At 37.8% G+C, this 72,089-nt stretch overlaps 2 protein-coding genes, 1 non-coding gene and 1 pseudogene across 4 annotated transcripts; 1 reads left to right on the forward strand and 3 right to left on the reverse strand.

Annotated features, from left to right (window-relative positions):
• Positions 1-3,167: 3,167 nt before the first annotated feature.
• Positions 3,168-3,274, forward strand: LOC141603771 (small nucleolar RNA R71). The gene has a single exon (XR_012525624.1). It is a non-coding gene; the product is annotated as a small nucleolar RNA R71 (small nucleolar RNA).
• An 11,095-nt stretch (positions 3,275-14,369) lies between these two features.
• On the reverse strand, positions 14,370-16,277 carry LOC141599901 (putative pectinesterase/pectinesterase inhibitor 22). Its single transcript, XM_074420028.1, has 2 exons — positions 15,206-16,277; positions 14,370-15,120 (listed from the first exon to the last, which is right to left on the reverse strand). Exons 1-2 carry the CDS (start codon positions 16,242-16,244, stop codon positions 14,450-14,452), a joined length of 1,710 nt encoding a protein of 569 aa, XP_074276129.1. The 5' UTR covers positions 16,245-16,277; the 3' UTR covers positions 14,370-14,449.
• A 252-nt stretch (positions 16,278-16,529) lies between these two features.
• Positions 16,530-21,177, reverse strand: LOC141599902 (F-box/LRR-repeat protein 3). 2 transcript variants are annotated; one of them, XM_074420029.1, is made up of 8 exons: positions 20,939-21,177; positions 19,926-20,613; positions 19,648-19,773; positions 18,346-18,450; positions 17,836-18,238; positions 17,618-17,747; positions 17,238-17,532; positions 16,530-17,121 (listed from the first exon to the last, which is right to left on the reverse strand). In XM_074420029.1, exons 1-8 carry the CDS (start codon positions 20,968-20,970, stop codon positions 16,876-16,878), a joined length of 2,025 nt encoding a protein of 674 aa, XP_074276130.1. In that variant the 5' UTR covers positions 20,971-21,177; the 3' UTR covers positions 16,530-16,875. The 2 variants fall into 2 exon arrangements, with proteins under 2 accessions (XP_074276130.1, XP_074276131.1); XM_074420030.1 differs by lacking the exon at positions 18,346-18,450 and having other exon boundaries at positions 20,939-21,105.
• Positions 21,178-29,018: 7,841 nt separating this feature from the next.
• Positions 29,019-30,280, reverse strand: LOC141601177 (uncharacterized; annotated as a pseudogene).
• Positions 30,281-72,089: the final 41,809 nt, after the last annotated feature.

Here is a 72,089-nt window from a genome sequence, read left to right on the forward strand (position 1 = left end):
AAGCAAAATGTAAACGTGAATGCAAGCAAATAATATGCGACGCAAAACCCTTCCCCAAACCAAATCGCACAATGTCCCCATTGTGCAAAATCATGTAATAAAGAAAAGGAAAACGGGAATTTGAGAGAAAATTAAGTAAAGAACATGAAGTAAGGCTTAGAAACTCACAAGACTTTTAGCGCAGCAAAGGAAACCTCCCCAAACCAGCGTGAGCTAGGAGGTTTCAGTAGCCAGCAGTGCTACTAATAAGTACCTGAAAGACAAACAAATACCACGCATAAAACCGAGAAAGCAATAAAGAAGCGATATTTTGTGCATAATTGAGAAAAATAGAAGAAATAAATAATATGACGGAAGATAAAGGTGGAGTAGAAAACTCCCTCAATTCCGCAAATCGACCAAACACAGTAGGGGAGAGGTCGTGAACAAGTACAGCAGTGCAGGGCGGTCGATCGACCATATCACTCAGTCGATCGACTAAGGCGAAAGGAACAGTAGCTCCTGGGAACTGCAGCCCAGTCGATCGACCACACAGACCAGTCGATCGACTGGAAATACTGCTGTAACTTCATATTTCTTCGTATTTGCTCAATAACTTGAGCTAATGAGGTCTAAAAACCTGCAAGTGCACAATAATACGCGCCCAAAATTGCGCAAAACCCAAAGTGAAGTCTAAAGTACTTAAAAATCCTAATAAACGAAAATAAATGCGAAGTCTCGCGCACACAAAAGCAATAAAAAGAGAGTCTAAAAGCAATAAAATGTTTGTAAAGCAGGTGATCAACTAAGAGTTGATCAAGAATGGTCACGGTATGGCCCACTTGGTCGGCTTCTGGCTACAAGAGGTAGCCTCAACGGTGCTTATCTTCTCAGCTGCACCCTTCTTAGCTTCAACATCCGCCGAACTCAACGGGTCAACAGCTTCTATATCTCCCCAGTCAATGATCTCTTCGGACTCGTCAGAATCCAAATCGGACTCTCTCACTTTGCCCGGCTCGTCATCAACTTCCTCATCAGTGCCATAGCTAAGGCAACCAAGACCGCCTCGTGAAATGATGGGCTCCTTCACAGCTGGAGCGACTTGCGGCTCTTCCTTCCCCAAACCAGCTCCTGCAATATCAGAAATAGACAAATCTTCCTCCAACTTGCTCCCAATCTGGGGCGGAGGTGTCACAACAGGAATAGGAGTAGAGATAGGCATGTCAGAAAGCACAAAGTAGGATTTCTTTTCAGAAACCGTATTACAAGTCACAGCCCACATGGGGTCTTTCTTCTTAGCAGGTTGGGCAAAAACAATGGAATGCTTCCCTACTTTAAAGGTCAAGGTTCCCGAACCTACATCTATGATCGCACAAAGCGGTGTGCGAGAAATGGTCTACCCAATATGATAGGAATATGGGCATCCTCAGGCATATCAAGTACAACGAAGTCTACAGGGAAAAAGAACTTTCTTATTTGCACGGGAATGTCTTCTAAGACTCCTATAGGCTGGACCGCAGATCGGTCAGCCATCTGTACTGTCATGTCGGTCACTGCGAACCTAGTTAATTTAAGCTTTCTAGCAAGACTCAAGGGCATTACACTTATACTGGCTCCTAAGTCACATAATGCCTTCTCAAGAGAAAAGGTACCAATGCTACAGGGAACGGAAAAGCTACCTGGGTCTTCTAGTTTGTGAGGTGCAGTGTGGGTCAGATATGAACATGACTCTTTAGTAAGTGCGACAGTATGCACAGTTTCAAGTGACCGCTTTTTAGATAAAAGTTGTTTCATGAATTTAGTATAAGCGGGTACTTGGTTTACCAACTCGAGAAAAGGAACTTGTACATTCAAGCTACGAATAACTTTTTTCAAATTTATTAAAAGATACCTGTTCCTTCGTCGGCACTAATCTCTCTGGATATGGGGCTGTAATAAGTAGCTTAGCCCTATCCTCTAAATCTCGCATGCCGGCATCCGTGGACTTAGGCTGGAAGTCCACTACCTTCTCCTTATTAAAGCTTGACCCTTCTTCAGACCGTCTCAAATATGAACCATTGATCGACATTGGGTCGAACTTCGGAACCGGGACTGACCCTTCAGCACTTGGGTCGTGCCCTAATATTTTCGGGACTGTCGTGCCCCGAAATAAGTGATCCCTCAAGTTATCGGGCATCGGAGGACGAAAAGGCACACTATCAGCAGCGATCTCAGTCGATCGACCAGTGAGGTCAGTCGATCGACTGACTTGGACAGGACCAGAAGCTTCTGTTTGTCGCACTTCAGTCGATCGACCGGGTATGTCAATCGATCGACTGATATACCTGGTAGACGCCTTTTTCTTTCCTTTGTTCGTTCCAGCTTTGTTTTGACTCGGCTTCGCCCCATCTTTTTCAGCATTGTCCTCGACCATAGCAGGCCCCTCCAGGGTGGACCCGCTCCTCAAAGTGATGGCATTAAGGGTCTCCTTTTGGTCCGTCTGAGTCGGTAAGTGTCCCGGAGCTCGAGTTGTATTCTTGCTAGCCAATTGAGCAATTTGGCTCTCTAGTAGTTTCATCCCGGCCTCTCTAGCTTGGGACTCCTTTTGCAACATATTCTTCAATTTAGCAAACTCAGAATTTTGGGATTATTGCTGCTGCGGCACATAGGGAGGTTTTTGATATTGTTGTTGCTTATGAGGAGGCACATAAGTCTGCTGTTGCTGCTACTGTGGAGGTTAAGTCGGATTCAGGACATTCTGGCTACTCCACCTTAAGTTGGGATGGACATTCGGCTCATGGTACATGTTTGTCTGCCTGTAATGTTGAAAAGCAGCACAAGACTCGAAGGGACTAGGACAATTTTCTGCAACATGTCCCTCAACTCCACATCTTCTACAGACGAAAGGACCGTCTGAAATAGCATTCACATGATACATCCCTCCTTTAGAAGCTCCTCCCAACTCGTACTTGTCAAACCTCGCCGTGAGAGCCTCTAATGCAGCTACAGAAGGGGATTCAGCACTCCTCCTCTGATTGCCTCTCGAATTCTCATATTCAGCTTTATGGGTGGCTAAATCATCAATGATCTTCCACCCCTTAGTCTCTTCCATATTCTCAGCAAATCGGCCATTGGCTGCAGCATCCAAGATAGCCCTCTGATCGTCATATAGCCCGTTATAGAACTGATTGCAAAGACTCCATTTTTCGAACCCATGGTGCGATATGGTTCGCACCAGCTTCTTGAAACGGACCCATGCTTCATGGAAGTTCTCATCAGGTCCCTGTTTAAAGCTCGTGATCTGAGCTCTAATGGCATTCGTCTTCGAGGCAGAGAAGTATTTCTTGTAGAATGCCAAGGCCAAAGAATTCCAATCGGTGATCCCATGAGCAGCTCGATCCAGATCTCTATACCACTCCCTTGCAGCATCACGGAGTGAGAATATAAACATAGTCTCCTTTATCTGGTCCTGGGTCACACCGGTCGGCGGAGGTATAGAGCAGCAATAATCGATAAATATCTCCATATGCTTGGCTGCATCTTCATTTGCAGCACCCCCGAACTGGTTTCTCTCAACCAAGTTGATATAGGAAGGCTTCGGTTCGAATTTCCTATCAGCTCCAGGTAATTCGAACCCCTTGTATAGATTTGCGGCTGTCGGCTCAGAATGACTTGCTATAGTTGCTTCTTCAGCCATGACTGGAATTTCTTGGAGAAGTGACTGTCTCAGCTGAAGAAGTAGAAGCAGGAGATGTAGGTGGATCTTCTTCGAACAGTTTGTTCTCGTAGTAACTGGACAGAGTACTCAGCTCTTCCTCTGTCGGCAATACCCTTGATGATCGTCTCAACTCACGCAAGGATTTCTCAATCTCAGGATTGAACGGTACTAGTTCACCACCCTGTGACCTGCGCATAAGAAGAAACTACAAAAAGAATATAAGAAAAGTTTAAGGAACGAACGTCCCTTAAACTAAGAAAGACTAAATAAAAACAACTAAAAATTAGAACAATTGCCTCCCCGGCAACGGCGCCAAAATTTGATACCCGTCGTTGTGAGTACCAAAAATAAATTTATAATTCCTATTAAAACTAACCTAGGATAGTGGTAACAGGGTCGAACCACAAGGAGGCGAATGTAATTAAAAGTTGTCTAAATTTAGTCTAAGGTAACAAGTGTGGGGGTTGATTTGATTTGGTCTATAGCTGATAACAATAAAAGACAATAAACTAAAGAAATATATTCAATCAAATATAAAGAAGGGTACTAGGATGGTCGGTTCACTATAGTTTCGGCGGCAGCAAACTAAGTCGGTCTAAATCAAACACATGAGGCGGGAAACAAGAGGTCCTCTCGGTCCACTCTTAACAGATAGCATCTTTCGATCTCGCTATAAGTCCCTAATATCACTAATACTGACTCTCGTCCTGAAAAGTGACTAATAATCTAAACTTTACCTATCTTTCGATCTCAGCATAGTTTAGTCATTTTAATTGGTGGTCAATCAACTGTCCCTATCTCTCGATCTAATGGGGCAGTCATATCCTAAACATTCAACTAGTCGTGTGCACTCGATTCGTCGAATAAAGAATTAAAACAATTAAAACGAAGGTAAAACCTCACGTGGTCAGTCGATCGACCAGGTATGGCGGTCGATCGACCAACACGCGAATCAAGGCGTGTTTATTCTATGCCGCCTAATCTATAGTTCCCCTACATTCTAGCACGATTAAATTAGCTACTCATACTAGGGATGATAACAACAATGAAATTAACTAAATAAACAGAAGAATTCATGCTTGAAATAAAAGAGCAAACGATTAACATAAAACGAGGATTACGGTTTCGGGAAACTAACTAGCAATTTCTATACTATCAACGCTATAAAGATGAACTGAAATAAGAGTAAGGGAATACCGAAATTGCAGAAGGATTGTAACGGAATGATTGAAAGCACAACGAAAATCCAATGCGAAATAATATCCCGAACCCTAATTATTTGATAAACTAAAACTGAATGTAAAACGAGGTAAAAACTAGGTCATTGTATCTGTATGTTCTAGGTTACGTTATATAAGAAAAGTACGCAGCTATTATTCCTAAACCTAATAACTCATGGGCTTGATAAATCTCGATCTTTTAATTCTCGTCTGAAGTAGCGTCTTGGTCGATCGACTGAGGTAACCGGTCGATCGACTGCTCTGAGCTGAACAGTAGCTTCTAGATCCCGTGGGTTGGTCGATCGACTAAGGGGGCCAGTCGATCGACTGCTTTAGCTGGTAATCCGCTTTTAACTTCTCGTGGATTTGTCTTTTGGGCCTTGGAATGCGCACGAAGCTCGCTCCTTAAGTGAATTCTTCACGTCAAATGCAATGCAAGGTACTCGGGGACGGATTTAGCTCGATTTCCGCTGAATTCTTCACATTTCTGCAATAATGTACAAAAACACGAAAGTAGACGGAAATAGGGGAAATGGTAGCTTAAACTACACAAATGAGCTCTGAAATGCGTGTAAAACAGGATGTAAAACATCATATAAAAGACACGCATCACCTAGCAACGTCACACTTCCACTGCCTTAAGACACTCCCTGCCTTCTGTATTAAATACTTATCATAGCATTCGGCAATATCAAAGGCTTCCTTTATACGATCCAAGTATAACTGCGCCAATTTTGGATTCAAATTCCTAATTTCATCTAAATGGATAGGCACAAACTGTCTTGTGCAACATTCAATCCAAATGGATAAATGCCCCGCATTTGGACCAGTAGGGAAACCCTTCGCGTTCCATTTTATTTTAAGCGGCTTTTTAGCCGCTATAGCTGCAAGGGCTGCAGGGCACTTCGTAGCACCCCTCTCACCAAGCTTATTATCCCCAGGCTTATTATTGTTTTAATTTCTTTTCCGTTTTTCACCCATGATAACCCTAAAACCCAAATATGAATGAAATATGAAATGAACAACTTAACAACGTCATGCAGAGTATTATCTAAAACCCTAAAGAGGAATGAAAATTTAAAACAACAGTTTGAGCTTCTAAAATCCTAAAACCCTAATAAGAGGAATGAAGTAGATGATACGGGATGATAAAGATAACAAATAAGACGAAAAACAAACAGATGAAAAACAAAAAAAGATGATCTTAAAACCCTAATGACGAAACACAAAAGTGAACATACCTGATGATGATGATGATGATGATGATGATGATGATGATAAAGAGAACGAGCATGATGATAAGGGAAGACAACGGAATCTGGGCGTCGGAAACTGGGCGACGGCCGGCAACGAGAATGTAGAAAGCGGGGGAGAGAGAATAAACTCAGGATACCAACGGTTGAACTGATTTTGTGTGTGTTTGTGTGGTATGCTGCATGTGTTTGTAAATTAGTTTTTTATTATGACAAACTATTGACAACGGGTCCTTAAAACAAAACCATTGTGATATGTTAATAACAACGGGTCAATAAAAGTCAACCGTTGTCATAACTTTATTACTACAGTTAAAATATACCCGTTGTAATATATTTTCACCCAATTTGCGCCAAAATGAAATATGTCTAAAAAAGCAATGACAACGGGTAGAAGTACTACACCCGTTATTGAAAATAATAACAACGGGTAGTGTCACTATAGCCGTTGTTGATAGTAATAACAACAGGTAATGTCAATGTAACCGTTGTTGAAAGTATTAACAACGGGTAATGTCAATATAACCGTTGTTATTGTTTAACACTTTTTTGTTTTAAATTATTGTAATTTCATTACAGTCCAAACCTGTAACAATACATACTATAACAGTAGAAGCACTATATACTGCAACATTAATCAGCAATTTCAACAACAGCATCCACATCTAATAATAAGATCAAGAAAATAAGACAACACCAGCATGCATGCATACTGCATATCTACAGGATTTACCATGCCTTGCAAATTTAGGAATCTTTAACAATGACCATTGCTTCTATTGGCTTTTTAAAGCTACCAAAAGCTAAAGACAACATACATACACTCCACCAACACATCTCAAACTTGCTATAAATTCATAAAAGAGGCATCCCATTAGCTCCCCACAACTAACAAATAAACCATCAAATTAATGGTCTGAAAATGACTCAAAATTTTGGTCGTCCATATCACTGTGTCCTGATGAATGCCCCAGGCCACATAGATATCGACAATGGAAAATTTGCTGCCAAAAGCTTTAATCCTTTGAGGAATAAGCTTATTGAGCTGGGATACTCGGTCAGCAAAGTTAAGCCACAATGGGGGCCATGGGGATTCAAAGGGAGTCTACTCATTCGGTTTGGAACATCACCGCACATGCGAGAATCAGCATTTAAGCTTGACATGATGTTTTAACTCAGAGGTCATGGCAGGAACGACTGGAATGCTCCGAATAGATCAACACTCGAACCATACCTCTGGGTAGCCACAGACGAGGATGTCGAGCTTCTGAATAATACCGTGGACTATGTCCAAGTGCCGTATGCGACCATCTTTGATGGGTAGCAATCGGCCAGGTCAGAAAGCGTCGATGCCTACAACCATGTTGTGGCTGTTTTCCAAGCAATGTACCCCTAAAACCCCTACAAAATGTGTCCTTGTCTGTGGCTGAAACTTCCAAGCAACGTCGTGTATTATTTGTTGAGTGTCAAATTGTGTGTGTCTGTATCCGCCTATCATAAGCAGTGTCGCGGGCCTGTATGAAAAGGCAACTTAAATAAAGGTAGTGTAACCCTGTGGTCTTGTAAGATTTCCAGTACTGTTGTATAAGTAGCGTCGAGAGTATCAGTGCTTTACGTTTGTATTAAGTATGCAGTTCCTTCTACTAATCTGTTCAGTAGAGATAGTTATTTAAAAAAAAACTAAAAGGAAGATATATATATTTAAAAAATAAAAATAAAAATAAAAGCTAATAACTTACATTATAGACCATCTCAGGATCGGGGACGTTTCTTGGATGTCATAGTTTCTTCGTTAACCCAAATACCTTCACCATGGTCATCACGCATATAGATGCTTTCAGTGTCTTCATGATCAGTGTCAACATCGTCGAAATAAGAAACAGTGGTAGAGTGATCCATTCCCTCAAAAACGACATCCTGATCATCATCACCATTATCGGATGGACTACTCCTTCTACTCCTTATAGACAGTACAACAGACCACTTCTTATCCATAGGATCGGTGACATAGAACACTTGTTTAGCTTGGGATGCCATTATGAAAGGATCATCCTTATTATTGCCAACCTTACCCAGATTGACCAACGTAAATCCCATCTTATCCTTTCGGACACAATGGATGTTGTTATCAACCCACTTACATCGAAACAAAGGCATTGTGAAATCAATGTAATCTAGTACCAATATTTCTTGAATAAAACCATAATAAAGGCATTTTCCCCAAATAGGCTTTTTATCTTTTGAAGTATCAAAGTGCATTGCCTCAAATTCAGAACTCACACCACTATTTTGCATTGTGCTCAACTCATCTTGCTCGCGGGTGTAAAAAGTATATCCATTAATGGCAAAACTACTGTAAAAGGTGACCCTGGCATTTGGACCTAAACCAAGACGTAGTAACCTAGGAGAGATGTCATCACCAGTTTGATTCGTACACTCTAAGATAATATTCCTAAACCACTCTGCAAACGTCTTTGTATGCTCATTTGCAATCCACTTCTCGGTCTTGTTTGGGTGATCGTATTTGAGCTCATCTTTGTGTTGTTGAATATAAGGTTACACCTCATCTTCATTGTTTAGCACATACGTATGTGTTAAATACAACATTTCACGTGTCACAATTTTCTTAACCCGGCCCCTAATGCCTTTTTCCGGTCATCCAGTCACTATGACGATTCTTAGGAACGCCAATCAACTCCTCAGGGGAGAGATGAGCATAACAATATGAAAGAGCTTCGTCTAAAATAGCGCGTTCAGCAATACAACCTTCCGGACGATACCGATTAGATGTATAGTCCTTGTAGACTTTCATCAATCTTTCGAAAGGATACTGGTATCTCAAGTACACGGACCCAAGGTACAAAATCTCCCTAAGCAAGTGAATGCTCAGATGAATCATGATAGTGAAGAAAGAGGGTGGAAAATACATTTCCAACTGACAAAGAGAGGTCACAACGAGGTCCTGCAATGAATCCGCGTCATCGGGATCGATGACATTCTCGCATATGGACTGGAAGAAGTGACAGAATCTAGTTATAGCATATCTTACCTTTTCAGGCAAAATGGAACGAATAGCCACAGGTAGTATTTGTTGCATCAAAGTGTGACAATCATGTGACTTTAACCCGGTGAGTTTTAGGTCTTGCATCGACACTAGCCTTTTGATGTTCGACGAATAACCATGTGGCACTTTAATTACATTCAAGCATGCACATAACTCTTTTTTCTCATTCCGTGAATGGGTATAAGCTGCTGGCGGTAAAAATGTACGATTACCTCTCTTCTGTGGTGCCAACTCTAGCCTAATACCCATCATTTTCATATCTTCCCTAGCTGCGACGTTATCCTTTGTTTTACCGGGAACATTCAGAAGGGTATTGATAATATTATCACAGACATTTTTCTCAATGTGCATGAAATCGAGGCAATGCCTGACCTCCAGGTCAAGCCAATATGGAAGTTTATCAAAAAATATGGATCTTTTCTTATACCCATGAGCAGACAATTTAGAGTCGCTCTTCTTCCCATAATCTATCTCAATATGCTTTACTTTCTGATAAACTTTATGGCCACTCAAAATTCAAGGAGGTTGACGAAGTTCTTGTCTTCCATTGAATGCTTTCTGCATCTTGCGATAACAATGGTCATGATACAAGAACATCCTATTTCCCATATACACATACTTACGAGAAGACTTCAAGTATTCAAACTCGATATCCTCCCCACGCAATGGACAAGCCTCTTTCCCATGAACTGTGTGCCCAAAAAGGTCGCCATAAGCCGGATAGTCAGATATTGTACACAATAACATCGCTCACAAATTGAAAGTTTCGTTCTTATATGCATCAAATACTTCTATCCCACTATCCCACAACATTCACAAATCATCTAGAAGAGGTTCCAAATAGACATCTATATCATTTCCAGGTTGTTTAGGGCCGGAAATTAACAACGACAACATCAAATACTTTCTTTTCATGCACACATATGGAGGTAAGTTATAAATAACCAACACTACTAGCCAAGTACTATGTTGGCTACTCATGTTTCCGTGTGGGTTCATTCCATCAGTGGACAGCGCTAGACGTAAGTTTCTAGGTTCATTGCCGAACTCGGGATACTTAGCGTCGAACGATTTCCATTGCATACCATCTGCCGGGTGTGTTAGCTTTCATCATTTATTCTTCCTGTTTCATGCCAAGTTAACATTTTTGAATCATCGGGATTCGCATAAGTCCTTATGAATCTTGGTATCACTGGAAAATACCACAACACCTTAGCCGGGATCCCTTCCTTATCCTTATAATGCCACTCCAAACATTTAGGGCAATTGGTTAGGTTTTGATATAATTTCTTATACAATATGCAATCATTTGGACATGCATGTATTTTCTCATATTTCATACCCACTCCTCTTATTAGTTTTTTCGCCTCATATGTCTTAACAGGTAGAACATTACCATCTGGAAGCAACTTCTTTATCAAGGCTAAAAAACTAGTAAAACACGTGTCACTCACCCCATTTGCCCCCTTGATATTATACAACTTCACCACAGCCGACATTTTTGTGAACTTACAACCAGATACAGAGGTGCTTCAGACTCACACAACTTCTCATACATGTTGTTAAGGTCATCCCAATTAATAGTGTCATCACCTACATCTTCAAAAGCATTCGACTCATCATCATTCTCTTCATTATCTATAGACCCAGCATTCAACTTCTCTGCTTCCAACTCTTCCAACTCAAAAAACTCGGCAAACTCAGGATCATCAGTTAGCCTTTCGTATACCTCAACATCATTTTCTTCAAAGCTATTCTCGTCCTCTAATGGTTCCCCATGAAAAATCCAACGTGTATAGGATCGACTAAATCTACACTTTTCTAGGTGTATTTTAACGTCCGGAAAAGCCATATACCTAATATTACCACATCTTTCACAAGGACATGGAATACTAGAAGAACCTTTGAAATTGTTCGAAACGACTTCATAAAATTCAGCTAAACCATCCTTATAGTTGGGGTCACTCATATTTGCATCAATCATCCAAGTTCGAGTCATTTTTCTACATTCGTAATATATAGGCAACTAATTTAGAAAATCCAATAATAGGCAAACAAATAAACGAAATTCAGGAAATCAATTAAGCTAAATTATCACCAAATTAGATAATAATCCAAAAAATCACAAATTCAAGAATAATCGACATTCATAGGCCAGGAAATTGAACATACAATCTTATATCTATATATAGCTTGAAAATCTTAATAAGAAATAGTTAATAAGCTAAGAAACATATATACCTGATTGATAAACACGATGAGGGAAAGAAGATGGTGACAACAGTGACGGAGATGAAGACAGAGAGAGACGATCAGGGAGGAATGGAGGATGATATTTGTGTATAGTAGCAGTATTAGCTTGTGTTTGTGTTTTGTAGCGTATAGCAGAATAAAGCAATCTGTTGTTCTTTAGATTTTCATAACTTTAATAACAACGGTTATTGAGTCTACAACCGTTGTTACAACCTAATAACAACGGTTTCTAACATAACCGTTGTAATTACTTTTCACTAATTTTGCGCCAAATTATTAACAACGGTTAAAATGTATTACAGAGTAAACTGTTGTTATTAGTTTTTATATTAACAACGGTTGTGAAAGTTTAACCCGTTGTTAAAACCAATAACAACGGTTAACAACACATAACCGTTGTAATTAAGTTTAGTAAAATTTCGCAAAAAGATAATTATCCATTCTACAACGTCTTTTGGTGATTTTCGTGAATAAGCGTTGTTAAAGGGCCGTTGTAGTTGCCTGGATTTGTAGTAGTGATAGTCCTTCTTTATGGCTTAGTAAATTGGGATTTCTTGGAAGCAAACTTGCAAAGATTTAATCTTTGGTTAAATATCAAGTCTTTATAAGTAGGAATTCACTTATATGTTTTTGAATAATTGACTTAGATTATTTGAGACATATCTTAGCACAACTTGTTTGGAATTGTTCTATTGCTCACAATTTAGTTTGTCTTGTGGCTTGGCAAATTAGACTCTTTTGTTAAGGATTTACAAATTGGCGTGGACTAGTATTGGTGTCCGGCTACGCCCGGGCTACCTCTATTTACCATTAAAATTTATTTTCAATTAAATAAAATTACTTTAAAGTTGTATAACTTATGAATCTAACTTTAATATATTTTTCTATGTCATATCTTAAAATTGCGATGAAATAAATTATGAGACAAATTCACTAATCACGCTATTAATATTTTACTTAAATCGATTAGTTAGCTAATTGTTCATATATGCTTTCTTTTGTTGTTAGTATTGTTACTTTTATTACATTTATTATTACTACGGTTACTTTCACTACTCCTGCCGTAATTATTATTACTTTCACTACTGTCACATGAATTTTCACTACTGTCATATGAATATTGATAATTTCATTACTCACGTTGTTGCTTCTATTACTTTCATTACTCCCCTTTCTAATATAGTTACTTTGACTATTCAAATGGGTGATTACTAACATATTATTATATCCAACGTTAGTACAATTATTTTCATTACTAACATAATTACTTTTACTATTTAGCTATACAATTGTAAGAGGTTATATATTTATATAAATATATTACATATATGCATTAAATCAAATCGAAATAATTATAGAATATTATATTTTTTGGAAATCTAGCTTGATTTATTTACCTTTTAATAGTTTCTAAAATATAACCTACTTATATTATATTTGTATGTTAAATAATTGTATAATTATATGATGATACTAATTAATAACAAAAGTGGAACATGTTTATTTTAAGGAAAATCACCATATTTTGATATTCTCTAAATTTATACTTCAACCAAAACTATATAATATTTACATTGGAGTCTCTTGACCGGGTCCATCACACAGTGCTATTGATTAAAAATTATATAGTATAATTAATTTGTATAGATTTATTTAATTACATTGAAGTCCCTTGGTTTATGGAATATATAGAGTATTGATTAGTAGATTATTATCTCTCATGCTGTGTAATAAGTAAAGGAAGGAAAGAAACAAAGGATTCATACTTGCTTATTGAGTTTGTCATTAGGGAGGATTACACCAAGTTCTTTCTCATTATTGATTGTTGACTATTACGTATTTGTTATATTGCCACAATAGCAAAATCTTCATTTTTACTCTTTTTCATGTTGTTTCCAACCAAAAATTTCTCCTTTTATGTTTTCTACATGTTACCCATTGTGAATACTCATTTTTTGTGATTAGTCTTAATTGTTGAGTCTTAATTGTCATTGGTACTTTAATTAATTGTTAGTCAATAGTTTACAATTCAAGTTTTTAGCTTAAGGTCCTTCTCTTGGGGTTCGACCCTAACTTGCCATTTTACTACCTTGTTGTTAGAAGGTAGTAGAGTCTAGTTAGGTCTATAAATTTTTTGTTTGATAGGCTAATTAGTGGATTTACGACACTGTTGGATTTATGTCCGGAATCCAATTAAGGTAACCCGGTTTATATTCTAGTTAACCGTAACGTTTTGCTAGAAGCCGCTTATGGACCGAGTCTTAAATGAGTTTAAGGACTCGTGTAAAATTAAACGGGCCCATTGGGTCACACACAAGATGAATACGGTGTTTCCTTTTTCTGTCGGACTGAAATATGAAAATAGGGCTCCAGTTAGATTAGGCCCGACTGCGATTAAAGTTAGGGTTTGATTAGGAAACTGAGTAATTACTCCCTTATATATAGAGATATATGAGAGTCAGTTTGATCTATTATATTCCTCTGTGATAAATAACAAACCCTACCTTGTGTACTAGCATACAAATCGCATCTCCTATTCATACGTGTGGATACTAGTGGAGGCACTACAATTGGGGTGCTCGTGATTATTTGTAGCGGTTGGGTTATTCTGATCCGGTTCTTATTTTTCTTATTTGCTGGATATTATTTGCTCACGGATTAATTCCGCTGCAAGGTAATTCGATTACCCTCTTTATTTAGTTTAATTCTGATTTCTAACATGCATATGGTCCTGGAGATTTGTCTATTAAAATCGTTTTAAGGACCGACAAATCCCTTCAGACACCCTAGTCTTTCTCTATCTATAAGTAAGTCAATTCGAGTCAAACTATTTTAATTGGTATATTTGGAGGAGTTTTATCATACTCCGTATATACCTTATTAACAACCAATTCTCATAATAGTATAAAAATACCCGAAATTAGTATTAGAAGAATAATCACAACTAATTATGATGCCTAATCTACTATTAAAAAATAATAATCTAATTAGTTAATCCAGCTGAAAACTTGACACCTGTCGCCGGCAACCACGACATACCGTTAATGAACTGCTGGACGGTAAAGAACATAGCCTCTGATGCATCTCGAATGATGTGAAACCCGACCCATTTAACTCGTGCAGATAACAATGCCCCAGGCCCATAATTCCTGTACTCCCCAAAATACAAGGTATTCAGGGCAAATGTCCCATACCACTCTAACCAACCCCTAGGTTGGACCATTGAATTCATGTAGGTGTCCATATATACAACTCTTGAGAAGGCTTTCCAAGGCCGGCCTAAATACGTGGGCTTGGTCGCATAAATATAGCAATCTTGGATTGAAAAGCCGGTATTTTGATTTGGGCTTTTACGACCTTGGGCAGTGATAGTGACCTTTTGAAATGGGAGTGGTGTACGGGTGTAGATGTTGGAACTTTGTATGACGGCTGCACCATTACCAAATATGAAATCAATTGTACCATAAATGTTACACTCCCTATAGAATTGGCGTAGGGAATGAGCGTATAGTGTGTCTTGGTATCCTTCCATGCTACATCGGTAAAATGCTGACTGATCGGAATCAACTCGAAGAGCAACTGCTTGGTGTGCTTTAGGCCCGGCGGTGTTCCTAAACGTCATGTCCCTTGCTATGAATCCTTTGCCGGACACAGCTGCACGAAAAATCAATATGTTATATCATACAACCATTTTATACAAGACTTTTGGCAGAGGCGACTTTTTGAGATAATAAATTACCGAACGTAGCACTTCTGAAAGTAGTCCAGCCTTGCATAAAGTTCCTATTGCTTGAAACAACAGTGGCTCCAATCCCATCTCCAATCAACATAATATTGGTCTTCTTTTTCTTAATATCAACATTTTCATTATAAACACCCTTCTTAACATAAATAACATACCTCCTATTACTGTGATTTGGAGCTGCATCAATCGCTTGCCCTATCGATTGATAATGGCCACTTCCATCCAAGGCAACAACGGCATCTACATGCATCCCTTTTGTAGGAGTAGAGTCACCATGAAGTTCCATATCCCCCTCGGTCATCCAAGCCGGGAAATCTTGTGTATCGAATTTCTTAGTACTATTATCGTCGTTATGGTTATGGTTGTGATGATGGATCTCGTGCCTAGGTGGTGTAAAGGGAAAGGTATGAAATCGTGTGTACAGAGTTAAGACATTTGTTATAAGTTGTGTGACTTGTGTTAGGCCGCCCTTAATGTAGTTATGAACATGTTGGTTAGTGCCTTGGAAACCTTCTAGGCAAGTATCTTGGTTGCTCACCGCGGCACTTAACCATGCCTGAAGGTTTCCTTCAGGGTCATGGACTAAATGGTTATACAAGTTTGAATGTGAGTTCGAGCGTGACTCGTGATTACTACCTCGAATCCTTCTCATCTCGGCTAAAGACCAAGCAAGCTCAGTCACTGAGTAGTCGAGGAGCTCCTTGCAATCTTCAATTGCTATTTGTTCTCGACCAGTTGATGTCGAGAATGAATTAAAAGTCGAAACCTTACGAATAACATGTTGAAGTTCATTAAGAGAGGTTTCTAGAGCGGCTTTGAGGATTGATGTCGCGTTTCTAGGGCCATTTGGTAGCCTAGATTCTAAGTTAGAAAGGCAAGTGATTTGGTCTTCTATGTTAGCGCACGCTTGTGTGATCATGTTCTGCATGATTTGATCCGGGATTTGGTTAGTTTCGTTATTGAATTCCGCATTACAGACCAAAGGTAAAAGAATTAAGAGTAAAAGTGGTAACAATGTGAATATGTTGGCCATTTTTTTGTATGTGGAATCAGGGATTGAAATGAAATAACTTATTGCATGGTTGTATTGTTATATATATATATATATATATATATATATATATATATATATATATAGCATGGAATTTTTACTGTTGCTTGCCAAGGTGAATTTACTGCTTAGAATGTTTGCCAAGTAAGGAAAGTGTTGTTTTGAGAGATGTCATGACATTTGTAAAAAGTTATGCTTTTACCCTTCTCAAAGTTTAGTTTATTCTTAGTTTTGTGCTTTGCTTGCTAACCATATCTTTCTGCATGCTTCAGTAACTTCTGGGATTCCATAATAACATAGCTAAGATTTCTAACATGTCACATTTACTGCTCAATATTTGTGGCAATAAATGTCAGGATCATGCCTTATACAAGTTTGATACAAGTCCAACTGTAAATGTACGTCCTGTGATTGGGCTGAGCTCGATATGCGTACAGTTAAACATGTTCTGGCCCATTCTTCAGTTCGGGCTACGCTTGCCGATGTACTATAAATAATTCACCTATTTACCCACTAACTCGCAAAAAACAGAAATAAAGTAGGTACTCCCTTTTATATGATGGTTCTCGTAATAATCGTGTCATAAGACTATCTCATATGAGTATTTGCGATTCTAATCCCATCTAATTTTGCATCCTCTTGACCAAATAAATTGGAGTATGTCATGGGAGAGGGTAGATTTAAGGAAAGCGTTCAATTTGACCTTCTTGAGTCGGATGCCACTCGCCCTGAGTCCGAGTTCAAATCCTCCAGGGGACACATTACTCAGGTGAACAAGCTTCGCATCTTGGAGGCATATCAACTTACTCATCACCATACAAAATGCTGCGTCTGAAATGGAACATTGGCACAGGTTTATCTGCCAATATTAATTCAATTACTACTTGTTAGTCAGGCTATTTCTCGATATTTCATAATGATAACCCATTATAATATTTGAGGTGACGATTGTAACACCGGATTCTAATTTCATACCTGACATATGTTATTGGAGTAGTTGGCAAGAGCCCAGAATCCTGAATCCTGAATATTTGAGCATTGCTTAAGATCTAATTGTTCCAATCTCTTGCATCCAGAAGCAACAGCTTGCAAGCCGGTGCCGGTGATATTAATAAGTCCGCGCATTTCCAGGTCATACAGTTGTTCTAATTTACCAATGTACTCCATTCCCTTGTCAGTCAAACTACTACAATATGAGACATTAAGCTTCTTTAGCTTCTTGCATCCCATAGATAAACCCACCATACCTTGGTCACCAACTTCAGGACATCTATGACAGTTGCAGGATGTAAACAAGGTTTAGAACATGTCTTGAGAAAAATCAGGCCACAAAGCAACATATGGTGAATGTTTACCGATATAAATCGAGCTCAAGAATCTCGCTGCATCTGGAAGCCATATAGGACAACCCCTTGTCTGTAATGTTGTTGCATAGGCCTAATTTCAAGAATTTCAGCTTTGAACACCCAGAAAGAAACATAAGACCTGTGGAACGAGATAAAAGAAAAAAGGACTATCATTATTTTTAACTATTAAATCCGATGGGTTTAGAAGAGCAGGTATACATACTTACCAGTATCATTAATGCCGTAGCAATCTGTGAGGTCTAGCTCCTCAAGTAGAACACAGCTAGAGCCAAGGAGTTTAAGACTCGTCTCAGTCATGGAAGAACATGACTCCAACTTCAAGCAGTGAAGTATTGGGCAAGATCCAGCAATGGCCGCAATTGTCGAATCATTAACAACATCACAACATGAAAGATTGAGGAGTTGCAAGTTGGTACATCTACTAACAAGGCGAACAAGGTCAACATCTTGAAGTCCGGTGCATTTACTTAGCCCAATTTCAACAAGAGATGACCTGCACGTGGCGCTAAGTATTTGGAATGTAGAATGAGAAACCCGAGCCCCATCAGCTCTGAACACATTCAAATGCTTCAGTCCTTTCAATGGGTGAAGAAAATCAGAAGTGAGATCCTGCAAGGATGGAGCATGAGATTGATTTTAAGGTAAGAAAGTGCTGCCAGATATTCACAAAGTGAATACAGAAGAGACGGGATTCCCACAGTTTAAACGGTACTCACGACCATACAATGACTTGCATTTAGCTGAAGCAAGTCAGGGTGTCCTCTGGCAACTGAACATAAACCAGCTGAAGTAATGTTGTCACACCTTGACATGTCTACTGCCTACATCACAATCGACACTCAATCAACACGGAAAAAACAAACACTTAATCAATAACACTACTCAGGTTCGGGGTTCCTCAACAGGGAGTTTACCGTCTATAAGCGACATGGAGAGAGTTTCGAGATAACCCTTAATAGAAATTGCTTGTAGAGTTGTATCGAATGACCGATGTTTCTCAATAAAAAGAAATGCAAAGATTAGTCACAATTTGCTTCATTTCAATATCATTCAGAACCGAAAGAATAGACTGGTCTTTACCTCCAGTGTAAATGAAAACGTCAATAATTTATATTTAAATGAAAACAAACAATTTTCTTAGACGTTACAGAAAATCAAATTCCCTCCTTGGCTCTTCACACTATGGTAGTATGTTACAGAAATCAATTTTTATTCTGTGTGAGGAGGTAGTTTGAGCAATGCTAAACAAATAATTTCGACGGAGGGAGTATATGTGAATCGTTGAAAACATAGATCCTAAAAGGATGTTAGTATTGTTAGACCTCTTATTAGTGTGAATTATATGTTAGAGTATAAAACCAATCTTGGGATTCTAACCATTAGCTTAAGCTTTTGGTTGAGATGGTTTCTTGACATGGTATTCGTCAGTGTGACCGGCCAAAGGTCACGGCTTCGAATCTAACCCTCGTCAAATATGACTTCAAGACCAAAGGACATTCGTGTGAGGTGGCGTGTTAGAGTATAAAACCGATTTTGGGATTCCAACCATCAGCTTAATCTTTTGGTTGAGATTGTTTCTTGGCATTATGTGATGATCTTGTTAGAGTATAAAACCGATCTATTAAAGCTAGTGAGTGTTCAAATCTCACAACTCAATTCCGAAATGGAATATTAGTGTTATTATATTGACTTTGGTGATTTTGGATTCAATTGTTTAATTTTGTTCATAGTCATAGATGTTACCTTTACATCCACGATAAAATGTTTAATGACATAGTGTTTCCTTTTACTGCAAATTCCAATTATTCTAGTTCATACTTTCCAGCTCATAAACATTGAATCCTACATATATTAGGTATTTGTGATCAAGCACTTTAATCTTGCATTGTCCTACTTTAAGTAATGTTGGATTTAACAAAAGTGATGAAATAACATCTTAACACTTTGATTCTGAGTAAACGAGAAAATGGAAGGATAAAATTAAAATGTAACCATGATAAAATAAATAAAGGAGTAACCTTGAGTGAAGGACATCCATTAGCAAGCAAATGCAAACCAAAATCATCTACTGAAGTGCACCCAACCATTACCAAACTCTCCAACATTTGCAATGAAGCGATCGACCCCAAGGATACACTCGTTATCTGCGCCCCATAAATCAAACCAATGTGTAATTTAATTATTAAGGATATTTAATCGAAGGTAAATAAACTATCCAAAACAATGTTATCATGCAGAAAAATCCAAGGGGGGATAAACAATATACTCCGTATAAGATAAGATATATTGCACCAACCTTAAGGGAAGAGATATCAAGAAACTTCAAACCCAAACACTTGTTACTCAAAAGCTCAATACCAATATCAGTAATATCCATACACCACTTCAAACTCAACGTCTCCAACCCAACACACCCGATCGCAATCTGCGCTAACCCCACATCCGTAACACTCAAACACTTATCCATCTTCAGATCACGTATCCCTACTGCACCCGATATCGCTACCGCCTCTCGGTCCGTAAACCGGCGGCACCAATACGACACGTCCACATTCTCCAGCTGAGCACCGCAAGCGCGCACGAGCGTCTCCAGCCCGACGCGCGTGAGCGCGGTGCACCGGCTGAGGGAGAGGGACCGCACGCGCTGCTGAGCAAGGGCGGAGGCAAGGGTGAAGGCGAAGGTATCGTCGACGCGAGGGCAGTTAGAGAGGTCCAGGGAGGTAAGGGAGGGAAGTTGGGGAAGGAGGGTGAGGAGGATTTGATGGTGGAGAGGGCGGAGGTGGGTGTGACATTGGAAGTCGACTTGGCGGAATGTGCGGCAGACTTGGCGGAACGCCGTTTTTTGGGTGGGGTCGCCCTCGAGGTAGCTGTGGATTCGACAGAGTAAGTCTCCTGGGAGACGGTGTAGGATCAGACTTGGGGAATTGTGGTTTTGTGAGTATTCCTCATTGTAATTGTTGCTCATGCTCTTGATTTGACGATATCTGAAATTTTGGTGGAAAATTAATTATTTGTCTGATTCGATAGTATAAAATTTAGTGAACAAAATAATAAAACAATCAAATACTCCTATGAAATTGTTGGCCCTAACTAGAAACTAATCCGTAAACCCAATAATTAACTAATTAAGGTATAGTGTTATTTAATTTTGGCAAACCCGGTAAACTTCAAATGAATTGTTTTTTTTTTTTTTTTTTTTTCAAATCAAATCTGACGAAATTTAAAATTTCCTATCAGCCTATGTATGACGGGATTGGTAGAGTTGTAAGCGATAATAATTGACTTTGATTCCATACCACATCGACGTACCTGAATATATATTGACGACAACCCGTATACATGAACTATAATACAAAGGCAAGAGCGACAAGGCGGGGACGAAGAGGAAGATGAGGTAGAGCTGGAGGTGAGGATAAAATGATAAGGAAGCTGGAAGGGAAGGGAAGGGAAGGGAAGTGATTTTATGGTTGCTTGATGAAGAAATGAAGGCGACTCTCAGGTTTCCAAAGGTGAATGGTAGCATGTGATTGTAACGTGATTATTGCGGTATGATACCGTACGGACATGTAGTGTGTGTTTTATGTCAACAGGTACAAGCCTCCTTTTGATGTTATATTTAGTACTTCAACTTGTTTGGATGCCCGTGCATTGTAACGGGGTAATTAACTTATTAATAAAAAAATGGTTATAAAGTCTTAATGTTTACATCTTATGTTTAATAATTTATTTACTTGTGATTAAAATATAAGTATCTTTCAAAGAAAAAAAAAAATAAACATATAGAATGAATGTGGTAGAAAACACTTTATTGATACTGAACATTGAATTAGTTTAGTAATAATTTGAAATCATGTCATCATATAAATTACATATGTAGATTGCATAGTAATGTTTATTGGTACGGATATTTCTCTCTTTTTAAATCGAAAACTTACCTAACTATATCATTATAATAAGTAAGAAATTTCATTAATATTGACCATTTGATCACTCTTTTTCCCACCTAAAAAAAATGTTAAAACTTGAAAAATTAACATGAAGAATTCGCATTAAGTAACGTTACATTTATACGTAGTACCAGCTTATGTCAATCTTCTAATGTGGAACAATTCAACTATTTATATGTAATATATTCACCACACCTACATTATTTTTCAATGTGGGACAAATAACATACTTAGGAATACAACATATTTTTCGCACCTAATTCGACTTCCAACCCGATTTAATAATGAGCAAATACTATAATATCTATTCATATTCTTACGTTATTTTTCCTATTTTTTATCACAATTAAAACATGTACAAATAATATGAAACATATACTCTAATGATAACATTTTTTTTTATCACGAATCTAATTATATAATTTTCATAATTTTTGTACTATATTTTTTTGTCAAATGAAATGTATAAATCTTTACATAAAAACTATATAGATCACTTAAATTTAGTACAGAAAATATATATCAGGTTGTGGAGATAATAATACATAAAAGCTCTGTAGGACGATATTTAAGAGACTCAAATGATGTTGGGTTCATAACTAAGTTCTAAGAATGCTTCCTATTTATAATCATAGGATCACCACATCTTATGTTAATCTTTCTTTGTGTGACAATTCTATTATTTTTATGTAGTATATTCACCACTTCTACATGCATTATTTTTCAATGTGTGACATATAACATACTAAGGAGTACACAATCTTGTATATGTACAAATTTATAAAATCTATACTCTAATGATAGCATTTTTTTTACCACCAATCAAATTATATTATTTTCATAATTTTATTAATGATTCTTTTTTTAACAATAAAAGGTAAAAATATTTATATAAAAATTAGAAACATCACTTGAATATAATATAGAAAATATATAATATAATAATTTAAATATTCTCCACCTTACTTTTTACATCAAAAAAAATATTATTTTATGATACTTTCCTAAATTAATTTTTAGAATCACTCCACCTTATGATAATCTTCTGATGTGGGACAATTCATCTATTTATATGTAGTATATTCACCACACCTATATTATTTTTCAATGTGAGACAAATAACATACTTATAAATACATCATATTTTTCGCACCTAATTCGACATCCAACTCGATTTAATAATGAGCAAATAATATACTATCTATTAATATTTTTACGTTTTTTTTTTCAATTCTTTATCATAATTAAAATATGTACAAATGATATGAAACGTATACTTTAATGATAACATTTTTTTTTACCACAAATCTAATTATCATTTTATCGCTCCTCCTGGCCCACTTAAAAAAATGATAAAACTTGTAAACATAACATTTAACACAACGTCACATTTAAAATATCTTATATAATAAGTATACTACTGATGTATGTTCGTTATTAAAAAATTCGGCTAGAAAATTAAAAACATAAAAAACCTATTGTTAAACTATTAAATTTGAGTAGAAAAGGAGATGATATAAATATATGTAATTATATAATAGTGAAACCACCAAATTTAAAAGCATAATTTGCTTAAGCTTATAATTATTTATTGTTTTATAGAAAAAATTAAATAAAATTTATATATCTCCGTCTCATTTTATTAATCGTTATTAGGACGTTGCACATAAATTAAGAAAACGTTAGTCTTATTAGTTATATCAAATTATTGATCTTAGAAAATATAAAATAAGTATTTTCCACCAATATAATTCATTAAATTACATAGTTTTTTCCTAACATGACTTTTAATATGTAATGGAGGGAGCAATAAAAAGTATAAATAATTATAAAATGTTTTCTTTGTTTGGTGCGATTTCGATTAATGGTTAAAAATTACGATGTATTTTAGTTTTACTCAAATGTTATGAAGAATAATAATTACCTATATTTGATAGTTAAAAAAGAATTAATTCTACTATTTATCAAAGTAAAAAACTCATTATTGATTTGTTTGTGATTCACGATCATTTTCTATAACACTTGATTTTATGATAATTTATAAATTTTGTATTTTAGTGTAGAGATTATCATTATTTATGACAATTATTAACCAATTTATGTATACTTAGCAGTTATCACCCATTTTATTTTTTAATTGTGATTTTATCTTAAATAAAGTTATTATACTATCGATTGTCTTACAATAAACACTATAATATCACTAATATGTAATCGCTTTTATAAATATTTACATGATTAATATTTGTATGGTATTGTTGTAACTGAGATGCGATGTCGTTTATATAAACTCTTATAAGTGTTCTCTAAGACAATACTTAGAGACTCAAAAGATTTTGGTTTGATACATAAGTTCCAAGGATGACTCCTATTTATAGTCATGTGATCACCTCACCTCATGATAATCTACTAATGTGAGACAATTCAACTATTCATACATAATATATTCACCATACCTACACTATTTTTCAATGTGGGACAAAAACATAGTTAGAAATACACCATATTTTTCGCACTTATTCAATATCCAACCCGGTTTAATAATAATGAGCAAATACTATACTATTTATTAATATTCATACGTTTTTTTCTATATTTTTATCATAATTAAAATATGTGTAAATAATATGAAATCTATACTCTAAGGATAACATTTTTTTCAATCACAAATGTAATTATATAATTTCCATAATTTTTTTTAAGATACTTTTTTGTCAAATGAGACGTATAAGTTTTATATAAATATTATAAGCATCATTTAATTTGAATATAATATAGAAAATATATAACATATTGTGGAGATAATGATATAAACTCTTAAGAGCTCTCTTTCACAATACTTAAGAGAGTCAAAAGATGTTGGGTTGATTCCCAAATTTCAAGGATGAATCCTATTTATAATCATATAATCATCCCGTGTTATTATAATCTTTCAATGTGGGACATTTCTACTATTTATAGGTAGTAATTCACCACGCCTACATAGTTTTTCAATGTGGGACATATAGAAGTACACTATCTTTAATATGTGCAAATTATATGAAATCTATACTATAATGATAGCATTTTTTACCACGAATCTAATTATATTATTTTCATAATTTTTTTAACGACATTTTTTGTCAAATGAAATGTAAAATTTTTTACACTAAAAATTAGAAACATCACTTGAGTATAAAATAGGAAATATATATTATAGTAATTAAAAGATTCTCCACTTTATTTTGTACACTAAAAATAATTTTTTAAAACTTTCCTAAATTATATTTTGATGATGTGGACGCTCTAGAATCGCTCGAAAAAACTCTCTCTTTTATATATACTAGTATTGGTGCCCGGCTTCGCCCGGGCTACCTTTACTTACCATTAATTTTTTTTTATTAAATAAAATTAATTAAAGTTGCATAACTCATAAATTTATCATTAATATATTTTTCTATGACATATCCTAATTACGATGAAATAAATTTAGAGATAAATTCACTACTCCCGCTATTAATATTTTACTCTTATTAATGAAATAATAGTAATAACATTTCACTACTTGCTCGTAATCATTGTTACTTTCACTACTCCCGCCGTAATTATTGTTACTGTCACTACTACCGCATTAATATTGATAATTTCACTACTCCCGCCGTAATTATTGCTACTTTCTCTATTGCCGCGTTAATATTGATTATTTCACTACTCCCGTTGTTGTTTCTACCACTTTCACTAATCTCGCTGATAATATTGTTACTTTTACTATTCAAATGAGTGATTACTATTATATAACTATATCCAATGTTACTACAATTCTTTTCTTTACTAACGAAATTACTTTTACTACTTAGGCATGAAATTTTAAGAGGATTATATATTATATAAATATATTACATATATACATTAAATGAAATCGAAGGAATTATGCAATATTATATATTATGAATGTAACTTGAATTATTTACAACCTACTTATATTATATTTTTGTATGTTAAATAATTAACATCTCTATACATCTAATAAACTATAAAGTTTAATAAAATTGTATAGATTTTAAATTTAATATATAATTTTATGATGATAATAATTAATACCATAAGTGTGCATGTTTATACTAATTTATTATTTTATTTTAAGGAAATTGTCCATCTTCTAGTTTTCTATAAATATTTAGGAAAATTACCAAGCAACTTCTTTCTTTTAGTCTCCTTGGAGTTGACCATCTTAATTAATTATTTTTTTTTAAGGAAATTGATCATCTTAATTAATTATTTTATTTTAAGGAAAGTGACCATGTTTTAGTCTCTTACAAACGTTTAGGAAAATTACCAAGCTTCTATATAATTTAATTTTAACCCAAACTATATAATATTTGCATTGAGATCCCTTAATCGGGTCTATCACACGGTGCTAGTGATTTAAAACTATATAGTATAATTAATTTGTATAACTTTCTTTAATTACATTGAAATCCCTTGGTTTCTGAAATTAATATATAGTATTGATATATAAATATATATTGACTAAAGGGCTAAACATAAATCTTAGCTTACTTATCTTTCTAATCGTGTTTATGTTTTTGAAAAGAACAGGTTTAATTATTTTCCCCAAAAAACTCATTTAGAAAATCACGTTTATGTCAGGTTACGGCTCATATGGAACCAGCATATAGACAAAATGTGTGGACGGTGCAGAAAGGAAGGGAATACACCATTGCAAAAGGTTATGAGTTTATTCGAAACAAAAATGCCAAGGTCAGCTGGGCTAAGTTTGTTTGGAACAACATGACTATTCCTAAACACAGTATCATATCATAGCTATATCATCACAATGCTTTAAATACTCAAGAAAAACTTCAGAGATTAGGGATTACGGGGGAGAATACCTGTTTCATTTGTGGATCTGGGGTGGAAACTGCAGACCACCTTTTCTTTGAGTGTGTGTATAGTACCCAGGTGATAATCCGAGTAGGGGAGTGGCTGGAGATCAATCTTCCTTGTACGAATATCACATATTAGAGAACTCGCATGATAGGATCTAGTAAAAGACAGGCTTTGCTGAATGCAACGATCAATGCGTGTATGTATCATCTCTGGCGAACTCAAAACCACTGCAGATTTGAGTTTCAACTTGAGAGACCATCGAAAGTAGCTGCGAATATCAAAGGTGAGCTTTCTTTATGGTTCCTGAGCATGATGAAGACGGGAAAGAGCATAGACAAGGACTGGATTCAGAGGATACGTCGAAGAATCGACTGATTTGAGATATGTTAGGGTTGTGTTTTTGGAAAGTTCCCCCAATTTGATTTTGTTGTTGTAATCAGATGTGTTGACTGGGGGTGGTGGGTTTGTGTTTGAGTGTGGGCCGCTTTTGTGATGGGCTAGTTTGATTTGGGCAGATCTGGGTTCCGCCCAGCTATGGTGGACCTGGGTTGTCCATGTAATGGTTACTCTTCTTTCTTTTTAATGAAATTTCTTACATTTCATCAAAAAAAAAATCACGTTTAACCTGAGGACGGAGGATGCCAACAACTTTGGAAACCTCATCAAATACCTCTTTTCCTCCCAAAGTTGGAGTTGTTTTTAGTCTAGCTTCAACATAACTTTTGAGTGTGTCAGCAACTTGAGTAACCGCATCAGCTAGACTATCACTTTTTCGCTTCTTTTTGGAGCTTGTTGAAGTAGTATCGATGCTATAAGTCGAACCATCACATGCTTCCTCATCCATCATAGTAGCACCCTCTTCATAGTGCTCCCCTCCATCACCAATAGCTATATCGGGTCCAAGTAATATCGATATATCATCCCAATGCTCGATATATTTATTGGCATAAGATGAAGCAGGTGGGTTGGCCTACAATGAGTATGCATAAAAAAGACACATACATGTTAGTCTGATAAACAAGGTCTCAACTCAAAAGCTTATAATAAAATCGTCTGATAAAATACAAGGACTGCTCACAGAATACATTACAGTTCGACAAGCTGAACTACAACTATGCATCTGCCATTGCATATAACTTACGGAGTAGTAAAGAACCTAATTCATACACAATTTAGACGTCTAATCCATCTTTCAAGTTCTCAGGAAATAATATAATTGATTGGCATTTTTTAAGCTTGAAAAAATAAGTAACCGGCGGTAGGATTGGTTCATTCACCTCGCCTATGTTGACACTAGATAACCAGGAGCTTGTATACAGATTAATGAGAATCAAAATTTATTTCAGAAGGGTTTTAACAGCCTTACTACTTGCCAAAACTCAACACAAATGGGGAAGACGGGGAAAGCATAAATCCTTCTGAGAACTTTCCAAGAAATTAGTTAGACTATGAGAATGAAAGTAATTTTCCTAAGACTTTGAACATATGAAAAACATCGTACGCCATGGCAACTACAAAGTATGCAGCCAGTAACAAATTCATAGACCAAAGTTAATGTGTTGTTTAAATCTACCTAAAAGCAGCATTAGGACCCAATTCCAATAATCTACATAACACTTTTCTCTTTAACTGATGTTAGAAGCAACAGATCCACCAAACCTGCTCCTGAATATTACAGAACGATGTAAAGAGGGAGTAACTGATGTTCATGGCTGAAACCAACTCATCCGCAGAAAGCACTCTTAAAGCACAAACAGTGAGCATAATCAGACACTAGAGTTATTAAAATACCTGACCCCCATTTACTAACACCATCAGTGATAAATAAAAGAATAGAAGGCAGGCGCATTACCTTGGTATATGTATCCCATTCATCCATCTCGTCATGTGGTACTAACATCATCTTCTTCTCCTCATCCCACTTAAATTTAGTTTTGGTTCTTATCTCCATGATAGTTCCATAGTACCTTCTCCAAATCTTGACACGATTCCTCACATTTTTAGTAGTAACGGATACATTTAGCTTGCTTCTTATCTCATCTACCACCGCTTGGTAGGCTTGAGGCTTCCAATCCCCATCTCCCTTGTTTCCTTGACTTACTTGATTATACAACACCGAGATTAAAAGAGCATCCATCTGGCTATTCCAAGAAATATATCCTCTCTTCTTGGGTTGTGTAGGAACCAAACCTTGCTTTCTTTTTTCAGCCATCACCTATAAAAAGCGAAGGAAAATTATTCAGAGTTCAGAAAGGGATCAAGGGTGAATATTCAGCATTGCTATAAAGGAACCTGGAACAAGTTAGGGATCTCCAAAAACAAGTTAATAGACACTGTCCAAGGAAAATATAGCAGTAGTGATGATATAGCAGTAGTGATGATTTTACATATGCTAGAATGTTTAATCCTTTTTTTCTTTTTTACTACTAAATTCTATTTTCAATGACTAAAGGTAGTAATACAAAAATAGTGGAACAAATAGCTAGCTGATATACTGGACAATGTAGCATTGGCAGTTAATGGCATACTTAGGAATCTAAAAATGAAGAGTTTTTAATTACCCCTTACCACCATCATTTTCCTCTTTTTTTTATGGGGCTAGAGGATAACCAAATCCCCCTTCTCGCTCGATAATCATTCTACATTTTCGCTGCAAGATCGTCTCTAAACTTAGTCCATTCTTCTGTTTGTCTAACACTCACTACATAATCTTCTCCACTATCATCTTATTGTGACTCGGCATTTTGTAAATCTTGTTCTACCTCATTCATAAGAGCCGCTTCATCCATTTTTTCGAATCTTAAGAAGTTGTGTAGAATGGCACAATTATTTATGATTCTGACTTGAGTGTGTTTACCATAAAAGCTACTAGTCCTCATAATAGCCCAACGCTTTTTCATGCAACCAAATGCTCGTTCAATTGTGTTACGAGCTGACGAATGGCGCAAGTTAAAAAGCTCCTTGGAATTTGTTGGGGTGTTCCCTCGCCATAAATTTAAGTGATATCTTGTACCTTTATATGGAGCTAAGAAACCTTCACCATTGGTATACCCTAAGTCCACAAGAAAATATTTATCCTTTGGTACTTTAAGATTATAAGCATGCCTTTGAAGAGCGTCGCGAATGACACGTTGATCAGAAGCTGGCCCTTCCCACCCAGGTAGAACATATGTAAAACAGAGATCTGAATCACAAGCTGTTAAAACATTTGTGCTAATGTGACCATTTCTATCCCGATACCTACCTCGATCCTCTAAAGGGACAGTCATATCTATATATGTGCCATCAAGGGCGCCAACCAGACCCTCAAACCATTTAAATTTTGGATCATTGACAAAACTAGTGGCAGTATCAACTTCCTTAATGTAGTATTTTCCAATTTTTAAAACTGCTCGGAGCACCGTGTGAAATTGGCGACTCACGTTTCTCCTGATCGATCAAAAAGAGCTTGAAAAGTTCGATTTTTCAAATTGTGAGCAAGGGTATGCAAAAAAAATGCGATAACTTCTTCGTTAGTCACGTTTCTAGAGGTCACTAGCCCACCCTTTGATCTTAGAATCCTACATAATTTCTCAAAACAATGTCTATCGAAACGCAATTGCTCTTGTCATTTCCTATTGTTTCTTAATGTATCTAACCACAATGCTCTTTTTTGTGAACGTTCGTGTTCGTTCCAAGCCAAATCCCTAACCTTATACCTTTTGTAATTTAACGCCCCTACTATATCAACAACACAACCCACAACTAGCGTGAAAAGCTCCATATCATCTTCTTCTTCTTCTTCTTCTTCTATTTTGACACGTTTGAGTGATTCCCGTTCATTATTACCAGCCATATTACTCAATATGAAAAATTATAGTGAGTTTATAACATGTAAATAGCATTCGTCTTTTTGGTTTAGTTTTTTTTACTCATTCCATCTTACTACCACAAACACTTAATGGAAAATCGACCAATTACCAATCTCAGAATCACAGGCAATAACTTAATCATCATTATAGTTCGATATCAAGCTTGTATGATTCCATCACCATTCAGTTATCAATTCACTGGCAAACAAGGCACAAGTTTACGACAAATTGAAGCAAATCAGAAGCATAGAACAATTCTAAAACATAAAAAAGCGGAATATATATATATATATATATATATATATATATATATATATATATATATATATATATAGAGAGAGAGAGAGAGAGAGAGAGAGAGAGAGAGAGAGAGAGAAATTGAATCATGTGAGGCACCCTCCTTAGGGTGAGGTAGATATACCCATGCTGACCGTCGGATCTAAAAATTACAGACACACCAGATTTTGCCACGTATCCACTATCCACATACAAAATTCATTTTACAGTTGCAATTTCCCATTCTCACATATTTACTATGTGCACTCCAATTATCTTCACTTTCTCACTCTTCCTCCGTTTGTCTTCATCGACTCGTCTTCGCCATTATCACTCAAATTTTGATCGCCATTTTACCACTCAAATTTTGATCGTCATCATCATCCTAGTTTCTATTCGGATCTAGGTAATTTCGATCAACTAATTTTCGTTTTGATTTTCCCCAATTTTATTCCACATCCATCGCATTAATTTTTTATGAACTTATTTAATTTGTTAAATTTCTATTCAACTAATTTAATTACTGTGTTTTGCTAGCTATTGTTTTGTAGGTTTTGATCGATTTCTCTCGCTTGTTCGTATGTTTCTTTCCATATCTTTATAATTTAAGACCAAGATTTCCATTTCTACTAATTCATCTGTTAAATTTTTGTTATAAACTTATTTAATTAGGTTAATTTCCGAACTTTGCTCTTTTTTTTTTGCAGGTTTTGATCGATTTCTCCACTTGTTCGTATGTTTTTTTTTTTCCGTTTCTTACTATTTCATACCTTGATTTCAGTTTCTGTTAATTATTTTGTTAAATTTAGGTCGTAACCTTATTTATTTAGTTTAATTACCGAGTTTCGCTCTTGTTTTGCACGTTTTTGATTGATTTTTTGAGCTTGTTTGCTCCACATTGCTACGAGTATTTCGTATGCTTCTTTCCGATATTTATTATTGATACTTACTGTTAAATGACAGTTAGTACTCTTTACATCCTTGTTTAGTTACTAAATGTACTTCTTTGCTATGCATGCTATTATTTTGTTTGGAGCATTGTTTTTGTTGCATTTACCTTTTTACTTAGCTTTACGCAGATAAAATGATTATGAGTAATATTTTATCTCTTGTCACTACTACAGATACAGGCTATAACAACGGGTAAAAACCGTTGTTAAACAAAAGGCGGACGTTGTTAAAGCAGCCGTTGTAAAAGGTATTTACAACGGTTAGGTTATTTACTAAAACCGTTGTGGAAATTATTCACAACGGTTAAAAGCCATTGTTGTTGCGAGTAAGTCGTTGTGGAAAGTTTGACAAAATTTTGGTGGGAAAGATATAACAACGGTTATAATATAAAAAACCGTTGTTATATCTTTCCCACCAAAATTGTGAAGACTTTTAACAACGGGTATACGGAACATAACCGTTGTTGAAATTGTTAGTAACAACGGCTCTTCTTTTAAAACCTGTTGTTGAATATTATGCGCGGGTATTTGTGAAAGGTATTTACAACGGTTCTTCTTTTAAAACCTGTTGTTGAATATTATGCGCGGGTATTTGTGAAAGGTATTTACAACGGTTTTTTTAGTAACCGTTTTTATTACTTTTTGTAATTTTTTTTAAAATTAAATTTGTTTCATGCCATTTAAAATCCTGCATATATCAGCAGCAGCATAAATCACAGCTGGGTTCATCAGAACTCAATAGATACAATTCAACCACAACAGCAGCATCATACTTACAATTTGTTTCGCTTTCAGATTAATTCATACTAACAATTTGATCACTTTACATGAACTAAGATTCCTAAAACTGTGCATCCCCCTAGCTCTATCTACAAAGATCATTCCCTAACTTCAACAAAAAATTTACTAAGTGATCTAAGCTCTAAGTATCATGCATTTAGTCTTCATTGCAATGTTCTAAGATGTATTTGCCCAACAAGTCCCTTACCTCGTCTATTTGGTGCCTTTTGTACTCAGGTACTTATGGCGCGTTGATTACATACTGCGGAAAAAACAAAGACAAGACATTATTGATTGACAACAGCATTAGTGTTGTTCATTAGTGTAACAACATACATCATTCAGCATAGCAACATCATGGTATAGCAGCAAGCAAGACAACATCAGCTCTAATTTAAAAAAAGTAATAAACACATTATTAAATTACTAACCTTTTCTGGAATAAGGATATATCTTCGCGTAATAACCTCCAACATGAACCGACAAACGTAGTATCCACATTGTATGATATTCGGCTGACGAGGGACCTACTATTACATAAAAAACGAAGAGACAAGAAGGCCCACATCAGAATCTTGCACATTAGGTATTGTATTTGCGCACGTATTATTATTAAAGACAGATTTTTGCACTTAAGGTATTGTATTTGAGCACGTACCCATGTTATCGTAATAAAAGTAGGGCCATCATCAGAATCTTTCGTGGGTTGATCCTCGTTAGTTCTTTTCTTCTCAAAGGCCTTTTTTTATAAAAAAAAAGGAGGCAGAAACTCAATTTTTGGGGCAAAAATGAGCTTTTTGCTATAAATAAAAATTGAAACTTAATGTTATTATAAATAAATCAGTATTATAAACTTACTTAATAATCAAGCCCTTAAAGGTCTCGCTTGGTTCTCTATGCAAAGAGTCCAACCAAAAAACTTTCTTCTTGGTCGGCATGATGGCTAGTATGGACAACGCCCGCGGGAACTGCGTCCGCGGGATCCACAGAGGCATTATCGACTCGAGGTTCCTTCGAATCGAATTAAGACAAATTAGAGTCGCCACCAAGTTTTATGGGAACTTGGAACCGTTCAAGTCAACTTTACACCTTTCATTGAAAAGCATAAAGCCAATCGACTACGAGTGATTAAATATGAAGACTTGTACCCTATATCACTCGATTTGAATGACTCTCGTAATTCAATGGTATTTAGACGGATCCACAAACCATAGATCTTGAGTAAGGGGTGAGGGTACGTGTTAGGAAGCCCATAAGGACACCTAACCCCGCCTGTCAATGACGGCCTCTACTAAGTCAAGTATTGGATTTCAAACAAGGTCGTAGCTACTACGATATATGATATGCAAACATCGTTTTAAAACTCTAACATGTGAGGTTTCTATGTCGATTTAGATGCAACTAAACTAACTTTGTCAAAGTTGTAATTTAGCATGTGGGTTGATTGATCTAACAACATACAAAACAAAGCAAACAAGGCTTAAGGGGAATGGAGGAGCCGTTGGGATCTATCCTATTACAACCCAGGCATTTCATGCCGACACATCAAGAAATTAAAGATACAACTCGGTCTAAAATACAACGCTATACACAAAACCATACACGACACCCTACACGGCCAATTCGGCCTAGGAAAACGTGCACAAGGGGTGGCCCACGGCTTACATGACTCACGGCCTTAGGTCACTCCCCGTAGTGCGTGATTTCGCTTAATCTTATCGAATTAGACATTAGGTCACACACCAAAGCATGCATTAGCATAAATCGGGCCATGTCGCTTTAAACAACATGCGATTTACTACGCTCTTACATGAATTGGAGCACAACCATCTAACCAAATGAGACTAAGGTTTTTGAAGAGGTTTTGACTCGATAAAAGTAAAACAAACTTGAAAATTACAACTCGATGAACAAACTATAAATTACAAGCTACAAAACAATAAAGAACAAATGATATAAAAAAAACGAAGCAAGAAAGACAAAAGACACGGCCACCCTCACGGCCAAGCCACGGCCACCCTAGTTCCTAGGTTAGGTTCATTAGTTAGATCAAATGATTGCGAAACGAGTTAGAAAACGGGTTAGAAAACAAGTTAAAAACGACGTTGATCGATTGAGAAGATATCGCACGAATGTGCATTCTACACGGCCTAATAAAGGGTCCAATTAGGTCACAATATTACAAGATTAACGCTTACTCGTCAAGTGTTAATAGGAAGGTGCTAATCATGCACTCCTATGCTAGCGAGAAATCAAGTGAAAAGAGAGATGTATTCAATTAGGTTATAGAATTGTTAATCGATTTTAATAGCTATGTCGATGCCACCGAACATGTCTAATTAGGTTATTAAATCGGTCTAAAGTCATCTAATTGAATCATAGGTTAACAATCAGAGGTTTAACTAACATGCAAAGGGTCTTTGGGTAGGCCGAATTGAGCAAAACGAGCGAGGGGTCGAAAGCGAGGAACAAAGTTAAAATTCGTTTTATTAATGCCCTACCTTGAACACGAGGATATGTAAATGAGAAGGGGATACGACCGACCAATCTGGCGGATTTCTTTCCCAAATTAAGTCAACGCGAGTGTTCATGGTGGTACTTTAACTCATACTCAGACTAAACTAGTTTCATAGTTAACGATATAAAACGATGCATAACGATAAACAATATACAAAACAAACTATAAAAAAACAAACATAAAAGAACGAAATAAAAGGGAGAAGAGGAGGATTTGATGCATCCTCAACCTACATGTATCGTTGACACCGTCTTGGGTCATAATCGATCGTAGATTTTATCTCGAGAGGCCGTCGTCGACGAAGGAACAAAGCAACAACACGTTTTTTGGTAAATCTGGACAGCAACTTTCAAACTGCAATTTCTCACTCGTTTCTCGGTGAAAATTAGATTTAAAAGATGTTTTGAAAAGTAGAAAGAGAGTAGAACAAATATCTTAAAACAAACCACGCTCTTTCTGAGTTATTGGGCACGAAAAATGAGCACAAAAAGAACTGGACAGACAAGAAAAGCCGCGAAAACAGAGTGTATGACACTCTGTTTTTCGAGGGGATTCGTGTACTCTCAAGGTCAATTTGGCTCGTGAATCTTTGTCTAAGATGTAGATGGATGTTATATGGTTAATTAGGATCAATAAACTCGAATTTTAATGGAGATTTGAAGGAGAAACGAATGGTATTTCGAGAGAGACACAAACTGTTTCTCAGTTTGGATGTCTCGGTTTTGTCGAGAATTTTGAGAGGCAACTAGGGTTTGTTTGTGGAGATTAGTGCTGGTGAGTGACGGTAGTATGTATGGAGAACTTAGAGGAATGAAAGTGTGGCAGAGGGGAGGTATTTATAGGGAGTTAAAGTAGGGTAAAAGAGAGCAAGAAGCAGTCGAGCTGCTCTGTTTCGGTGCTGCTGTCCAGCAGCTTTCGTGAGCTAGTGTAGGGTTTAGGAGGGGTGTTTCTTGGTGGTTAAGCTAGGGTAATATGGGTAGGATACTAGGGTATGGATTAGGGTTAATGAACGCGGGTTTGCGTGGGGTTAGGGCCTGGTTATGAGGGTGAGTGATGGGTTGGGTTATGGGTCAGGAGTTGGTTCGGGTTTGCTTCGAAAATCGTGCCCAAATCAAGTTGAAAACTAGCTCAAGATCGCGTATAAAGCCGTCGTAAAAAATCGAGTTCTTCAAATACGGTTTATAAACGATATAAATTGATTTTTCAAATTAATTAACATAAGAATGATTTTTCAAATCAAATATCTATTTTATTTTCAATAAAATAAACTTAAGAAAATAAATTCAAATTAAAACAATAAAATGAATTCAGTTTAAAAAACATTAACTTAAATATCATTTAAATTAATAAAATACTTCATCGACTACGCCCATTCTACGCCGTAAAACGAGCTCCAAATAATGACAATGACAACTAATGAATACATGTGTCCTATCATCATCGGGTGTTTGTCGGGTTCTCTATAAATTCCAATATCGACGGATACGGGTATCTACAGAGCCCCCACTTTGACTGAGGCTTGGACAAGGCGAAAGTCAAAGTATACCCCAGGTCCCTCTCGACCTGAGGATTCTGCGGGTCGTTTATAGTCCATTAGACTTGCATATATAAGCTACTTGACCATAAGAAGAGATCATACCTGAAACTTCGTTGGGGATTAACTCTTGCTTCTGTTGCGCTAAATTATCATCGTTGGTCGTCGACCCATAAAATTGCATATATGGTGGGTTGAGCCTTATCCTTAGGCGCCTACGTATCCGTTTCTGAGGGAATCAAACCCGCGTCGTAGTTCGGCAACTGCTGACACATGCCCAAAGTTTATCATCTGCTGGCATTTGCCCAAAATGGGACGGGACTTTCCAAGGAGGTTGCCGCCGCTTTCATCATTTGCTTTCAGCTACGGAATTCTTCCATTTCATACTCTTGTATTGAATTGAATTCTGAGTGGATGTCATCCTTTTCATCTTGATAATGGTCTCTGAAGCCAACGGCTTCAGAGCCCCCAGTTTGCAATGGCTTTAAAGTCGAAGACTTTAGAGCCCCCAGTTGAAGCATATAATGCTGCATTTGAAACACAAAAACGTACTAGCAATAATCATCACATAAGCACATTTGGATCATCGATCTTAAAATTGGATCATTTGAGAGACTGGGTCATCGACCTTGAAATTGGATGATTTGAAAGATTGGGTCATCGACCCGAAAATTGAACACGTTGAAAATCTTGAATAATTGGGCGATCGACCCGAATTTTGAATCACTTAGAATATTTGGCCATCGACCCGAGGTTTGAAGTTGAAGTGTTAGAATGTTGGGTCGTCGACCTAAAATCAAATTTGAAAGACTGGGCCATCGACCCGAAATTTGAACATGTTGAAAATTTTGAGTAATTGGGCCATCGACCCAAATTTTGAAACTGACATCACTTACGATGTTGGGCCATCGACCCGAAATTCGAATTTGAAACGAATCATTTGGATGTTGGGTCGTCGACCCAAAATTTGATTTTGAACTTTGAGATTTGAACCATCTGTTCATAATTTTCAAAAAAAGTTTTTGAAATTTTGAAATTTTTGGCATTTTGAAATCGAACCTTGATGGGTGAGCACGAAATGCGACTCAGACATTCTATATGACCCGTAAATAACGTGGGCATAGCCCTCTACCGTAAAACAAAAGGCAAAATAAAACTGTAAGTGTGCACGAGTTTTAATTCAATTATTGACTTGTTGGGGGTAGAAATGTAAATTGGCCATTCTGGTGCCAAAAGATGGCAAATGGGAATCACAAGATCGTCGGACTTGGGACGGAGATATCGTATGTCACGGGCGTGCTCCCGAGGGCACATGGGAATCAAGATCACTTGGCATTGACAAGGTGAATTAAACTCACGGAGCAACAACGTTGGCTTCGCCCAGACACTAAACACAGACTGATCTTATGAAAGCACTTAGACATCACACATCACTCTTGTTGGGAACATTCTGTCACTCTTCTCCTCGCCTCCTTTCTTTTCAGCGAGTTTTCATCATTTCTTGCCACCGTCTTCTTTCTTTTCAGCGGGCTTTTACTAATTTTCTTCCAGGCCTTCTTTCTTTTCACCGGGTTTTTCATATTTTCTATTCCCAACACAAACCCACATCTATGTGACTCAGAATCTTTGCCTAAACCGTTAGATAAAGCTCATTCTGAGACTTGATATTATTCATCCGAACCTATATCCTTATCCTAGCCTACATCGAGTACTAAGACCGACTCAAACAAAGGTGGCTTCATTTGGACTTGGTTAGGACCCGTAAGAAACCGACAAGATGACAACTTGGTTGATGAGTGGATTGAATCCCTTATTCTGAAGGACTGCCTACGTATTCGCATGGAGCGAAATCAAATCCGACGTAGTTCGATCGAGGTGCATAAACCTGGCATTTTGATTGTGTGTAAACACTCGAAGGTTTCACCTAAGTTATCATGTCATATCCCATTCTAGCATGTAAGGTACTGTTAAATCCCGTGTCTAGGGTTGGTACAAAAGGTTGTGGTTCTTTGGGATGTGGAGCTTGGTAAAAATAGGTTAGCAAGGTAAACCATCATTCTGAAGGTTCGTTTTGTGGTGCTAAGGCCAATGGCTATGGCTTATAACGTGGATGGAAATGGTGTGTCAGGCTTGATGAAACCCGAGTACAAATGGGTTGGAAATCGATGTGGGTTGAAATTTCCATGTCTGGATCCTAAAGGCTTGGCTTTACTAACACAAGCTACCTGATTCTCAGAATCCCTAACTATTCCCTCATAAATGCCTCGGGAAGGACTTAGGGGCATGGATGACTACTGATGGCACTACCTGACCATTTTGGCTTCGCCTTTGAACTCCGATCAACATTTCGACATTTCTTTTCTTCTTTTCTTTTCTCTTTTTCTTCTTTCTTTTTTTCGTCTCTTTTTCCCTTTTTTTTTTTTCCTTTTTTCTTTGTCGTTTTTTTTTCATCTTTTCCTTTTTTCTCTTTTTTGTTTTGAAAATGGTCTTCTACTCCTTCTCCTAGTCACCAATGGATACACCTTGAAAACTTGGCTTCGCCAACTAATTTGGGTCAGAACTAACAATTCCTTATTACAACGGGTTGGTTTCTTCTCTCTTTGAGAGGGGATAATTCTATGGGGAAAAGGCTTGCCTTCCGTCATCGATAGGGGAAACAAGGAGCTAGTCCGGGTTCGTCATAGAATCATCTAAAAGCTTGTCATAAACATTGGTTCAGATGGAGGTTTTCTACCACCAGACATGGAATAGGTAAAAGAATCAAATACGAGATCCTAGTGTACCTTACATTTTCAAACATGCCATATTTCTGCCCCAGGGATGCCTTTGAGTGTGTTGTGCATTTTATCATGCTTTCGGAATGATTGAGGATTGAAAACAAGACAAATTTGGAAACGAAACTGCAACTTTTTTATTGGAATGACAAATGCTTAATAGACTCAAAGGAACGATTCATAGAACACACCCTAGGTCATCGCGGAACAAATGACTCAAATTCAAGAAACGGATGTCCTAGACACGACTCAACTAAGATAAGAAAACAGATCCCGACTCATAATTTTCAAATCTGGTCTTGAGCTTTCCCTTGTTCAGCTATCAACTTAGATGCTCGGCTCTTGTCCTTGATCCCTTTGATGGTCTGCCTCCATCCCGAGGTAGTCCTCTGAGGATCTACGCCAGTGATGAAGGTTGGTGAATCGAATTGTCTTTTATTAACTTCGTTAATAAGAGGAGTACATTCTAGAGCAAGACTCACGACTTGAATTTCATTCTTCGGGTTCGGCAAGAATTCAGAGCAATCCACAAATATTTTCACGATAAACACTCCTTTCCAGTGACATGGGCGGATAAAATGGGAATAGTCGACACTGTCTTCGACAGAAATAAAGTTAGTGTGATCGCCAAATGGGTTGGTGATGTTATTGGGTTTAACAGTTGGGATCGGGAGTGTTCCACTCTCAATCATGTCTTGAATTTAGTGCTTCAGTCGATAGCACCTTTCAGTATCATGGCCTTTCCCTTGATGAAAGGCACAGTAGGCATTTGGTTTACACCATTTACCTTGTTGATCAGCAGGAGGGTCCGGAGTTGGACCAATAGGCTTCAGCTTTCCTTGGGCTATGAGCCTTTGGAGAGCGTATGTATAAGTGCATCCGATATCGGTGAATGCCCTCGGAGCTTGGCGCTGCGGCTTCTTCGATTGCCCTTCTAAAAGATTGATGGCTTCATCAAAATGGGTCGTTGCTGGGGCCTTTGTAACACCCGCGAATTTCCCATTTTGACATTTAAAATTATTAAACCGTTTGACTACTTTATTTTATATTTTTGAATTATTCAATTAATTAATTTTATTTCAAATACGCTTTTTATAAAGGTAATATTTTTAAAACTCAATTTATATAAAAATACGTATTTAGTCGGATAATTTATTCGGATAATAATAGTTACAGTAATAATATTAGTTTCCGTCTCAAGTTAATATAGACTTTAGACATTTTTCCGTCTAGCTGTAGACCGTCACATTTCCACTTGTGAGACTAATCTTTTCCCGACTTATCCTTTTTTGACAACACAACACACTCACCTACTCTTGTACTCTCTAACTTAATTATTATTATTATTATTATTATTATTATTATTATTATTATTATTATTATTATTATTATTATTATTATTATTATTATTATTATTATTATTATTAACTCCCGTCCCCACCTCCCTTCATTCCCCTTTCTCCTTTTCGAAATAACGCTACTGCAACAACAACAACAACCAAACTTTAAGATACAAACACCATTTTTGTCGATTAAAACCCAGATTTGGACTCCATTCCTCCACCGTTTTCTCTAGTTTTAGTACCATTCTCTTTCTCATTCCTTCCTCCTTCTTTCAAGGTAAGCAAGTCTCGTTTTTGTTGTGATTTCAGATTGACCCGCCTCATGAAAATCCCGATTTTCAGCTTCTTTATTTCGTTTTCTTGCTTCTAGTTGAAGAAACTGAAGACCCGGAGGGAAGCTCGTACTTTTTAGCTGTTTTTCTCGGATATTTGAAGAGCATTCAAGGTAACGGTGATGGTATTACTCGACATTATGTTGAAATTTATATGTGTTTATGTGTGGTGTTACTCTTTTATGATACAAAGTCTCCTTCTTGCTGAGTTTATGTGGTGTTTGTTTGAGACGGTTTTATACGAGTTTTACTTATCTATTTTGAGAAAAGTTGGTACCTTTGGATTCATGGTGGAATGGATAAATGAATTGGGTAATTTATTTGGATGGATATTACATGTTTCATGCTTAAAATTTCGTCTTTAAGATGGTTTCATAATAGCCTTTAGACCGTAAAGAATTTGCCAAATACGAAAAACACTTCCGTATTAAAGTCATTGAAAATTTTGAAAATGGACCAAATCAAGTGTCCTTGTTCCATCTTTAGTTACTGTGGAAATTGACTCAATCAATTTTCCGAAGTGTTTTCGTATTAAAGAAATTGGGACAATTGAATTATTATAATGATTCAGCCGTGTTTATGGGCTATTTTAGTCGTCTTATTGTTGTTTATTTGAGCCAGTTTTCTTCCTTCCGCCTCAAGTGTATATACATGTTTGAATTGGGTTTGTTGTATGTCAAAATTTACATCTTTTTCATGCTTAAAAATTCGTCTTAAAACGGCCTCACAGTAGCTTGAAACCGTGTGTTTGAGTCATGTTTAGGTGCTGTTTTGAGTCGTCTTTTCTTGTTGAATTGGACCAAATTGTTGGCCTCCGTCTCATGTGTATATACATGTATGAATTGGGTAATTGGTATGAATGAATCCCGCCTTATTTCATGCTTAAACATTCGTCTAAGACGGTCTCACATAGGTTGATATGCTGCGTTTGATATGCTGCGTTCTTATGCTACTGTTTTGCCCAACTTTCCCACGTATGTGCAGGGGAATGTTCCACGTAGTACTATCATTTTACCTTGTGAATTCATGTTTTCCCTTTTTTATAAATCAACTTGGAAATTGTCAAGGGGTTGGTTGGCTATATATGACGTGCACAACCTATACAATGGAATAGTAAGTACTGTATGGCTATCAAGAGGTATGGCCGACATAATTTGTGGAAATTTTACATTTTATTAATTAATATGCATTTTAATTCATTCATTCGCATTTATTTATCGTATTTCAAATACGAGTTATTTGTTCTACTGGTTTAATTAAATTGGGTCGTGTCCATATAAATTTGTCATTTTGCTATACATTTTGCTTGACTTGCATTTACGCCCTACTTGTGCTGTTCTGGCAAGTACGGATTTGTCCTACTTGTCTTTGTTTCGCAAGTATGGTTTTTGGCCACTTGTGCTGTTCTGGCAAGTGAGTCTTATCTTAGTCTTTCCGCCACTTTCGTCTTTGTTTCGCGATTGGGGTACTCGGTCTCCATTAGTAGTCGAGTCTTGGGTGCGTGCTGTGCTGGCGCACGTCGAATCGGGATGTACACCCGAGAATCTGCAGATTTAGACTAGGACCGTATTATTATCGTAGTCCTACCCGGGGAAATTATAGTCTAAGAGTAGTAAATGTCTTGCATTATGGATGGTTGCATATGTCATTTTTACTTGGAATGCGTGTCCAGGTTTATTTAAAGGTCACTCGTCTTCCTTTATTCAAATGTCTCACATAATTGGATGAATTTATGTTAGGCTAATATTAGTCACTTTAATCATTTTAATTCAATTGGCAAGTTTTATTTCATGGCATTTATTTATTTACATTGCTTACAATCATTTTCTATGCCTTGCTTAATTGAGTTCTTTGTTACGTTTATTTTAACATAATGTGGCCGGGAGAACCCGAGAGTTACTCCCCACCGATCGTATGCGTTCATGTTTCATGAATGACGGGTTTGTGAAGATGCATTTGTGGAGTTTAGACGTGTGAGCTAGCGAGCACCTTGGACTAGTAGTCGGTTTAGTAGGATTGCTTAGACTTAACCTTTTTTTCATTTGTCATTCGAGGGATATATTTTCCCTCACCTTGACTATCACGTTTGTATAACTTAATCTTTTTTTCCTCATTCTTTATTTGTGTTTTAGATTTTAATGAACCCGCGCTTTAAATTTTAAAAGTTTCAAAAATTTCCTAGATTCCGCTTGAATTTATAAGTTATATTTTCCGCGTTAAGTTATATTTTCCGCGTTTTGCGGGGGTTCACAGTTGGTATCAGAGCCTATGTCGCTCCCGACGCACACACGTGTACCCCAAATTTAAACTTGAACTTGACCTTGAATAATGAATGAGAGATGGGTAGACTTAAGGACCTAAGGTGATAGTTTGTAGTGTGTTTGCTCGTTGTTAGGATCTAACATGTTTGTTATTTTTCAATAATTTGTTCTTTTTCTCTTGGATCGACAAACCATGAGCTTACCCGTGATGCAATCAAGACTTGGTGCCTGTTACCGGAAATTGGAGAATGTTTCTACTTCCTTGAAGATATTCCTCGTTCTTGTGTACTTTGCCTTGTTCTTTTACTTCTTGATGCCTATTTCTTCTTCTAAACTCTCTTTTGTTTTACTTCGCAAGCTACTCTTGTACCCCCCAACTTGTCCTTTGTTCCTTGCCTATCCTCCCTTAACGCCTTTTGATAGTTCTCTTCCTTTTGTGGGATGTTAATCTTAGTTGGATAATTTGGCTTGTGGAGTTGTTTTACGGTTGACCTATAACCCGGTTTTGAGAAGTTGTGATATTGGAAGGACTTAGGTAGTGTGGTGAGACGTACTTGGTGATTCTTATACCTAGCCCCTTGGTAAAGTGAGTATAATTGATAGGTGAAATTCTGTGTGTTGAGTGTGAGTTGCCTATGACACTAAGATTATGGAACTTGACCTTGTTGTTTATACTTGGAATTTGAGAATTTGGTAACTCGAGTATTGTTGCTTGGGGTTTGACATGGCGTAGAGTTTACGATGAGAGCTTGGAAGGAAACACCTCTAGGACGTTGTTGGTCATTGGTGATGAAAGTGTTACTTGGAAGTTTGAGTTGAGCTTGAGGTTAGCATAGTCGGTATAATTTTGTGAGTGTTGTGATGATTACATAAGAACCATGTTAGGCGAGAGTTGTTGTTAGTTTTGGAATCTCATTTGTATTCACTTTGCGGTAATGAGGATTAGTAGCCATAGTTCTTTGGGATGTAATTATAAATTGGGATCGACAGATGTTGAGCTGAGATGAGTTAGATGTTTTGGGTGGTTGTCTCGTAATTTGGAGAAGGTCACCATCTATGCTTGAGGTTTCGAGAGTATAACAAGATCTCTTTGGGATGATAGAATATGCAAAAGAACTTTTGAATTTTGATTTTTGATTGAGAGTTTTACCATTTTGAGAAACTCATGGTTGACACTAGTTGGATATGAGTATAGCTTTGTTGGAAACTTTGACCTTGATCTTGTGAATGTTGTTTGTGGATGTTTGAGGAATTGGAATGATGAGATCACACTTATAATGGAGTACCTTGTTTCATGGAATAACTTAAGATGAAGTAACATGAGTGTTTTGAGGAAATCCTGTAACACTACGGATTTTGTTAAGTTGAATACTCGACCGAGTAGAGCCTACTCGGCCGAGTAGTGCTAAGTGTGTGATATGTTTGGCTTCTGCCGAGGAATACTCGGCCGAGTATGCGGAATACTCGACCGAGTAGAGGATACTCGGCCGAGTATGCTCTATACTCGACCGAGTATCCGGTCCGTCGAGTGTTATTTTCGCGGTTTGATTTGGAAATGGTTAGGGCGTTATATATTACGATAAGCAGTTTCTAATTACAATTGACAAAACCTAAAACATCCTACGACGCTCTAATCATCTCTGAATCTCTCCTTTGGGTGATCATAGCAATCGATTCTACGTCCTTTGATTCATCGTCGGTAAGTCCTCATCCTTATATTCAATGATTGATATTTAGGGTTTGTCTTTGATTATGAATTGGGGGAAATGGGGTTTTGCAGTTAGTGATTAGAATTATATGATTGTTGTTGTAGGTGACGATGTGGTAATTGTTATGCATTTGTATGGTTGATTGCAGCGTAAGCGGATTGCGAAAAAGGTAGGGTTTCCTACTCGATTCATTGTTAATTGATTTAAGGCGTGCTTGTGTTGTGATTGTTATTATCTGGCGATCATCGGAGTATGGGTGTTGTGATGACGGTGGTGATGTGGTTGTGTTGTGACGGTTGTGGTGTTGTGACAGGACAATTTGTGATCTTTGTGGTGTTGTGTGATTGTGGTGGAGTCACTTGCGGGAGTGGCTTCACACCCTAGTTCGCCCTCCGTGGAACCCGTCACGGGAGGGGATGTGCACATTAAGGGACGGGGATTGTTAGTCGCTCGTTGATGAGCTGGACTTGGTGGGGATGGGCTGCGGTCCCCCACCGGCGGAGTGGATTACCTGTTGCGATGGGTAATGCGCGGGGCTACACACTTCGGTGTGTAGTCGGTTACTATGGAGGATGATCGTAGGTTATATTGTTTGTTGTCTTACATTGATTGAATGGTACGACCCGTTGTTGTTGTTTTGTAAAACTGCGGTGATCCATTCGGGGATGGTGAGCAGACTTGACAGTTATTGCATTTGGTGAGCTTGGGCGGTCATGGGGAAGTCGTCATCACAGTTGTAGTTTCACGATCACGAGTCTTAGCTATGATTTTGTAGTTGTCCTCGTTGTATTCACTTTATTGGTTTTGGTTTGGATTTGGATTGTTGTAAACATTAATACTTTATAGTACTTCTATTAAATGTGTTTAGGACGGACGCTTTTGATATATACTAACCTCGGGCAACCGAGATGGTAACAGCCTTTCATGCTTGGGTAGTCCTGGTAAGGTACCTTGGTATGAGGGGGTGTTACAAAGTGGTATCGAGCCGAAGATTCGGCACCTAAAACTAATGAACCCAATGAACTTAGGGAGTCTAAATAAAATGAACCCGGGAGAGTTGTTTGGAGCTACCGCAAAGACTTGGGAGACGTCCCGAAGTCGCACTATGGCCCTCAAAATCTCAAGCCGGTCACCTGTGGGGAATTTGTTGTGAGTCTTTTCGATGCGTGTGTGTGGTATGTGGAACTTGAATGGTTGAAGCATGTGAAAGGAAGTGAGATGTGTGGGAACATGTGTAAGACATGGTGAAACTTGTTGAAATGGATTTGGTATGAAATATGTTGGCATGTTAAGTGTTTATTATGTGTCTTTCAAAAGAGTAGTGGTACATGGGTACATAATCATGATAATGTTAATGTTTGGTTGTTGGTAGTAGCATGTGATTAAGGTCATGCGCCTATGCATATGAATGTCGTGTTTAATTTTCGTGTGGGTATGATAAATGTTCAACTATGTACTGGTTTCTAGAAGTATTGGGTCGTTATTATTTGTTTTATGCATGTTTAAGTTGTTTTGTTAAGGAATTTTGATTTGTATACAAACCGATTTTTGGAAGGGTTGTCTTAAAACTGTCATAAGTCGAGTTCTAGAAATGATATTGCTGTGATTCCAAGTTGAGGTGATAGCTTGTCCTCTTACGATTCTAACGATAGGTCACACGCCCAGAATGACCAAGTAACGAGTGAGATATGACTATTTTACGAAAACTGGACGGTGCTGAGAACTGCGCCGATACTCGACCGAGTAGTCCCTACTCGGCCGAGTATCGTTTATACTCGACCGAGTATTCCATATTCGGCCGAGTAATCTCTCTGTGATAATACTGTTTAGCGTCTGGAGTCGTTAACTCGGCCGAGTAGTCTTATACTCGACCGAGTAAGGTCTACTCGGCCGAGTATTCCTAATACTCGATCGAGTAATCCTTCTGCGACAATTGAGTTTGCTTCTGGAGTCGAAAACTCGACCGAGTAATATAGTTACTCGACCGAGTACCTCGTACTCGACCTAGTATGTTATGTACTCGACCGAGTACCTCATTGGGCGGCCACTTTGAGTCGGTGACTATGTTCTTACTTTTGTTTTGAGTCGGTGGCTATGTTCTTACTTTTGTTTTGAGCCGGTGGCTATGTTTTTACATTGTTTTGAGTCTTAGGGTATATACACATGTATGTTTTGAGTCTTAACCCATTCGTTTATATGTGAGACGGTCTTGATACGTAAGTCATCGGATGTTATGACAAGGAGTATTCCGGCTTGTGAAGGACATGTGTTGGGTAAGGAATACAGGTGTTAATATGTGGTTGTGAGGGATTGTGGAACAAGAAAAAGTAGATTGATGAGCTCATTGAGACAAGGAGCATGTTTTGTGAGATATGATGAGTAATATAGTCATGGGTTAAGTAATATAAAAGTAAGTACATATGGGCAAGGGTGATGTAAGTATAGAGAAACGTGAGAATGAAAGATTGAGATGAGTGATAAGAATAGTGGCGTATTGGGATGTGTAAGGATTTATGGAGGGAGACGGTTTGACCGAGTTGCTTAAGGATATATGTGATAAAAGGTCGCTATAGAGAGATGGAAACGAATAGGGTATAGTGAGGTCAAGTTATGCCGCGATGAGTAGATAGCAGTTTATTTGGAAATTTGGAATATCACGATGTGTGCCTAGTGAGTAATTCTTTGGGCAATTAACGGTATGAGATGAATTTTTGGTTTTCTAGTGATGTAAAAAGGGAGATGCAATTGTTTGAACATTAAATGTTGATATTATGGATAGATTAGTGACAATTGGGAGTTATAGTATAATGAGAGAAGACCCATGGTAAGAAAGAGTTAGATGATATCGACATAAAGTAATGGGATTTGAGTTTGGAGCAATGTGAAGGTAACCGGAGCACTAGGGAGTTAGATAGAAATGATGAAGAGTTGAATTATTAAGGGAGTTTGTCGAGGGTAAAAGAAAAGAATAAGGGGAGTAAAACTAGGAACATGTTCACCGAGGTTGAGTGATATACAAGTATGGAATCGTCGAGATGTATGATACTATCATGAGGATTTGAGTTTACAGTTATATAGAAGTTCCAGGACAACATGATTAGTCTTGAGTTTTGAGGAATTCAGGAAAGTAAGAAGTTGGTTGAATATCTGCATGGTATGAGATTTTGGTGAGGATTTAGATGATGATACAGTTAAGAACAGTATTGGGAAGAATGTTGAAGTAATTTTGTTGATGGATTTGATGTTCGTTATTTGGGATGTTAACCAAATATAGGAAAGAAATCGTGATGTTTAGAGATGAGTGTAAGAGGTTTGATGTCCGGACAGTGGTAGTGATATGGTTTGTGACTAGTGGTTAAGAGTGATGGTATATTAGAAAGGTAGCAATTCTAAAGAGGTTGATTTGGTAGGGACCTTATTGTTGTGTATGATTGTGAGAGGGTATAAGATGTAGTTAGAAGAGGCGGATGCTAATAGTTGAATAGTAATGGTATGGTTATACTTGGCAGGAAGTGATGGTTGTGCGAGTGGGGGAATATGTTATGAGGGGGCATATGAGTTAAGCTCGGGCGACAGGTAACCTTTGTTGAGTGGTAACTTACGTGATCGGGATTGACTAGTTGGTTGTGATTATGGGTGCGATATGTGTAAATGGTTGTGTGAGGTTCGACCTCACAAGAAGTGGTATGGTGTGATAATTATAAAGTCATTTGTCATATGAATGTTTTGTAATTTATGTTGGGTACGGTATACTATGGAATGAGGTTTAAAAAGGCAATAATTTGATTGATCTGGCATGGATAGTTAAAATTGTATGTGTATTGATGATACATGTTTATTCCGTGAAATGGTAAGGATGATGTTCATGAGGTTCTTGTCAGTTTATTCCGTATAATATGTTGTGTTATAATCTAGTAAAACGGTTTTGAATGAGTTTTCTTGTTCGAAATGTCATATCGAGTCGGTGTTTATGGGAATTATATGTGGTTGTGATGTTTATCGATGTGGTTGTTGTGCCTCGGGTGGTGATCCGGGCATGGTATTTAGTGTTGTGATGCGGGTATTTTCGCACCATGCTGTGTGTGTGGTGTTGGTTGCGGTGTTGCGATCATTGTCACCGGTTGTGGTGGAGTAGGCGGAATGATTATGATTCGAGTTTTGAAAGTACATACCGATTACACATAAATTGTTGTTTTGTTTGATGTTGCTTGATTTTTGTACAGATAGACAGATGTTTTGTTTATTGATGTTTTCTTTACCAGTTTAAATTTGAGAATGAGGGTCGAGTATGATATGAAATAGAGTTGTATATGTTTTCGTTGTTGTCATAGTATAGTGATATTCGGTTAATGGGACACGGTTGTGAGAGGTTGTTATAGTAATTTTGATCTTGTTCTAGATAAGGCTTCAGGAGACATGGTAATGGCAAGTGAGTCGTAGAACATGTGTGGTAATGACTCGAAAGATGCAGGTGGTTCTTAATCCTTTGTTGTAGACAGTGAGTGTAGGGTGTTGGGGAATTAGTGCCATGTTGAGTTATTTATGAGTTTTTCGGTAATGGAAGAAAGAACTTGAGGATCTAGTGTGAGTGTACGTAACAAGTGTGGATCGTGAGTTATGCTTTTGGCAATGGGAGTTTTATATAGTTTATATAGAGAGGTATGTCATGTTGCAGTAATGTGGAAGAGTTGAAGTTTTGGGTTAAGCTAAAGATTTTGAGGTATAGGTTAGGTGGAGTGATGAGTGAATTAAAGTATGAGAATTGTTTATGTAAGAGAGCCTTAGATATATGCATGGTGAGTGTTTGGTTTATAGACGGTTATCTTTGACATGTGGGGGTAAAGAGGGTAATGAGATATAGATAAGGTTTGGTATTAGTGAGTTACGAGGACGTAACATTTATCTTAAGAGGAGTAGGATGCGACAAAGAGAGTTTAATGGTTGTACATGGAGTTTAATGGTTGTACAGGTTGTAGTAGATTTGGAAGTTTGAGTCTTGATGTAGAATAAAAGATTGATTCGTGTTGGGGTTGACTTTGTTAAAGGTCATGGTCGTGCTTGTAGTAGTATGATGCTTCGGAGTGTGAGAATATTTTATATAGTGTGGTTGGATGATGATGTATATAAGTTCTATAGTGTTGACAGTTGGAGGATGAGGTTATGAGGGTGAGTAAACTTCGGGGACGAAGTTCCTTTTAAGGGTGGTAGAATGTAACATTCCGTTTGATGTTTGTGAATGTTTTGATATTGGATTTTCTAGTGGATGATATGTTACGGAGCTAGCAGTGGTGTATGGAGTTAGTGTTGAGAGAGATATGATGTAGTTGATACGATATCGTGAGACATGTTGTGGAGGTAAGTATAGTTGGTGGAGTTGGTGTTAAGAGTTCATGTGTTATAGGGTGAGGTTTTGTTTTGAGTCTTAGTTGCGTTGTTGTGTCTTAGTCAAGTTGGTAGGTTTGTTTTTATGCATGGGTTGAACTTCGGGGACGAAGTTCTTTTTAAGGAGGGAAGATTGTAACACTACGGATTTTGTTAAGTTGAATACTCGACCGAGTAGAGCCTACTCGGCCGAGTAGTGCTAAGTGTGTGATATGTTTGGCTTCTGCCGAGGAATACTCGGCCGAGTATGCGGAATACTCGACCGAGTAGAGGATACTCGGCCGAGTATGCTCTATACTCGACCGAGTATCCGGTCCGTCGAGTGTTATTTTCGCGGTTTGATTTGGAAATGGTTAGGGCGTTATATATTACGATAAGCAGTTTCTAATTACAATTGACAAAACCTAAAACATCCTACGACGCTCTAATCATCTACGAATCTCTCCTTTGGGTGATCATAGCAATCGTATTCTGTCCTTTGATTCATCGTCGGTAAGTCCTCATCCTTATATTCAATGATTGATATTTAGGGTTTGTCTTTGATTATGAATTGGGGGAAATGGGGTTTTGCAGTTAGTGATTAGAATTATATGATTGTTGTTGTAGGTGACGATGTGGTAATTGTTATGCATTTGTATGGTTGATTGCAGCGTAAGCGGATTGCGAAAAAGGTAGGGTTTCCCTACTCGATTCATCGTTAATTGATTTAAGATCGTGCTTGTGTTGTGATTGTTGTTATCTGCGATCATCGGAGTATGGGTGTTGTGATGACGGTGGTGATGTGGTTGTGTTGTGATGGTTGTGGTGTTGTGACACCGTGATGATCTTTGTGGTGTTGTGTGATTGTGGTGGAGTCACTTGCGGGAGTGGCTTCACACCCTAGTTCGCCCTCCGTGGAACCCGTCACGGGAGGGGATGTGCACATTAAGGGACAGGGATTGTTAGTCGCTCGTTGATGAGTTGGACTTGGTGGGGATGGGTGCGGTCACCCATGGCGGAGTGGATTACCTGTTGCGATGGGTAATCAGCGGGGCTACACACTTCGGTGTGTAGTCGGTTACTATGGAGGATGATCAGCCGGTTATATTGTTTGTTGTCTTACATTGATTGAATGGTACTGACCCCATTGTTGTTGTTTTGTAAAACCTGCGGTGATCCATTCGGGGATGGTGAGCAGACTTGACAGGTATTGCATTTGGTGAGCTTGAGCGGTCATGGGGAAGTCGTCATCACCAGTTGTAGTTTCACAGTCACGAGTCTTAGCTATGATTTTGTAGTTGTCCTCAGTTGTATTCACTTTATTGGTTTTGGTTTGGATTTGGATTGTTGTAAACATTAATACTTTACAGTACTTCTATTAAATGTGTTTAGGACGGACGCTTTTGATATATACTAACCTCGGGCAACCGAGATGGTAACAGCCTTTCATGCTTGGGTAGTCCTGGTAAGGTACCTTGGTATGAGGGGGTGTTACAAATCCTTGGAATATTGTGATTATAAGTTTTGTTGTTAGGAAGTTCCGGAACCATTCAAGATGATGTTGTTGTTTGAGATGTGAATACCTGACGTTCCCTTGTTGTCTAATTCCCTTTCTTCTTTGATCTTAAACGTTACCGTTCATACCTCTCTTCCTCGCTTCGTCGTGCTCCTCCTTTAAGTTTGATGCTCGTAACCTATAAAACTCTATCTTTGACAACCTCGTTGACCTTACTTCGACTCTTACCCCTAGGAAATTCATCATAGCTTCGTCGTGCTCCTCCTTTAAGTTTAATATTATATTTTCAGGGATTTAACTCCTTTTTGAGTTTAAAAGTGAAACCTTTATTTCCATTTTGGCTTTTGCAAAAGAAAATTTGAGTGGATTATCTTTTTTCTTTTGATTTTAACGTTGATCGGATGTTAGAACTCGTTATTAGAGACGTTTAATAAATTGTTCTACGCTTGTCGGCGAATGATTTTTGTTTTAAATGTGTCTTTGGCTTGGAAAGTTAGCGTTCTTGTGTGCACGACAAGAGCAATTTCGTTCCATGAATGAGACTTATACTTTGAAAACTCTTCATTAATATTTTTGAAAGCATTTTGATTTTTGATTTATACCAATGATTTACCTTTCGATCGAGTTCTGTCGGAAAATGTTAATTGAACCTTTTGAAAGAATTTTAATTCTTACAAGTAACCTTTTAAGTGTTTTGGTTACCGATTCCGAAATTCCAGTTTTATTTTATATAACTCTTCATTTCTACTTTCAAGTTTCGAGGACAAAACTTTTTAAAAGATGGGGTGATTGTAACACCCGCGAATTTCTCATTTTGACATTTAAAATTATTAAACCGTTTGACTACTTTATTTTATATTTTTGAATTATTCAATTTAATTAATTTTATTTCAAATACGCTTTTTATAAAGGTAATGTTTTTAAAACTCAATTTATATAAAAATACGTATTTAGTCGGATAATAATAGTTACAGTAATAATATTAGTTTCCGTCTCAAGTTAATATAGACTTTAGACATTTTTCCGTCTAGCTGTAGACCGTCACATTTCCACTTGTGAGACTAATCTTTTCCCGACTTATCCTTTTTTGACAACACAACACACTCACCTACTCTTGTACTCTCTAACTTGATTATTATTATTATTATTATTATTATTATTATTATTATTATTATTATTATTATTATTATTATTATTATTATTATTATTATTATTATTATTATTATTATTATTATTATTATTATTATTATTATTATTATTATTATTATTATTATTATTATTATTATTATTATTATTATTATTATTATTATTATTATTATTATTATTATTATTATTATTATTATTATTATTATTATTATTATTATTATTATTATTATTATTATTAACTCCCGTCCCCACCTCCCTTCATTCCCCTTTCTCCTTTTCGAAATAACGCTACTGCAACAACAACAACAACCAAACTTTAAGATACAAACACCATTTTTGTCGATTAAAACCCAGATTTGGACTCCATTCCTCCACCGTTTTCTCTAGTTTTAGTACCATTCTCTTTCTCATTCCTTCCTCCTTCTTTCAAGGTAAGTAAGTCTCGTTTTTGTTTAATTTCAGATTGACCCGCCTCATGAAAATCCCGATTTTCAGCTTCTTTATTTCGTTTTCTTGCTTCTAGTTGAAGAAACTGAAGACCCGGAGGGAAGCTCGTACTTTTTAGCTGTTTTTCTCGGAGATTTGAAGAGCATTCAAGGTAACGGTGATGGTATTACTCGACATTATGTTGAAATTTATATGTGTTTATGTGTGATGTTACTCTTTTATGATACAAAGTCTCCTTCTTGCTGAGTTTATGTGGTGTTTGTTTGAGACGGTTTTATACGAGTTTTACTTATCTATTTTGAGAAAAGTTGGTACCTTTGGATTCATGGTGGAATGGATAAATGAATTGGGTAATTTATTTGGATGGATATTACATGTTTCATGCTTAAAATTTCGTCTTTAAGATGGTTTCATAATAGCCTTTAGACCGTAAAGAATTTGCCAAATACGAAAAACACTTCCGTATTAAAGTCATTGAAAATTTTGAAAATGGAACAAATAAAGTGTCCTTGTTCCATCTTTAGTTACTGTGGAAATTGACTCAATCAATTTTCCGAAGTGTTTTCGTATTAGAGAAATTGGGACAATTGAATTATTATAATGATTCAGCCGTGTTTATGGGCTGTTTTAGTCGTCTTATTGTTGTTTATTTGAGCCAGTTTTCTTCCTTCCGCCTCAAGTGTATATACATGTTTGAATTGGGTTTGTTGTATGTCAAAATTTACATCTTTTTCATGCTTAAAAATTCGTCTTAAAACGGCCTCACAAAGAGCTTGAAACCGTGTGTTTGAGTCATGTTTAGGTCTTTGTTTTGAGTCGTCTTTTCTTGTTGAATTGGACCAAATTGTTGGCCTCCGTCTCATGTGTATATACATGTATGAATTGGGTAATTGTTATGAATGAATCCCGCCTTATTTCATGCTTAAAAATTCGTCTAAGACGGTCTCACATAGGTTGATATGCTGCGTTCTTATGCTACTGTTTTGCCCAACTTTCCCACGTATGTGCAGGGGAATGTTCCACGTAGTACTATCATTTTACCTTGTGAATTCATGTTTTCCCTTTTTTATAAATCAACTTGGAAATTGTCAAGGGGTTGGTTGGCTATATATGACGTGCACAACCTATACAATGGAATAGTAAGTACTGTATGGCTATCAAGAGGTATGGCCGACATAATTTGTGGAAATTTTACATTTTATTAATTAATATGCATTTTAATTCATTCATTCGCATTTATTTATCGTATTTCAAATACGAGTTATTTGTTCTACTGGTTTAATTAAATTGGGTCGTGTCCATATAAATTTGTCATTTTGCTATACATTTTGCTTGACTTGCATTTACGCCCTACTTGTGCTGTTCTGGCAAGTACGGATTTGTCCTACTTGTGCTGTTCTGGCAAGTATGGTTTTTGGCCACTTGTCTTTGTTCGGCAAGTGAGTCTTATCTTAGTCTTTCCGCCACTTTCGTGTTTGTTCGGCGATTGGGGTATTTTCGGTCTCCATTAGTAGTCGAGTCTTGGGTGCGTGCTGTGCTGGCGCACGTCGAATCGGGATGTACACCCGAGAATCTGCAGATTTAGACTAGGACCGTATTATTATCGTAGTCCTACCCGGGGAAATTATAGTCTAAGAGTAGTAAATGTCTTGCATTATGGATGGTTGCATATGTCATTTTTACTTGGAATGCGTGTCCAGGTTTATTTAAAGGTCACTCGTCTTCCTTTATTCAAATGTCTCACATAATTGGATGAATTTATGTTAGGCTAATATTAGTCACTTTAATCATTTTAATTCAATTGGCAAGTTTTATTTCATGGCATTTATTTATTTACATTGCTTACAATCATTTTCTATGCCTTGCTTAATTGAGTTCTTTGTTACGTTTATTTTAACATAATGTGGCTGGGAGAACCCTGAGTTACTCCCCACTGACTGTGGCGTTCATGTTTCATGAATGACAGGTTTGTGAAGATGCATTTGTGGAGTTTAGACGTGTGACCTAGCGAGCACCTTGGACTAGTAGTCGGTTTAGTAGGATTGCTTAGACTTAACCTTTTTTTCATTTGTCATTCGAGGGATATATTTTCCCTCACCTTGACTATCACGTTTGTATAACTTAATCTTTTTTTCCTCATTCTTTATTTGTGTTTTAGATTTTAATGAACCCGCGCTTTAAATTTTAAAAGTTTCAAAAATTTCCTAATTTCCGCTTGAATTTATAAGTTATATTTTCCGTGTTAAGTTATATTTTCCGCGTTTTGCGGGGGTTCACAGTTGGTATCCGAGCCTATGTCGCTCCCGACGCACACACGTGTACCCCAAATTTAAACTTGAACTTGACCTTGAAAAATGAATGAGAGATGGGTAGACTTAAGGACCTAAGGTGATAGTTTGTAGTGTGTTTGCTCGTTGTTAGGATCTAACATGTTTGTTATTTTTCAATAATTTGTTCTTTTTCTCTTGGATCGACAAACCATGAGCTTACCCGTGATGCAATCAAGACTTGGTGCCTGTTACCGGAAATTGGAGAATGTTTCTACTTCCTTGAAGATATTCCTCGTTCTTGTGTACTTTGCCTTGTTCTTTTACTTCTTGATGCCTATTTCTTCTTCTAAACTCTCTTTTGTTTTACTTCGCAAGCTACTCTTGTACCCCCCAACTTGTCCTTTGTTCCTTGCCTATCCTCCCTTAACGCCTTTTGATAGTTCTCTTCCTTTTGTGGGATGTTAATCTTAGTTGGATAATTTGGTTTGTGGAGTTGTTTCTGGTTGACCTATAACCCCGGTTTTGAGAAGTTGTGATATTGGAAGGACTTAGGTAGTGTGGTGAGACGTACTTGGTGATTCTTATACCTAGCCCCTTGGTAAAGTGAGTATAATTGATAGGTGAAATTCTGTGTGTTGAGTGTGAGTTGCCTATGACACTAAGATTATGGAACTTGACCTTGTTGTTTATACTTGGAATTTGAGAATTTGGTAACTCGAGTATTGTTGCTTGGGGTTTGACATGGCGTAGAGTTTACGATGAGAGCTTGGAAGGAAACACCTCTAGGACGTTGTTGGTCATTGGTGATGAAAGTGTTACTTGGAAGTTTGAGTTGAGCTTGAGGTTAACATAGTCGGTATAATTTTGTGAGTGTTGTGATGATTACATAAGAACCATGTCAGGCGAGAGTTGTTGTTAGTTTTGGAATCTCATTTGTATTCACTTTGCGGTAATGAGGATTAGTAGCCAGAGTTCTTTGGGATGTAATTATAAATTGGGATCGACAGATGTTGAGCTGAGATGAGTTAGATGTTTTGGGTGGTTGTCTCGTAATTTGGAGAAGGTCACCATCTATGCTTGAGGTTTCGAGAGTATAACAAGATCTCTTTGGGATGATAGAATATGCAAAAGAACTTTTGAATTTTGATTTTTGATTGAGAGTTTTACCATTTTGAGAAACTCATGGTTGACACTAGTTGGATATGAGTATAGCTTTGTTGGAAACTTTGACCTTGATCTTGTGAATGTTGTTTGTGGATGTTTGAGGATTTGGAATGATGAGATCACACTTATAATGGAGTATCTTGTTTCATGGAATAACTTAAGATGAAGTAACATGAGTGTTTTGAGGAAATCCTTGGAATGTTGTGATTATAAGTTTTGTTGTTAGGAAGTTCCGGAACCATTCAAGATGATGTTGTTGTTTGAGATGTGAATACCTGACGTTCCCTTGTTGTCTAATTCCCTTTCTTCTCTGATCTTAAACGTTACCGTTCATACCTCTCTTCCTCGCTTCGTCGTGCTCCTCCTTTAAGTTTGATGCTCGTAACCTATAAAACTCTATCTTTGACATCCTCGTTGACCTTACTTCGACTCTTACCCCTAGGAAATTCATCATAGCTCTTTGGTTAGTTAAGTTTGAATCCTCTTAATGTACTTTGTTTTTATGACATCTAAGTTCTTTTCATTTCGTACAATTTCTAAGCATTTCAAGCTACCATTTTTGATTCGTTAAAAAAAATCTATATTACTCTCACAAAACGTTACCTATTTTTAAAGGGGCCGAAAATGAAAATTTGATTTAGTTCCCTACTTGTTTTTGGAATATAAACTCACTTATCATGATTTTAATTGCTAAACCCGAGATTTCTTTAAATGTTATCCAATTTCTATTAACTTTGATCTATTTATGATTTCTTTGTCAAAGTTTAATATTATATTTTCAGGGATTTAACTCCTTTTTGAGTTTAAAAGTGAAACCTTTATTTCCATTTTGGCTTTTGCAAAAGAAAATTTGAGTGGATTATCTTTTTTCTTTTGATTTTAACGTTGATCGGATGTTAGAACTCGTTATTAGAGACGTTTAATAACTTGTTCTACGCTTGTCGGCGAATGATTTTTGTTTTAAATGTGTCTTTGGCTTGGAAAGTTAGCGTTCTTTTGTGCACGACAAGAGCAATTTCGTTCCATGAATGAGACTTATACTTTGAAAACTCTTCATTAATATTTTTGAAAGCATTTTGATTTTTGATTTATACCAATGATTTACCTTTCGATCGAGTTCTGTCGGAAAATGTTAATTGAACCTTTTGAAAGAATTTTAATTCTTACAAGTAACCTTTTAAGTGTTTTGTTACCGATTCAAATTCAGTTTTATTTTATATAACCCTTCATTTCTACTTTCAAGTTTCGAGGACAAAACTTTTTAAAAGATGGGGTGATTGTAACACCCGCGAATTTCTCATTTTGACATTTAAAATTATTAAACCGTTTGACTACTTTATTTTATATTTTTGAATTATTCAATTTAATTAATTTTATTTCAAATACGCTTTTTATAAAGGTAATGTTTTTAAAACTCAATTTATATAAAAATACGTATTTAGTCGGATAATAATAGTTACAGTAATAATATTAGTTTCCGTCTCAAGTTAATATAGACTTTAGACATTTTTCCATCTAGCTGTAGACCGTCACATTTCCACTTGTAAGACTAATCTTTTCCCGACTTATCCTTTTTTGACAACACAACACACTCACCTACTCTTGTACTCTCTAACTTAATTATTATTATTATTATTATTATTATTATTATTATTATTATTATTATTATTATTATTATTATTATTATTATTATTATTATTATTATTATTAACTCCCGTCCCCACCTCCCTTCATTCCCCTTTCTCCTTTTCGAAATAACGCTACTGCAACAACAACAACAACCAAACTTTAAGATACAAACACCATTTTTGTCGATTAAAACCCAGATTTGGACTCCATTCCTCCACCGTTTTCTCTAGTTTTAGTACCATTCTCTTTCTCATTCCTTCCTCCTTCTTTCAAGGTAAGCAAGTCTCGTTTTTGTTGTGATTTCAGATTGACCCGCCTCATGAAAATCCCGATTTTCAGCTTCTTTATTTCGTTTTCTTGCTTCTAGTTGAAGAAACTGAAGACCCGGAGGGAAGGTCGTACTTTTTAGCTATTTTTGTCGGAGATTTGAAGAGCATTCAAGGTAACGGTGATGGGATTACTCGACATTATGTTGAAATTTATATGTGTTTATGTGTGGTGTTACTCTTTTATGATACAAAATCTCCTTCTTGCTGAGTTTATGTGGTGTTTGTTTGAGACGGTTTTATACGAGTTTTACTTATCTATTTTGAGAAAAGTTGGTACCTTTGGATTCATGGTGGAATGGATAAATGAATTGGGTAATTTATTTGGATGGATATTACATGTTTCATGCTTAAAATTTCGTCTTTAAGATGGTTTCATAATAGCCTTTAGACCGTAAAGAATTTGCCAAATACGAAAAACACTTCCGTATTAAAGTCATTGAAAATTTTGAAAATGGACCAAATCAAGTGTCCTTGTTCCATCTTTAGTTACTGTGGAAATTGACTCAATCAATTTTCCGAAGTGTTTTCGTATTAAAGAAATTGGGACAATTGAATTATTATAATGATTCAGCCGTGTTTATGGGCTGTTTTAGTCGTCTTATTGTTGTTTATTTGAGCCAGTTTTCTTCCTTCCGCCTCAAGTGTATATACATGTTTGAATTGGGTTTGTTGTATGTCAAAATTTACATCTTTTTCATGCTTAAAAATTCGTCTTAAAACGGCCTCACAATAGCTTGAAACCGTGTGTTTGAGTCATGTTTAGGTGCTGTTTTGAGTCATCTTTTTTTGTTGAATTGGACCAAATTGTTGGCCTCCGTCTCATGTGTATATACATGTATGAATTGGGTAATTGGTATGAATGAATCCCGCCTTATTTCATGCTTAAAAATTCGTCTAAGACGGTCTCACATAGGTTGATATGCTGCGTTCTTATGCTACTGTTTTGCCCAACTTTCCCACGTATGTGCAGGGGAATGTTCCACGTAGTACTATCATTTTACCTTGTGAATTCATGTTTTCCCTTTTTTATAAATCAACTTGGAAATTGTCAAGGGGTTGGTTGGCTATATATGACGTGCACAACCTATACAATGGAATAGTAAGTACTGTATGGCTATCAAGAGGTATGGCCGACATAATTTGTGGAAATTTTACATTTTATTAATTAATATGCATTTTAATTCATTCATTCGCATTTATTTATCGTATTTCAAATACGAGTTATTTGTTCTACTGGTTTAATTAAATTGGGTCGTGTCCATATAAATTTGTCCTTTTGCTATACATTTTGCTTGACTTGCATTTACGCCCTACTTGTGATGTTCTGGCAAGTACGGATTTGGCCTACTTGTGCTGTTCTGGCAAGTATGGTTTTTGGCCACTTGTGCTGTTCTGGCAAGTGAGTCTTATCTTAGTCTTTCCGCCACTTTCGTGCTGTTCTGGCGATTGGGGTACTCGGTCTCCATTAGTAATCGAGTCTTGGGTGCGTGCTGTGCTGGCGCACGTCGAATCGGGATGTACACCCGAGAATCTGCAGATTTAGATTAGGATCGTATTATTATCGTAGTCCTACCCGGGGAAATTATAGTCTAAGAGTAGTAAATGTCTTGCATTATGGATGGTTGCATATGTCATTTTTACTTGGAATGCGTGTCCAGGTTTATTTAACGGTCACTCGTCTTCCTTTATTCAAATGTCTCACATAATTGGATGAATTTATGTTAGGCTAATATTAGTCACTTTAATCATTTTAATTCAATTGGCAAGTTTTATTTCATGGCATTTATTTATTTACATTGCTTACAATCATTTTCTATTCCTTGCTTAATTGAGTTCTTTGTTACGTTTATTTTAACATAATGTGGCTGGGAGAACCCTGAGTTACTCCCCACTGACTGTGGCGTTCATGTTTCATGAATGACAGGTTTGTGAAGATGCATTTGTGGGGTTTAGACGTGTGAGCTAGCGAGCACCTTGGACTAGTAGTCGGTTTAGTAGGATTGCTTAGACTTAAACTTTTTTTCATTTGTCATTCGAGGGATATATTTTCCCTCACCTTGACTATCACGTTTGTATAACTTAATCTTTTTTTTCCTCATTCTTTATTTGTGTTTTAGATTTTAATGAACCCGCGCTTTAAATTTTAAAAGTTTCAAAAATTTCCTAATTTCCGCTTGAATTTATAAGTTATATTTTCCGCGTTAAGTTATATTTTCCGCGTTTTGCGGGGGTTCACAGCCTTGGCCTTAGACGATGAAGCCCCTTGGTACCATTTCGGCTTTTCAGCCTCTGCCCTTATGACATCATCTTCTACCTTTATCCCGATTCGTATCAATTCTTTGAAAGAACCAAAATTCTGGTATTTCAGAGCATTGCGGTAAATAGGTTGTCAATTCTTTACGAACTTATCTACCATTTCAACTTCGTCAGGCTTCTTCGCTAACTTCACGCTTTCAGCGTGCCATCTTGCAAGGAATTCAGTAAATCCTTCTTTATCTTTCTGGGTCATAACCTCTTACGTCCTTATATTGGTCTGAATTTCGACATTATCAGCACAGTGCTTACAGAACTCCACCGTAATATCTTCGAAAGTGGGGAAGTTCTTGAGGTCTAGATTATAGAACCACGCCTTCGGGTGTTCATCCAGAGATTGGGCGAAAATTTCAGTGAGCATGTCAGCAGGTACCTCATTCAGTGCTAAGTACCTCATATACGCCTTGACATGGTGGACTGGATCTTCTGTGCCCTTAAACTTTGGGATATCAGTGAGTACCATGTTTGTGGGCAACTTATCCTTAACTGGGGCATAGGTCCTAGCATTTTCATAGTGGATGTTCTTCCTCTGGGAGAGTTTTAGACGGTCCTCAATGAACTTGAACCGTTTTTCCAGATCAGTCAGAGGTGGGGTAGATGAAGAGGAATCTTCACCAAGCTTTGATTCGATCACATCCATTCTGGCCCTCATGAGGTTCACAGCCTCAATGAGCTTGTTAACAGCATCTTCCATTGCTTGAAGTCGGGTTTTTGGCGGCCTTTCTACAAGAAAACCCCGAACTGAGTAAATATTCAAATGTAAGAGCCCCTGCACACTTAAGGACACGACACCAACTTGATTCAAACCAAGATTCGACTTAAGACTGAGCTAACCAAATGGTTCGATTCACGGTTGGATTTAGACATCGATTCATTTTAGACTCGACAAAACGACATGACCGAAGCCATCATAGCTCGATTCTAAACTGGACTCAGTGTGACTAAACCCGTGATTGGACCAACATAGTCCTTAGGTTCATATGAAACGTCCACAATGGCTTAGCTTGGACGTTTCTGTGGACTATCCTAGACCAAAAGGTAGACCAACATGACTCGAATCCCAAGAGGTGAGCTTGGGTGACCCAACAAGGTCGTGTTCTAGACACTTGGGACAAAACACGCCTAGCCCAACACGGCCAGGACACGGACACGACTCGACGCACTTCATGCTCGGTCAAGGTTCGAGAAATATTTTTTGGATTGATTTTGAAAAACGAAGAATTGATTTGAAAATGAGATTTGAAATGGCCAGCATGCCAGCTATAAAAGCTCATTTTGGGCTAAAGAAAGTCTAGTCCTATTTGGGCAGCATTCCGGGTTTTTAAAACCATGCTATTTTGAAAGTGAGTTGTTCAAAAGTTCGGCTTTGAAATTGATATGGAAAATTTGAAAAGACTCGGGAAATTCACATTGCACATTGTCATTCTCATGTTATAAGGATGTATGCTCCTAGACATTTCTAAGTCTCGGCAAGTCTTCTATAAGAAGGTCTATACCCTCCATCCTTTCGGGTCTAGTAGGGCAAGGGCCTTTAGGTAGAGTACCTAGAAGAGCACACTCACCCCCAAGAACCACGAAGAGGCGGAGTGGAAGCAAGCAATGTGCAAGCACCTGGCATAGTGGGACGTCACCCCCCACGCGTCACAAAGAAGCGCTGGGACGGCCCGGGAAAAGTCCTTAAGGGTTTATGCATGAATCGTAGTACTACGAGTAATGTTTTACTTTCCAATACTTTCTTTTAAAGTTTCACCTCGGAGGAAAAGACCCTAGAAACAAAGTGTAACTAGTCCTCTTTTCCCAAGCGGAGTCGCTAAACTGTGGACAACGCCCGCGTGAACTACGTCCGCGGGATCCATAGGGGCATTATCGACTCGAGGTTCCTTCGAATCGAATTAAGACAAATTAGAGTCGCCACCAAGTTTTATGGGAACTTGGAACCGTTCAAGTCAACTTTACACCTTTCATCGAAAGGATAAAGCCAATCGACTACGAGTGATTAAAGATAAAGACTTGTATCCTATATCACTCGATTTGAATGACTCTCGTAATCCAATGGTATTTAGACGGATCCACAAACCATAGATCTTGAGTAAGGGGTGAGGGTACGTGTTAGGAAGCCCATAAGGACACCTAACCCCGCCCGTCAATGACGGCCTCTACTAAGTCAAGTATTGGATTTTAAACAAGGTCGTAGCTACCACGATATATGATATGCAAACATCGTTTTAAAACCCTAACATGTGAGGTTTTTATGTCGATTTAGATGCAACTAAACTAACTTTGTCAAAGTTGTAATTTAGCATGTGGGTTGATTATCTAACAACATACAAAACAAAGCAAACAAGGCTTAAGGGGAATGGGGGAGCCGTTGGGATCTATCCTATTACAACCCAGGCATTTCATGCCGACACATCAAGAAATTAAAGATACAACTCGATCTAAAATACAACGCTATACACAAAACCATACACGACACCCTACACGGCCAATTCGGCCTAGGAAAACGTGCACAAGGGGTGGCCCACGGCTTACATGACTCACGGCCTTAGGTCACTGTTAGAAATCTATATCTCATTACTATACATATTCATATATGTGATGATTTAATTTAGTCATAAAATTAAACATTGATCTTATGCATGCAAACAATAAGTAAAATAAGGAAGAAATCTTCATTCTTACATTGATATTTCAGATCAAAGGGCACAAGAGAGTTCTCCTACTCACTTGTTCTTGAGCTCTCCTTAAATGGATGAACAAGGATTCAAGTATAGAATCCCTCCCAAGGAATAATACCCAAGGTAACAACTTAATAAAATTAATATTATTATTACTAGAACAATATTAATTTAAATAAAATGACCCAAAATATTTATTTGGCTCTCTTAATTTTCGGCTAAGATAAGGAGAAGGAAGAAGTTTCTTTGTCTCTCTAAAACTTTTATTTAGATGGTTGAAAATGAATGAATGAATGAATATTATTTTCACAAGAGTAGTCTATATGCAAAATAAGAGAGAAACCCTTTGCATGGAGGGTGGAAAAAACCGGGTATGGGAGGGAGTAAAAGACCAATGCATGAGCCTCTATTCTTCCCAAGAAAGAACTAGGCTTGCATGGCTAAAAGACTAGGTCATAATTGTGTTTTCCATTAAAAATAATTAACACAAAATGAGCCCAATAACCCTCCTTATTTCGGCACATTTAGGTGTAAAATGGAGAATCCATTTTACACATTATTTTGTCAATATGTCACAAGTAACATGTATCATGACATTAGGTATATAAAATGTATTTTTAACAATTAAAAATCAACATATTAATAAAATATGTCACTTATAAAGTTAACCTAGAAATTCATAATTACTTGTACCGAAATGAGTTTCCGAGTCATAAATTACAACATTCTGTATTTATAATAATCAATTCATTCTGTTTCAATTGTTTCCGTAAACAAAATTTCATCTAAGCAATAAAACAATTCGATTACTTAGACCGTATCTTATTTAATCAAATTATAATGAGATACGTAAATATTACTTCCAAAATCGTCCATCAATTTTAAGTAATTTAATTAACCCGTATCGTTATACGATCAATTAAATAATCAATTAAGAGTGTTACCCTTTAGGTATGACCTAAGGGGATCAACTGATCACCACCGTCGCACACGAAGTAATGTCAAACTCTAGTCACCAATCATTACCGATATGTGTGGACCAGTTGATTGTGTAAAAATTACTTCCCAATTGTATTCTTTAAAATGAGACTTAAACATGTGATCATCATGATCGACAGTTGTGATCGCATTATTGTCGGAGGACACATATTCCAACAATCTCCCAGTTGTCCTCGACAAGTTTGCGTCACCAATTCTCTTGTCCTATTACTATCTCCCACTCAATACAAGGTGTCTTTCGGGTCGTACTTGCAAGTGATCATATCGAGAGTGGTTTCCTCGATCTAGAGAATAACTGATTAACCGGAATTTATCCACCATGGATACCTTCCAAGCGTGGCCACGCATTTCCAGTTCATTACTCCTCGAGTGGCTCTGAGATATTTTTATAACCCTGACTAGGGGTGGACAATTCCTATCGCACTTGTTCCCTTCGACTAGCCACAGCCAGCATAACCTAAAATATGCCCATTTGACCCCATTTACGAAGGTCATAGTAACACAAATCAAAGTTAATCTGAAACTGTGCCATCTTAGGCGAACAGTCTTTAGTCAAAAGAATCAACTCATTAGAATATTATAGTAGCTCTCGCCACGACCAGGCTATATGAATTTGCCAGAACTCTATAAGCGGTCATAAGGCCCGACAAAGTGTTCCTAACAGTCTGCCTATGTGATCGACTAGTCATTCTCATATGACTCCATGGCACTTGAACTTTCCATCAATCGCATCACACTCTAGTCACTTCGAGACGTCACCTCATACAAGTGACTATGGGCGAATACTATGTTAATCCGTGTTCACTTTAACGGGGTTCAATTGTCACTACAACCCGTTTGGATGTAACAATGTATAAAGAAAAGATAAAAGACAAATGCGATTATGAACATGAACAAAAACAACACTTTATTTCATTTCAAAATCTAACATAAACTTGGTACACATTTAAGTCCCATGGACGCAACATGTCCATCATGCTTGGCTTGCGATAAAGGCTTGGTAAGCTGATCGGCAATATTGTCATCCGTCCCAACCTTACAAATCGCAATTTCCTTTCTTTCTATGAAATCTCTAATTACATGATATTTTCTAAGTACGTGTCTAGATCTATTACTAGACTTTGGTTCTTTAGCTTGGAAGATCGTCCCACTATTATCACAATAGAGAGTGATGGGATCATTGGCGGTAGGTACTACTCTTAGACCTTTCGTGAATTGCCTGATCCACACCGCTTCCTTAGCAGCTTCTAATGCTGCAATGTACTCAGCCTCCGTGGTTGAATCCGCAGTCACAGCTTCCTTGAAGCTTCTCCAGCTAACGGCACCACCATTGAGCATGAAAACGAAACCAGCTTGTGATTTCATGTCATCTCTATCCATTTGGAAACTTGAGTCTGTGTATCCATTAACACGGAGCTCGGTGTCTCCTCCTAACACTAAGATAGAATCCTTAGTTCTTCTCAAGTACTTAAGGATGTTTTTGACGGCTATCCAGTGACTCTCACCTGGATTTCCTTGATATCTACTCGTCATGCTCAAGGCATACGAGACATCAGGACGTGTGCATATCATGGCGTACATGATTGATCCAACAGCGGAGGCATAAGGGATCAATTCCATGCGTTCAACATCATGGGGTTCGGAGGGCGATTGAGTCTTGCTCAATATCGTCCCGGTTACCATAGGTACCAATCCCTTTTTGGATTTGTCCATGCTGAACCGTCGAAGAATCTTATCAACATAAGACTCTTGACTTAGTGCCAATATCCTCTTGGATCTATCTCTATGGATCCGGATACCTAATATGCGTTGTGCCTCTCCTAATTCCTTCATTTGGAAGTGGTTACCTAACCACTTCTTAACTGAAGACAACATCGGAATATCATTTCCAATGAGTAGTATGTCATCGACATACAAGATTAGGAACACAACATTGCTCCCACTAAATTTCATGTATAAACATGGTTCCTCAACACTTCGAGTGAAACCATTCTCTTTTATCACATGATCGAATCGATGATTCCAACTTCTAGATGCTTGCTTAAGACCATAAATGGATCTCTTAAGCTTGCACACTTTGTTAGGATTCTTAGAATCAACAAAACCTTCGGGTTGTATCATGTACACCTCCTCTTCTAAATGCCCATTTAGAAAAGCGGTTTTGACATCCATTTGCCATATTTCATAATCATGAAATGCGGCAATCACTAACAAAATCCGTATGGATCTTAGCATGGCTACGGGGGCGAAGGTCTCATCATAATGGAGACCTTTGACTTGGGTAAATCCTTTTGCCACTAGCCTAGCTTTGTAGACATCATCATGTCCTTCTATGCCATTCTTGACTTTGAAAATCCATTTGCATTGAAGAGGTCTAGCCCCTTTAGGCAAATCCACCAAGTTCCAAACTTGATTTTCATGCATAGAATCCATTTCGGACTTCATGGCTTCAAGCCATAAGGAGGAATTAGGAATAGAGATTGCGGCCTTGTAGGTGGCGGGCTCGTCACTTTCCAAAAGAAACACATCGAGTGTTCCATCTTCTTCGATAAGTCCCACATATCGATCGGGATGGCAAATAACTCGGCCCGTTCTTCTAAGTGGAGGAGGGACAACCGCGCTAGACGACGAAGGAACATCTTCTTGCGTCTCTATCTCGGTTTGTGGCTCTTGAACTTCATCAAGTTCAAAATTTCTCCCACTCTGTCTCTTAGAAATAAATTCTCTTTCTAAGAAGACAGCCTCGCAAGACACAAACACTTTGTTTTCTTGAGGTTTGTAGAAGTAGTAACCTCAAGAGGTCGAGGAGTAACCTACAAAGATGCATTTTTCAGATCTTGGGGCAAGCTTGTTGTCGTTCTTTGTCTTGACGTAAGCATTACAACCCCAAATTTTCATGCAGGATATATTAGGAACTCTTCCCGTCCACATCTCATATGGAGTCTTTTCGGTTGTTTTCGTGGGACTATTATTCAAAGATCTAATTGCGGTTTGAATCGCAAGTCCCCAAAACGAGTTTGGTAGCTCGGTTTGACTCATCATGGATCGAACTATATCAAGTAGGGTTCGATTTCTCCTTTCGGCAACACCATTTAGTTGTGGTGTTCCGGGTGGAGTAAGTTGTGATATAATACCACGACCTTTCAAGTGTGAATCGAATTCAAGGCTAAGGTATTCTCCACCACGATCGGATCGTAGTGCCTTAATCCTTTTGTTCAATTGGTTCTCTACTTCGTTTTGAAATTCTTTGAATTTCTCAAAAGCCTCACTTTTATGCTTCATTAAATAGATATACCCATATCTACTTAAGTTATCGGTGAAGGTTATGAAGTAGTCATAATTTCCACGAGCGGTGATACTCATTGGTCCACACACATCGGTATGTATGAGTCCTAATAGTTCACTTGCTCGTGTCCCTTTACCGCTAAAAGGATTACGAGTCATTTTGCCAAGAAGGCAATATTCTCATGTTCCATATGATTGAAAATCAAATGGTGTAATCACATTAGTCGAAATTAATCTTTTGATGCGATTCTCGTTTATGTGACCTAATCGACAATGCCAAATGAACGATTCATTTGGGTCACTTGATTTGAGTTTCTTTGATTGAATGTTATAGATATCATTAGTCGGATTCGAGGTTTCTAAAATGTAAATGCCATTAATGGAAGAAGCTTGGCCTATAACCAAATCATTCCTCGAAATAGTACAACGATTGTTCTTAATGACAAAACAAAAACCGTCCATGTCTAGCATGGCGATTGAAATAATGTTTTTAGAGAGTGTAGGCATATAAAAACAATTATGTAAATACAACTCAAATCCATTAGGCAAAGCTAATACATAAGTTCCTTTGGATTCGGCCGCTACTGGAGCTCCATTTCCAAGGCGTAGATCCACATCTCCTTTGCTAAGCCTCTTCACGTCTCTTAAACCCTGTAAATGATTACAAAGGTGAGAACCACAACCGGTATCCAGTACCTATGTCGTAGTGGAAGTATAATTTATATCAATAACATAAATTTCCTTAGGAATTTTACCTTTTGGAACTATAATTCCTTCCCTTATATTTCGCAAATATACAGGACAATTCCTAAGCCAATGTCTCATGCCATAGCAATAATGGCACTCATCATCAACTTGCTTGAAGTTTTTCACTTTCTTTCCCTTCTTCTTGAACATTTTGCACTTTGAAGCAAGAACTTGATTGCTTGAGCTCCCACTAGTTTTGGCATCTTTATCTTCCAGAGACAAAGATCCTATAGATTGTATGAGGCGGTCTTCCTGAGACGGGCTCACATGAAATCTAGTAGTAGTAGGTGGTCTAGTACAAGTGATGAAGTTAAGGTTTCCATCCGAACCTATCCCAAAATGAAGTTCTCTAGTAGTGTCGAAATCATTGTTGGAGCAAACGTCGTCAAAAACATTGTGGTATGACTCAATAGTTATCGGTGCGGTAGCATTTGATAGATTCATTGCAATGAACTACAAGTATGGAGGAAAAGGAAATATTAACATTTGTCATTTTTTAGTCATACTTGTAAATAAAATTAACAAGATATAAACATTTATATAGTGACCTCTACCCAACTATTATAAATGTGATGGGGCATATTCTGCACCCGCTGACCGAGTCAACACATTGAGCAAGGTCAAAGGTAAAAGACAGCAAGTCAACGTATTTGACAGCCTAACCGACATAGCATGTCGGCCTGTCACTTGGGTCTCGGTCTCGACAACTAGCCGGCCGAGAGGCATATCCGCGTACTCACATCCAGTCCCCTCGGCATGGAGTCAACCAGGCCTGCCGGCCTGCCATGAGTCCCCCGGCCGAGGGTAGAACGGTCTTTCCACCTGCTAGCCACTTGGCCACTACGTGACAAAAGGTGAAAGTCTATAAATACTCCACTTCTCTCATTGAGAAAAGGATCCGAAAACGATCCCAAACTCACTGAATAATCTGGTATAAACTCACTTATCTCTCTACAATATACTTTGCCAAGTTAACATACAACTTATCCCTTTAAGTTTACTGACTTGAGCGTCGGAGTGAGTACGCTCGGTACCAAGCCGAGCCCTCAGTTTGTTCATCTTTACAGGAGAGAGCGAAAGGAAGAGACAAGCAACGACGTCATTCTACAAGCTTAAGTGGTCATAATCCTACTCCGGAATTACACCCGGAACAATTGGCGCCGTCTGTGGGGACAGCTACTAAAATCTAGTCACCTACCTTCCAAAAAAAAACCAAAACAAAACCATTCAAAGAGCTAAGAAGATGTCAAAGCAACAAGAAACTATGAGTAAAGGAACTGCATTCTTCCAGGATGACACGTTCCCCAATTCTGAGATCGGGCAGTCCCCCACCGGCCGAGTCACTGAACCGGCGTATGGGATGCCAAAAGAGCCAGAAACATCGCTGCCTACCGGCCAAGTCACTGTCATGGGACATGTGGTCGATGCAGCCAAATTAAAGCTATTCCTGGACCTGATGGGTAGTACGCCGGTCACCCCTGTCATGACGACGGTGACGGCAGCGCACCCGCAGGTGACCAGAGCCCATAAAGTGACTCCGAACAACTTGTCCGGAGCGATACAAGGAGCTGGCCATGCTAGGACGCTGGCAGAGCCTGTGGTGCCAGTGGCAGACCTAAGTCCTTCCCCACTCGCGGGAGGACAGCGTCGCCGCGGCAACAACGAGGCCACCTCCGAAGGAATTCAAGAAGTCCGACTCACCAAAGTCGGACAACAAGAAGCCCTTCCCGCCAGAGGGAGAGAAGCCAGACTAAGGTTACGAGGAGCCGATCGCCGCGTGTCATTCGACACATGGTCAGACAGCCCCTCAGTGCCTATGTCCTCGAAGTCCCGGTGCCGACTAAACTAAAGCTGCCGCCCCTATCATACAAAGGGGATAGCGACCCAACCGACCATGCCGAGGCTTTCGAGTCGTACATGTCGGTATGGGAGCAGCCTGATGAGGTGTGGTGCCGAGTCTTCCCAACAACCCTGCATAGGATGGCTCAGAGTTGGTACAAGGGGCTACCTAATGGCTCGGTATACTGTTATGCCGACCTAAGAGACAATTTCATAGCCCAGTACGCTTGCAACAAGAGAAGGGCCGTGGAGACATCAGATCTCCTAACTATCCGACAGGGGGAGGACGAGTCCCTCCGAAGCTACGTGAAGAGGTTCGACGCTAAGGTTCATCAGATCCGAGAGCTGAACACCCAACTGGCGGCCTTCGCACTGATGAAAGGCCTCCCGAAAGGCGAGTTCAAAAACGAGCTGATCAAGTGCGAGGACCTCAACCTGGACTCAGCCAGAAAGATGGCCGACCGAGCCGTAAATGTGGAAGACTATCACAAGACCTGGGTAGGCTACAGTGAAGCTGGGCACCCAGAGAGGAAGAGCCGCCGGGACAACATAGATGAAGCTCGTCGTGACGGGAATAGGTCACGGCCTGAGAGATCAAATAGGAAACAGAAATCGGCGGGCACCGGGGGGAGTTCGGGACCATACTACCAGAAACGGTACAGTAGTCTCACCCCCCTGGCCGCCTCTCCAGCCGAGGTCTTCACCCTAAGCAAGAATGATGAACATAAGTGGGCAAGGCCCCCCAAGGCGAGGGGGGACGGCGACACAAGCCAGTTCTGCGAGTACCACGGCCACACCGGCCATAAAACTGACAACGGTCGACAGCTAAGGAACGCCATCGAAGAGCTAATCCGAAAGGGGAGCCTCAGCAAGTATGTAGCTGGAGGCCCAGGAGCAAGCTCCGACGGGGCGAATAGAAAATCCGTTTTTCAACGGATGGGAGTGATCCAGGTTGTGATCGGGGGAAACGAGAACGGTGGGTCAGCTAATGGGCACAAACGGCACCTAAATGAGCTTTACCAAGCCATCAACTTTGTGCCCACCACAGCGATCCCCGCTTCCACCATCCCCGATATAACCATCGGAAAGAAGGACTACGAAGGAGTCGTTTCCCCGCACAACGACCCGCTCGTAGTCCACCTAGATATAGCCAACCACTTGGTCAAAAGGTGCCTGATTGACACAGGCGCCTACACAAACATCATGTTCAGGGAGTGCTTTCTCAATCTCGGTCTGAAGATTGGAGACCTGAGCCCCTGCACCAACCCGCTATACAGCTTCTCTGGGGCCGGCCTGGTACCCCTGGGGTCAATCAGACTGCCGGTGATGTTCGGCCAAGCGGACGCGGCTAAAAATGTTTTATCTGAGTTCGTGGTTATCGACGGTTCGTCTGCCTACAACGTTCTCATAGGCCGGGTCACTTTGAGCGAGGCCGATGCAGTGATGTCCATCCGGGCCCTGACATTGATGTACGTCTCGGACCGGGGGGAAGCACAAAAGCTCGTCTCAAAGGACGAGAGAGACGAAATATTCAACATCCAAGTGTCTGCCAGGGGGTGCAACATGCAATCCCTCAAAGTGGCGAAGAAATCG

This window comes from Silene latifolia, chromosome 9, assembly GCF_048544455.1.
Source record: "Silene latifolia isolate original U9 population chromosome 9, ASM4854445v1, whole genome shotgun sequence".
In the NCBI taxonomy this organism is placed as follows: Eukaryota; Viridiplantae; Streptophyta; class Magnoliopsida; order Caryophyllales; family Caryophyllaceae; genus Silene; species Silene latifolia.

Bases quoted from the DNA above. Each gene is read 5' to 3' on its own strand.
- LOC141599901 (XM_074420028.1), bottom strand. From the start codon at position 16,244: ATGGCCAACATATTCACATTGTTACCACTTTTACTCTTAATTCTTTTA. The intron at 15,121-15,205 runs GTAATTTATTAT...TTTTTCGTGCAG, and splicing joins TTTCAGAAGTGCTACGTTCG to CTGTGTCCGGCAAAGGATTC.
- LOC141599902 (XM_074420029.1), bottom strand. From the start codon at position 20,970: ATGTATACGGGTTGTCGTCAATATATATTCAG. The intron at 20,614-20,938 runs GTACGTCGATGT...CCAAAATTTCAG, and splicing joins TGTCGTCAATATATATTCAG to ATATCGTCAAATCAAGAGCA. The intron at 17,122-17,237 runs GTATGAAATTAG...TAATATTGGCAG, and splicing joins ACTCCAATAACATATGTCAG to ATAAACCTGTGCCAATGTTC.